The following is a 72089-nucleotide window of genomic DNA, read 5'->3' as shown; positions in this document are numbered from 1 at the left end:
GAGAGCAAAGGCGCAACATTTATGTTGCATAGCGATTAAATCTCTAACCGAAGAGTATAGTGCTACCATTGATGCACTAATCATACCATCCATTACGTCATGTCAACCTAGTCGTCGCATCGATCAGTCAACCATTTCGATTCCAGATACCATTTCCATCGCTGATCCGACATTCAACATACCAGGACAGATTGACATACTCATTGGAGCAGGATTATTTTTTGAGATACTTAGTAAGGGCCAAATACGTCTCAACGGTCCAGTAATACAAAATACCAAATTTGGTTGGGTGGTTGCAGGTGCCATTCCTGCGCACGTAACATCAGCAGCTGATCCATCACCTCCATACAAAGCATTCACATCAGTCACATCAGAGTCCATTTTAGATAAGCTCCTGGAAAGGTTTTGGGCAATCGAAGACATTCCAGCATCGTCATCGTCGACTCTATCATCGGATGAGCTCGAATGTGAATCCTATTTCAGCTCTACTACTCACAGGTGTCCCGTTACCAATAAGTTCATTGTTCGCCTTCCATTTCGTGAAGAACCTCATCACCTGGGTGCTTCAGAAGAAACCGCAGGCAAAAGAATGTTTTCGTTAGAATCCAAACTGAATCAAAACTCAAATCTTCGCAGAGATTACAATGAATTCATGGAAGAATATATCAATATGAAGCATATGATTCCAGTTAATTTAGAATATTCACCAAGAAATCGCCTAAACTATATTCCCCACCACGGGGTCACAAAACTTGATAGCTCGACTACTAAGCTGCGGGTAGTCTTTGACGCCTCCTGCAAAACCTCAAATGGATATTGCCTAAACGATATGTTGAGAGTTGGTCCCCAGCTACAAGATACGATATTCACAATTTTGACCCGATTCAGAAGACACAAATATGTCATTATGGCTGACATTGCCAAAATGTATAGGCAAATCTGGGTCGACGAACGAGATACCCAATGGCAATGCATTTTCTGGCGCCCAACCTCTGAACAACCACTTACCACATATCAGCTACAAACAGTTACTTATGGTACTAGTTGCGCACCGTACCTTGCTGTAAAATGTCTACAACAGCTGGCAATTGATGAAGCGAAAACTTACCCAATCGGATCAAAGGTAACACTAAGCGACTTCTATGTAGACAATTTAATAAGTGGCGCAGCTAGTATCGGCGAGGTCATCGAAATCAAAAATCAAACCATAAACTTACTGAATTGCGCGGGGTTTCCTTTACGAAAATTTGCATCGAACGCATCCGAAATTGTTGCCGATATTTTACCAGAAGACAAAGAAGAGACAATTCGTTTCCACGACACTGAGTTTGTAAAAACGTTAGGGTTAAAATGGTCACCTGTTGAGGATTGCTTTCTATTTCATTTGGTAGCGGATAATAGCGTTAAAACTACAAAGCGTTCAATTCTATCAAAATTGGCAAGTTTTTTTGATCCGATAGGTCTCCTCAATCCTTTGATAGTAACATGCAAAATTTTGATGCAACAACTGTGGAAGCTGAAGTCGCCATGGGATGATGAGGTCCCGCCCGGGATCAAGGTTCATTGGGAGCTATTCAATAAACAATTACCGCTTTTACAAACATTAAAAATACCCAGGTATGCTAATATTGATATCGACACTAAACTTCACGCATTTGCAGATGCAAGCACTAAGGCATATGGAGCATGTGTGTATGCAGCATGGAGTGATGCATATGGTGAGCATTCGTCACTACTCTGTGCTAAATCTCGAGTGGCACCAACGAAAGAGATTACATTACCTAGGCTAGAACTTTGTGCAGCCCTAATGGCCGCAGAACTGATGTCAGCAGTTAACAACATACTCAATCTTCCTAGCGCAAATGTATACTGCTGGTCAGATAGCACAATTGCGCTTGCTTGGATAGCAGGTGAACAGTCGAGATGGAACGTTTTCGTGGCCAACAGGGTAGCAAAAATACAGCAATTAACGAAAACCTTTTCCTGGAATCACGTACCAACATACCAGAATCCCGCTGATATTGTATCACGTGGAGCATGTGCCAGCGAACTTTTACGAAATACACTTTGGTGGCACGGACCAGAATTTATCCAACAGAGCTGTGATTATTGGCCTTCAGCAGTGCATGTATCACAAAACGAATTACCAGAACAGCGGCTTCAAAGAACTGCATTAATTGCTATTCCAACTTCTGACTTCATTAGTAAACATAAGTATGTTAATAGCTACATGAAATTGCTGAGAATTTTTGCTTATGTAAGTCGATTTATTCGTGGATGTCGAAAGCAGTCATCAGTTAATGATTGCATCAACATATCGGCACCTGAAATGGATGAAGCATTAGAATTGATATGCAGACATATTCAATATATTTCATTTTCAGAAAACATCCACGCCATTGAGATTGGAGAACAACATCGCAACTCAAAGCTAATTTCATTGTCGCCATTCTTGCATAAGAACCTACTCAGAGTTGGAGGGCGACTTAAAAATTCATTATTGCCTTTTAACAGTAAACATCCAATTCTACTTCCATCATCACACGCATTTGTAAATACATTAATTCGACATTTTCATCATCATCACTTGCACGCCGGAGTCCAAACGCTTCAAAACATTTTAAGAGACAAGTTCTGGATAACAAACGCACGCCATGTTATAAGAAGGGTAATTCACGATTGCGTATTATGCTACCGCAGTAACCCAATTATTGCTGAGCAGATTATGGGGCATCTTCCAGCCGATCGAGTCCAACAAACTTACCCGTTCGAAGTGACAGGAGTGGATTATTGTGGACCTGTCCTTATAACTCAACGAATTCGCGGCCGTTCACCAATTAAGTCTTATATTGCAGTATTTATTTGTTTTGTAACTAAGGCAGTACATTTAGAAGTTGTACCCAATTTGTCCACACAAGCATTTATAGGTACCTTAAAGAGATTTATCGCTCGACGGGGGAAAAGTCGCAAAATAGTGTCCGACAATGCTACCAATTTTGTGGGTGCCAATCGAGAACTACGCCAGCTTTTGTCCGCTTTCGTTACCAAGGAACATATAGAAGAGGTTCAACGTACATGCCTGGAGAATGGAATCGAGTGGCAGTTCATACCTCCCAGGTCTCCACACTTTGGTGGACTCTGGGAGAGTGCAGTTAAATTAGCAAAGTACTTTCTTCGTCGTGCTATCGGAACCACCACCCTAACGTTGGATGAGCTTCAAACTGTTTGTTGTCAATCCGAGGCAATAATCAACAGCCGTCCACTTACGCCGATGTCGACAGATGCTAATGACATGCGCCCATTAACACCGGCTCATTTTTTAATAGGACGGCCTCTGACAACAATTCCAGACTCGAACTCTTTGGGCCGTAATGATAACTTACTGAAGCGCTACCAAATAGTCCAGCAAATACACCAAAATTTTTGGGAAAGATGGCACTGCGAGTATCTTAAAAATTTACAACAGCGAACAAAATGGAAAACGGAATCTCAAAATTTACAAACGAATGACATGGTCTTAATAAAGGAGGAAAATACACCTCCACTTAAGTGGACAACAGGTCGCATCACTGAAGTCAAGCCTGGCGACGATGGTCGTGTTCGTGTAGTGGTAGTAAAAACCAGAAATGGTCTACAAACACGAGCAATATCAAAGATTTGCAAATTACCAGTATAATTTGTTGATTATTTTGGAGTAGTTGACTCCAACCGGGGGAGGATGTTAAGAGTTTAAGGTTTATTTTCGCATCACCCACAATTTGGGCCCACCCTAACTTTATTTTCGCATCACCCACAATTTGGGCTCACCCTATTCCTTTCACTTCTCTATCGCTCACATTTCATTTCATCGTTCATTTCGCTCTTCGCTGCTTTACACATTGTTGTTATCACTTACTCATCATTTCATCGTTCACTTCGCTCTTCGCTGCTTTACACTTTGTTGTTATCACTAACTCATCATTTCGTTGTGCAGAATTTAGTACATCTGCATTGCCAACAACATACATGCACATCGATACATATGTATGCCGAAAAAATACATAAAGCCCACGTCGCATCGTCTTCGCATGATCTCCCCTTCACCTAGCATCGATAAAGGGATAGCGGTGCCCAAAACCATTATAAAAGGATCAGCCTACGCACCTTTTGATACAGTTTCGTTTTCGTTGGCCAGACAGTTTCGTTTTCGTTTGCCATCACAGCTCCCCCGGTATCGGTAATTAATAAATTAAGAATAAATTACTTCATCGCCCTTTTTGCTTCGGTTCGAAAATAATTTACATTTATAAAATAAAGAATAGTTTTTGAATCTAATACTCTCGTTTCAATTTGCGGATAAAACTTAAGTTAACTGGGTTGGCCAGTTCATCATCCAGAGGCATTCGTTGACAAAAGATTGTAGCCTCTGTGCGATGAGGTTGGTGACCAGCCATGTTTCATTTCCGTACAACCTACCAACCTGCCTAGTAGCAGAAATATATACATGGAAATACATACCTGTGATTCTACTATGTCTTCATGTGCGTCCAGATGATCTTCAATCTCTTTCGGAAATATGTTTTCACCGCCACGTATAATGATATCTTTTTTGCGCCCAACAATACGCCCCACACCATTGGAGTCCAACGAAAATTTGTCACTACAAAATCAAAAAATGTAGCATTGCAAAAAAGAAGGATAGCTGGTAAAGTAAAATCTGCCACAAACTTACCCAGTTTTGAACCAGCCATGTTTATCCAACACTTCTTTGGTTTTTTCCACATCGTCCATATATTCGGTCATGATCAAGTATCCGCGCAGACACAACTCTCCAGCTTCCCCAAATCGCACTATCTTTCCTTGATCATCGATAACTTTTGCCTCAAGATGTTCAAATATTCCTCCAACTGTTTGTGCTGGTTCGTCGTCATTGTCTGCAGCAGTTTGAAAAAAGCAACCACCACACGATTCTGACAATCCATATCCAATAAGAAAATGTTTTAAGTTCAGTAACTTCTTCGTTTGGTAGTACACCTCTGGCGAGCATGCCGCGCCACCAACTACGCCAGATTCCAGTGATGGTAATGGTTTTTGCAATCGCCGTTGCTTCTCCACCATATCCACGTACATGGTGGGTGTGCCTAGTATGATATGGCAGTCTTCTTTTGATATACTTTCCAGCGTGGCAATTGAATCGAACCTTGGATTGGGAAGCACCAGTGTCGATCCATATGTAAAGCTGGCGAACATTACACTTAAACCGAAAATGTGGAATAAGGGCACTGCCAAACACAGGTGTTTAGGAGTTTTCTGTAACTGAATCATCCGCCCAAATATGCGAGCTTGATTTAAGCAGGCAAAGTGGCTAAGCAACGCCACTTTGGGTAGGCCAGTGGTACCTGATGTGAATTGTATGTTGTAGACCTGCTCCGGTGAGATTTGTTCGACTTTTTGATTAAGTTCATTTATATCTGATGGTAGAGCAGAGTTGCGTCGTAGCTCATCCCAGCTTAGGAACTCACTCAACGGAGCCTCACTTTGCATGACAACATAACGTAAATCGGGAAATTGTGGGTCATCAATAGGACCGGCTCCATTTATGCGCGCACTCGACAATATTTCTTTCAAAATTCCATAGAAATTTTGCTTGCCACACTCGGCCATTGTGATGAGTGTTTTGACGCGCGCTTTTCTCAGCGCGTACGCGATTTCTTGTGGCTGGAACGCGGGATTTATGCAAACGACTGTGTATCCAGCTAATGCAGCTGCCATGTAACTAATGTACCACTGGGAATTATTCGTAATCCAAATTCCCAAATGATCGCCGCGTTGCATGCCGAGCTCGTTAAGTTTTACGGCAAGATTTTCTGCTTCCTGTTTGATTTCCGCAAAGGAATAACGCTTGCCTTCGTGGTACGAAATGAGCGCAGGTCGGGCGCTGTACTTCGAAGCAGATATTTGGAGCTGCTCTCCAAAGGTGCGATAAAGTAGAGGCTCCTTGCCCACATGATGGAAATAAGCGCTATCAGAAAAGCTGAAAAGATTTTACTGTTGTAGTAAGCTTCATTCCACTGGCATCACAAAGATATACAGATAATAAAATATGTACACTTGCGCTCAGATAATTAAGTCACTAAATCTCTTTTTACAATATTTCCCATATTTCCCATATTTTTCATGTTTTATTTGTTTTTGTTTTTTTTGCTAATTTTTTATAAAAATGTTTTAGAACATACAGCGAACGTACAAACATCATGTGAAAGCAAAGCATCTAAATCAGTGGGTCATTGCAGAAAAGCCTCCTTTGGATCTGAAAATGAGCCGACTGTACAGCACGCAAAGGGCTCGGCCTACATTGAATGAAAAAGCCTAAGAACGGGCGCTAACAATTAGACGATGGCAACAGCGTTGGGAAGTGTCTCGAAACGAGTGTTCGATACATAAATTAATAACGAGCACCGATCAGTGGCTTACAAGAAAACACGGGGTCGTAGACTACTACCTCACCCAATAGCTGAGCGGACATTACTGTTTCTAAGAATGCCTGCATCGGTTAAAGCTGGCAGACAACCATTTCTGTCCGGACTACCCCAACACAGTGGAGTGTGTGGAACTTGCAATTTTGTACTGCGACGGCTTTAAAGAAGAAAGAGAATCACTATAAAATGTTTTGGAGCATCCAATAGCCCTAAACACCCTCACGGGAGGTATGTGTTCAACCAGCTTGAAATGGGAGACAGTTCAAGCTTTCGCAGCAAAAATCGTAATGGAAGCAGAAGGCAATCAATAGTAGCCGCACCAGGAACAGTGGAGGCTGAGCAAAATTGGCGAGCTGACGACAACCAAAAAATCACTTGAGTCATTCACTCACAATGACGTACTACTTGGCGAAGAAGCACAAGAAAGCAAACCTATAGCATGAAGCTGGCTACAAATATGGTGGACCCAGATGTGGGTGAATAGAATTGGTCCATTTTATGGATGCTGTTCTGTGCCTTCAGAAATAACGCAGAAAGTAGTCCCGGGAAGGGTGTACCCAGAAGAACAGGACGGATTGTTTTAGTGGCCACACCACTCAACGCAGTAGACGCCAGTCGCTGTAAGTGCGAAGGCATTTCGAACCCTACCTCACACACAAAAACAAGAACACAGAAAACAAAGAGGGGATCTTTGAGCTACTGCTACTAATGTAATGTTAAATGTGGTGCCTGTAGGCAATCTAGTCTGAACTGCCGCTGCCGGAATTAGGCTGGGAGACTCAGGCTGCAGACCTTTAATTTTGTTTCTTTTTTAGTAGGAGGAAAGCATTGAAAGCATATGCCTAAGCCATTGTGTCCGTCAGGGTGGAACTTTAACCCGAACTAAAACCTCCAGCCAAATGGGAATCAGAACCGTGGACTCGATGACGGTGCACTAGAAACTGATTGGGACATCTTCACTTCACTTCTCTTTCGATCGCATCCAAATTATTTGGTATACGGTTCACCTGGGTATTGGGTTACAGCGACATTGCAGGAAACTGATGAGCTGGCTAGATAAAGAATCTGAGAGGTATATTAATTTTCCTGAAAGGACGGGGATCTCCTTGGCTACCTTCGGTCTGCTACAGCAAGGATGTATACAAACTTGTAAAATCGCGAAATCTTTCTAGCCACGTGTGTATCGAAGTCTTTCGAGCGATCTTATGAAGTTAACAAAATCTCAGCTCTCGAATTTCGTGCGTACCTTTGCAGGACACTGACCACAAGGTATGCATGCTTTGAGACTCGGCATCACTTCGAGGCATGAGGAGGAATCATCTCAGCACCTTTCTTTTAGCTTCTATGCTTTCGTGCGATTAAGGCGCTTACACCCTGTTTTGGGTGTTTGACCGAGCCCCTCCCCCCAATCGTGGTGCGCATCTTGATGTTGTTCCACAAATGAGGGAACCTACAGTTTTAAGCCGACTCCGACCGACAAATGGTTTTTATGAGGAGCTTTTTCATGGCAGGTATACAACACCTCAATATTTGATTCATTGACATTAGAAACCACTTTTTCTGTCATTTCGCTGCTTCGTGCACGGAGATTCGAACCTACGCACTCTCGAATAGTGGTCACGCACCAGCCTACTCGCCTACGGCGAAAATTATTTACCAGATTGTAATAAAAAAAAATGCATTCCAACATTATTTCTGTTTTATTTTATCATTTTAAGCTTTTAAGCTCTTAAAAAACACCATATACAATATATGAAATTTTCACATCTCATAGTTGTAGTCCATGTAAATACTACATGTTCCTAACTAACCCTTTATTATATTATACTTCGAAATGTATTAAGATTTTAATTTTATATTTCTTTAAATTCTTATCCCACAAACAAAACAAATTAACAAAAATTTACCAAATTTCCAAAAAATGTCAACAAAATTTTTCACTTTTTATTCACTCTCCCTATGAAACACTCTCAGTTTTAGGTATGCAGTGTTATGAACCATTCAAATTTATTATACAGAAAAAGTAAGTTGAAAGTGCACAAAAGCCGCACTGATTTTAGACATTTTTTGTTTCGAATCTTCTTCCACATAAACGCCTACTGTACATGCCCTTGAAACGATTAAGTGCCTTAATTATGTGGCCACAGGTGTACAAAAAACGCATTATTCTACACTGACCATCTTCGATTGTTTAGTTGAACTTTGCAGGCGGTTAATTTAAAGACTTTGTAATGCACATTCACGTATTTGCTATGCACAGCTGCATTAAGCACAGCCGAGCGTATTAGCATATTGAATAGCAATTAAATGTCACCCCGGCCGCGAACGATCGAACTCAAGTACGCAGCTGCTTTTGATAGCAATACGAAGAAGAGGTTTTCAAGTGTACGTGCTGGCACATCTATGCCCGTTTGCATACTGATTTAGCTAAGCGGAGTGCGAGATACTCGCATGCGATCCAATTCAAATGTTTCAAACGGAGATACAGGCTGCTCCATAGGCGCTAATGAACGCTCTCAGGCACTTCACTGGGCGTAGAAATTATTCGGTTAGCATTTGATATATGAGACTAATTCTACGACCAACGAATCCCATAAATCTTATGAAATAAAACCACTCTAAACCTACTCAGCGAAGGCTTAATCGATTTTGTTCTGAAAACTTGAAAAAGGAAAAAATAAAAATCATCTATCTAACTCTTTTTGCTTTGTTTAAGGTAACATTAGTGCAGAAAAAAATTGAAAAAAGGTTAAATTCTGGTCAAGCTGAACCTAACATACCCGCACGAGTGTTAGGAAAATTTAATTCAGGCTGCCTGTTTGTGGAATCGAACCACCTCATACAAAATGCGAGTTATACATAGCTTCTAATATCAGTCGGTCAGTCGGAAATTAAGTCTTATTAAAGGGTCTTTCGACGGACTACAGGCCGAGCTATTCCAACTGGAGGCGAAGAACTAGCGGACCGCAGGCACCAGCTGCACTGCAAAATATGGTCGGATGAAAGCATTCCGAACGACTGGAACCTGAGCGTACTTTGTCAATTCTCAAGAAGACTTTTGCCCATGCGCCGATTTGAAATTTTCATTTTAGAGTCAGAAATGATAAAATTGAAAATTTATTAAGAAAAAAGAAAACGTGGCTATATAAAACATGTTTATGGTTATTTGGTTTTTGTTTTTTTACACAAGAATTTTTAAACAAACTGACAGGGGTGCGCTCTTCTAATTTCTCCAAGTCTACCAAAAGCGATTAGAAAACATGACTCCACCCTAATGTACACATACACGCATATGCACGTCTAAGCTTTTGTTCAATCTAAACTAGGGACGGGCAGCAGAGTGGCACGCTCGCAGCAGAGCGTGCTAGCAAAGTGCTAGATGAGGGGGCGACAAACTTACATCAGAAGGGTAAGCAATAGGCGTGTACGTATATTAATCAGTTCTGAGCAACGCATATGTGTTTGTAAAAAAGACAGTGAAGCTTTGCCAATAGCAAAGTTACCAGATAAGGGGACTTCATTCCATGCTAGGGGATTTTGAAGTGTTGGGATTTGCTAGATCGTTCATAATAAATAATAAAATGCTTTTCGTTTTTTTTATTGGAAACGCTTCTTTGAATATTAACATCATCTTTGCAAATTTCTATTTTATTTACTTTTATAATTTTTGTAATCAAGAAGCATAGGCGATTTTATAATCAAGAAGTTTGAACACTCGCATGTCAAAGTTTCATAGTTTCAAACTATGTGGAGAAAAATTTGTACTGACAAATCGTATATTTTTCTGAATGAAAAAATTGTCTTCGTTTACATATAAGTATGTATGTATATCGTATGTCTTTATGTTAGTGAATTGTTTTAAAGAAATGCAGCAAACAGTAATCTCAACCAGCCATGTTTTATTTAAACAATGCATGTTATAAATTTTATGTTGTTAAAAAGGACAATTTATACATGTTTCCATTAAAAAATAGAGGATTTTTTCAACAAACATTAAGGAAATTATCAAATTATCATAGCAGAGTGGGTATTCTTGGTGAGTACTTAGTTGCTCTCAAATTCAAATCACACGCATATGGCAATGCGCACAGTATGACAAAGTACAAAAAAATGATTAGAGAAATTTGTTTGCATCCGGTCATGGATTTCGCACCATTGGTGGCAACACAAACCACTTTTCGCCATGATACACCCCTGAGTTCAGTACATTCAGTACATTCATGTGCTATGTCGGATATTCCTGTACTGTTGTCAATTGCCAATGAAATCGCTGTGAATGATTTTATACGCTCTTTTAACTGCGATTTTGTAATTTCCGCCATTTCATCTACTCGTCTGCTTATAGTTCAACGAGATAAGGGGACAAAATTCCTACTGCTTTTAATATACAAGACTTCACCAATTCGCCATCCGAAAATGCACGATTCTCACGAATAAGGTTTAACGCAATTTCATAAGTTGCACGCTTTGCATCTACAACGTAATCTTCGTTTTCCTAAGAAATTAAAAAAAAATTGTAATAATTTGAATTTTTCCGACCATCTGTAATTTGGCACATCGAATCGGGCTCTTCGTTTAGACTTAAGGATTTGTATATACTTTTCCTTTCTTCTCCTACATATTCATCATATTCACTCCTGTGCAGCTCATAATGTCTCTTTATGTTAAAAACCTAACCATTGTGATACTCCATGTACATATTTGCATAAAAAAGTTACCCTCCCCTTCTGATTCAAATTTAACAATCTTCTTTTATTTGAGGTCATGCTGAACCAAATGTTTTATATTTAATATTTTATTTAACTTTGTTTATCTAAATTAAAAGTTAAAACAGAGTAATATATTACACATTAGAAATAAATTTATGTTTTTGTCGGCAGTTGAACACTGTGCACTTTGTTTTGACGTTCGCCGTTTCAAATTTTTAAATAGAATTTTCAGCACTTTCACTGCATCCACACCTTACAAATACACTTAATTTTAGTGGTTTTTTATGCGACAATAATATGTAACTTACGATCTTAAAAAACATCGTCGATAAATGAAGAAATTACGAAAAAACTGATTTTATTTATGAAATGTCAAAACTTATGAGTAAGAGTTGCCGCAGTTGTTAAATGTGGGAATCAATTTTGGAAATTGTTGATTTTATTATTCATGATTTATATACATAAGTATATACTACTGGTTGTTTATTTTTATTTGCAGTTGTACATATCAGAGTGTATTGGAAGTATATGGGCGAAATAAGTTGTCAATCACGTCCACTTTTTATGAAAAATAAAAGAAAAAATGGTATCATATAGTAGCTAAAAATTTTGAAAAATTTGACAAACTTCGGTAGCTGAAGACAGTTTGCAATTTTATAAAGTAATTTGCTAAAAAAATTGATTTTCTGGATTTCTTAGCTCAATTTAAAAAAATATATCCGATCTCAAAAACCACTTAAGTAATCATAAGATAAGTGTGAATAATTTACAGATTCGTCAGTATATGCAGTGATCAATATTATTGAAGATTTAACTGTCATTGCTTTCCAATATGTAAGATTTTAATTTAGTCTCAAATGAAATATTTTCAGAGGCCTTAATCTTCTTTACATCTAGCAATTAAAAAACAGTATTACGCGAACTTTTGAAATGTTTTATTACATGTCTATTGTTGTTTATTATCTTAATTCATTATTATAATAGAAAGTGTAATATGTATTTAATTTAGTTGTTGAAGAAAAATCTACCAAAAAACCAATTTTTTTAGAAATTTTTTGATATGAAGTTAAAAGTTGTCATCCCTGGTAAGAATTCATGAATAATTGCTCTCTCATTCAGGATACAAACACACCCTTCACCTAGCACTTTTAGCTCGCAGAAGCACACGCTGCTGCACAGTGCAAATGTGCTGAGTTTGCCCATCACTAATCTAAACAATAGCCCTTCTGAACTTTTTCGCTTTTTCACAAATCATGGCCCTACCTAAGTAGTTCACTTAAAAATTCCGTTACAAATATTCCAATTAGCTGGAAAATATACTAAAGATCTTCTCTAACCAACCGCCAAAGTAACGAAGTCGGTCTGAGTACCGGGTTTGTTATAGAAGCTCAGGGATAACAAAATTTTCGTCCAAGTAAATTATCCCTCAATTCAGTGACAAGAAACAACCTGAAGCAAACTAAATTTAGTACAGATACTTAGATAGCAGCCTCTAACTGTACTTGCATTGAAAACATCGCAAAGTAAATGCGCTAGTGCCTATACAAAATCCTCGCGTTTATATTGTATTTGCTTTCCCTTTCGGCTTAAGGGGTCCCGGTGGGTTAAAGCTCGAAAATGTAGGGTATTTTCAGCAATTTTTTTTACAATAAAAAAATGAAAAACGGTGGTCTATAGCTCGAAAATGTAGTGTACTTTCATTTCTTTTTTTTACAATAAAGAAATGAAAAACGATACTTAAATTTTTTAGGCTTTTTATTTAACTTTTCTTACATACGAAAATGAAAAAAAATTTTGTTTTTTAATTTTAATAATTTTAAAAGTGGCCCTCCCGAAAAATTACACCTGGACGGTCTAGCTATGTCCCGTACTAGAATAAAAAAAGAAAAAAAAATGTTTAAAATATGGCGCGGTTTTGAATTTGACATCTAAGTTTTTTTCTTAATAAAAAAATACGAAATAATTAAAATAATAATATGATTCTAGTACGGGGGATGTCCATTGATGTTGTGAACGATTTGGTATAATAATTTTCTTTTTTTTTATAACACCAGGCCGAAAACAGTTGCTTCGAGATAACTGAGTTTAAAGTTTGAGGTAGGTACAGGAGCGCGCGGACCGCTCTCTACTTAGTTAACGGGCTCTAGAAGCTATAATATTGGGAATTTCCGCATGAAAATTTCACAATATATTCTTAAGATACTATGCTTTTGAAATATCGAAACAACAAAAAATCGATTTTTTCAAATTTCTAGACCTCCGGGTCCCCTTAACAATTTCGTTGTAAACGGAGTCGCTGAGCGGCTGGATGCGCCGGAGCTGCAGCGTTTATATATAAATATTTGAATTGACATTCGTCCAACCGTCGACTGGACAATGAAGCGATCGAGTGTCACCTAGAGCACAAAGGCATCTAGGCTGTACGCAGTACGCGGTGTTTGATGTAAATTCACTCATCTCATTTGTAAAAAATAACCATACATACATATGTGTGTACTTTTGTGAAACTTAGAAAAAATGTGTAACCGTTCTTTGACACGGAGCAATTAACTACAAGTTAAGTTAAAAAATAATTAAATTTATTGTGTCTAAGGATCGCTGACCAAACGAGAGCAATAAATGAAAGTGATATTTTTGATTTTTCCAAATCCCCTTTTTGGACAAAAGCACGTGCCGTCATCTGTTTCTACACACAACTACAACTACAAAACACGGCATATATTTTCGACACTTCAGCTAATACTTTTCAAAGGTATAGAAAAATGGCATTGTGTATTTGTATGTAGCGAATACGCGAACCCAAAAAACCCCAAGGACAAGTGCTTCGCGCGCCAAGTGCTATTTAACTAATTCGCTCAATAGCTGTGCTAGTGGCTGATCAAAAAAATAGCGCCTCAATTGTCCATAGGTACAGCCCCTTTCGGCTTAATAGCGTAACAATTGCGTTGTTTATCTGGTGACTACCGAAAAAACCTTTTATTGAGGCAAAGGTGCAACTAAAAAAGGTCTTATCAGTATAACAACTGATCTATTGTCTTTTTCTTAGGAAGTTCTATTTTGAATGCGCAAGTGATTTGTTCCTTTGTTGTGCTATTGCCATAATCTTACGCGGATTCATGGGACGCTGGCAAGAACTTCGCATTTCCTGCACAACGCGAGTTTGATTATATAAACCCGAGGGCATCAAGCAACGAGTCAGTTTACATTGAAGATTTGAAGTGTGAAAGGCGAAATGTCAAAAATTATTTTAGAAAGTATTTCAACAAATTCAAAACTAAAAAGAAATGGATATGACGTTTGGAAACAGTGTTTGTGGGAATGACTGTTCGGGAAGAAGTAGGAAGAGAAGCCGATCTTGCTGCGAAATGGAAAATGTCATCAGAACATCGTCGGTAAGCCTTGGTTTCCTTTCTTTCAAAAATTAAAATGATCAATTAATTTATTTATTTCATATTAATAACATTTACAACATCTCATTTCACAAGGGGCGCAATCGCATGTTCGGGAGTAAGAGCTGAGGAAAACAAACCTACAGAAATCCTTACAACAGCGCTGAAGCTACTGAATGAAGCAGACAATGATTATGTCGAGCTAAAGAATTATTTATATAACAACGAAGGCTACCGTTTAGAAATCCAAGAACATATTCAAGAGTTCATTCGCCGCTAAGGTGGATAAAGGAAAAGCCGAATCTGAAGATTTTGTTCCTGAGCAGTTCACTGAATTCGAAGCTCAATTAGAGGCAAAAGATGAGGAAATCACGCAGGAGAACCAAGTACTCAATGCTGCCGAGAACCGCAAAAGGGCTTTGAGAGAAGATGTCAGAGTGTTGGAAAGCCTTGAAAATTCCCATGCAGCTCATTTAAACGATGCCGTACAAAGTCAGGAACGGTATATGGTTCGTATCAATATGCTTACGGAGGAAATCGAATGAAAATAGATACGCTGTGTGAACAGTTGAGTTTAGCGCAGAATGAAATTGCGATTTTACGAACGTCTGTGAGCCATTTTATGAAGAGGTTGATGCGTGATGCTGAAGAGCGTACCGAGCTAACATACAAAATATCAAAGCTCGAATGAAACGAAGAGCTGCTTAAGCTGCAAGGCTTCAGCTGATGTCGGAGAAGAAAACGTAAGTACAACAAAACACACATATTTTTTATATTATATTTTAAATTGTTTAAATTGCTAATTGCTTTCCTCCCTCCCAGGAACCTCCTTCGCCAATAGATGATTTGGAAAAGGCTTATAACTACCAGACCCAGAACGTCAACGTCTTAGCTACAACAACCAGGCATTACAATGGCACCTGAAGCAGTGCTCAGAGCATTGTATTTCGTAGAAACCAAATTACGCGAGATCTCTGGTTGGAAGTCGTACAACGAAAGTGTTCCGTCTAGTATTCACTCACTGAAACGTTCTCAGTTGATGAATGGTTCATCGTTGACCAACATACAAATGAACGGTTTCTCTTCGCCCACATCACCTGCGATCGAAGATGTCATTAAAACAGAAGATGACGTTTCAACATAGACGAAGATAGATCGGAGGCAGCGACATCAGAAATGGTAGATTGCGCTGGTTCTTCTCGGGCAAGTGAGCGCAGTCAGTTGTCTGGTGACGCTAGCGCCGTGCATACATCACTTACATATATGTGTGCTAATATCGAGATTGCGTTCACAAATAGATGAAGTGCCTGCAGTGGCTCCAATCCTCAGCACAGCCCGCCGAGTGCTCATTGAAGACATCATCTGGGATATATCAAGATTAGATTGGAGTGAGCAAATCGATATGCCACCTATACCCCCCACACATGAACCTGCAGGGGAAGCTTTGGCATCGAGAACAAACCCATGCGCCGCCGTTTTTGGTCTTCCACGGTTCGTAACACCTTCCACCATAGAGCAGCTCTCCTGTTTTGATTTAGGCTCATGGCGATAGATCCAAGTCTCATCCTTAGTGATGAATCGACGCACAATATCCACTTCATCCTTACGAAAACGCTCTAAATGTTGCTGAGAAAGTCCCATTCGAAGGTGTTTTTGTTCCATTGTTAGCGAATGTGGAATGCGGCACCCATTGTGCACACAGTTTTCTGAAACCCATTATTTCAGTCAAAATATTGCTTACACTGCCCAGTGAGGTGCCTAGGACTTCTATCAAATCTCTTTGAGTCACTTGACGATTTTTCAATACGATGTTCTCTAGTTTTTTTTAAGATTTCGGCTGTTGTGGCTGTTTTTGAAAGTCCTTGACGTGGATCGTCTTCAAGGCGTGTACGGTCACGTTTAAATTCAGAAATCCACCTTTGAACTGTAATAATTGGTGGCGGAAAGTCCTTATTCACCTTCCAAAAATAAAAGTTCAATTTCTGCACGACACCTGATTTTTTCCATTGTAGAAAATACGTGGCATTTCGATACTAAATGGCCTGTAAACAAAGAATGAATTGACAGATTGAAATGAAACTTCACTTACATTCATATGAAGAGTGACCAACATAAAAAAAGAGCGCCCTCTCTTTTCGAACCGAAAAACTTATTGCACAACCTAGTATTTAGCGAAATATTTCATAGTTTGTACCTTTGCAAATTAGTGTTAAATAAAAGGTAGACGTAGTTAGGCACCTATTTCGCCCACCCTTCCTCTCCTGTGCATGGTAATAAAATTTCCCTATTTTGTAAAAATAACTACATTTTTACATGAGTTTTCTCATGGAAGTTGGCCGGACTCAAGGAAATGAGAGCAACCGCCATGTGTCTGCCAAATATTGTAGAGTTTGAGTTGAATAGGTTTAGAGATACAAAATTGTGGGCCACGCCCAAAATTGTGAGCTTTGTGAAGAACATTTTGCCCTTCTCTCTGGATATTGGTGCCAAATTTTCTTCATTTATTGCTTAAACCTCAAAATTTTGCATTGAACATAAGACACTTTAGATATAACTGCAGTTATTTACACGGCGCATGCCGGACTGATATGTATATAATAGAAGTCGTATGATATTTCGAGTTCTAAAATCAAATGAACAATTAAGTGCAAATAACCTGGCCACACATCAAATAATTGCCATCATAATTTGCTTATGCCATTCTTCCAGATATTTGCTCTTGATTGTTAATCGCCCTCTTTTGTACCTATATATGTATGTACATATATAAAATAACGGCTTATCACTGTATCTTTTCGCTTTCCGTCTTCTATAAATATAAGTAACGTAAGTATTGGGCTTTCCCAAAAGCTGGCGAACAATAATTGACAAAGAGAGTAAAGTTGTCTATTGCGGGAAGTTCTCATAAGAGAAGAGAATGCTTTAACAACTTTTCTCCGTGGAATTTTTCATTTTCTTTTATGTGTGGGTAGATACAAAATTTGTATGCACTCAATCCCGATCGAAAAGGTAGTAGCTCATTTTTGGAGCGCAGATATTTATGTGTAACTTGAATACCAATTAGTGGGTTAATTTTCTGTGGGTCTGCAACCCAAATCTTGATTTAAATGGGATGTAGAACATGATTTTTAGGAATATATTCCTTCGCCACCTAGCGGGATTATTTTTTGCAAAAATACTAATTTCTTATTTTAAGGGGGAACGCCACTGTGGGAGGTCAAAAAATATTCGATTTTTGGGAATTTTTTTTTTTCGTGAGTAGGAACGATTATTCGAGGATCGGGCAGAAGGATTATATACAATATGTATTAAACTATGTTGATGTAAATTTGTATTAAAAAATATTGAAAATTGACACATTTATGTAAATAAACGTAGGTAGGGTGGTTGTCGTAAGACACAATAAATAAACGTAACGCGTTAAAAAAAAAATGACGTATTCTGGTGGCAGCGATACACCAATGAATAATCATCTGAAATCAAAATACCAAAACTTTTATTAATCTACACAATAGTGGATATCGTTGTACGTAGCGGTTTTTTTTTTTTGACAAAATGGTGGTGATTTCTAATTTTGATGTGTGTTTTTCCCCATTTTTTTGATTTTCAACAGGCCTAAAAAAATAGTTATTTTCAAAATTTTGCTACGTACAACGATAGCCAATGCGATGAAAAAAAGAAAACTAAAATCGGTTCATTAGTCTTCGAGTAATCGTTGCCACCGTATCAAAAAAAGTAATTTCTAGAAAAACGCGCTTGAAATAAAGCAACGTATCGTAAGCGCTACGGGGCCGACGGACGCTTTAAATTTTTACCACATTTTCTTGAGTAGTTATACTAACCATTTATGCAAAAAAAAATCTATTTTTTTAATTTTCACAGTGGCGTTCCCCCTTACAAACTCTGAAACAAATCGGACCATAAATACGATTTTCACAAATATCTCGACACCAGCACCAGGTAGCGAGGCCAAATGTCATCGTTTTCCAAAGTTATTTGCGACACTGCATTTACACTTACTTCTCTAAGGCATTTGACAAAGTATCGCATGAGATTTAAGTAAAAAAGTTAGCTTGCTCGCGCTTTCACTCCACATTTCTGCAACGTCTTGAACCATATTTGACGGGCAGACGGAGTGTGGTAAAAATCAATGAAGTTTTATTAAACGACTTTGTTGCTACGTCAGGTGCCCGCCAAGGAGCATCTTAGGGCCACTTCTTTTTGGCATCATCAATTACATAAGCAAATGTTTTTCCTTTCCCAAGTTCTTGCTCTTCACGGATGATTTAAAAAATGTTCCATCTGTTAAGCAGTCAGTGGTTGGCAAAAGCTTCAACTCGACTTAAACCATCTTCATCGTTGGTGCAAGTGGTCGCGTCTGTGTTTGATTATGAAAAAAATATTTCGCTCAACATTTTGCGCCATCAGTTTCTGCATAAAGCTACCTCCTTCCACCGCCGCTCGTTTAAGCATTTCAAGCTCAACTTTCACGCCTTCGAGGCATCTCTTTCTGAGGTGTCCCCTTCTTCGGCCTCCAACAGGGTATAATTCAACTGTCTTTCGAGTTGTTCTCTCCTTGGGCATTCTCGCACGCTTCCGAACCATCTTAACCTCTGAGATTTTATAAATCTTATCACATTTTCGGTTTTCGCTAATACTTCTGGCTCATGATTAAATCTTAATCTGCTTGCCGTCTTGCAGGTTCATATATTTTTCGCAATTTTTTCTTCGGTCAAATACCATTAGCTGATTAATGTCAGTAGTTTTTAGCGTCCATAGTTCGCAACCATAGGTTAGCATATCCTACAACATTTCTAGCACGGCACTACAAAGTGCACCTAACAGAGTTCGAGGCTCTTGGAGCTTTATTTAGTGGCCACATTAATTTTATTCTCTCAAATTCGACTTGGTTCTAGGTTTCATTCATCGCAATACATCCGAGTTTTCTGATCCCTATGCCTGTGAACTGCTGTTATCACTTGGGGACCTTACAAACAACTTTTGATAAATATACTGGAGTGCGTTCAAAACATATTTCTTAAACAGGCCACACGTTCCCTACGATTTGTGGCCCCTGTTCTATCGAATAACTCTCGGCTAACACTAATTAATATAGAATCTCTAGAAAAGAGAAGGGCAGTCCTTTCACTTTCGTTTATTTTCAGTGCAGTTAATGGTATTGGCGTCTGTCCAGTTCTACTTGAGCGGATAACTTTAATGTTCCACAAAGAAATCTTTGCCACTTTACCTCTTTTATCGGGAAAACTTTAAGACTAAATTTGCGAGTACTGCACCCATTGCTCGCGCACTTCGAGGTTATAATTCGTTATCTAATACCAGTCTGCTTGATTTCGCCTCATCCATATCTAATTTTGTTAAAATTAAAAATTTAGTTACTTAATATTGAATTTATTTTGATTGCTAATATATTAGTTGCCGAGTTTGGCTTGATTTTCTTTACACTTTTGTCTAGTCTGTAAAGTAAAGGGTGGTTAAGTTTAAAGGGCCGGTGTTGATTTTGAATAAAATACAATTTATTATGATAATATTGGTATGGCTCAATTACGTGTGAAACGAAATATCGGTCAAATGGCCGCCGCGGCCTCGGCGGCACACCTCCATCTGATGGTCCATATTTTCGATTACGCTGAGGCATAATTGAGGTTCTAGCACGTTAATGTGCCGAATTATCTTATCCTTTAGCTCTTAAAGTGTTGCTGGCTTATCGACGTACACCTTTTCTTTCAAATAACCCTAAAAGAAAGAAGTCCAACGGCGTGAGATTTTTCGGCCATCAAATTTTTCGCGCAAAAGGGCCATTGTTTCGTTAGCTGTGTGACAAGTGGCAGCGTCCTGTTGAAACCACATATCGTCGACATCCATATCTTCCAATTCGGGCCATAAAAGGTTCGTTATCATCTCACGATAGCGAACACTGTTCACAGTAACTGCACAACATCAAACAACATTTTGGAAAAAATACGGCCCAATGATGCCGCCGGCCCATAAACCGCACCAAACAGTCACTCTTTGTGGGTGCATTGGTTTTTCGCCCAATGTCACTATTCTGCTTATTGACGAACCCACTGAGGTGAAAATGTGCCTCATCACTGAAGAAGATTTTCTTCGAGATGCATTTTGATTTGAACGCCCGTTTTCATAATAAGCCTGAATAACTTTAACGTGTTGCTCGATTGTGTGTCTTTCCATGGTTCAAATTGAGTTAGTCTGAAACTGAAAAATGTCAAATGAAATGTAGAAAAACACTTGACGTTTAGGTGTGGTTCACATTCAACATCGTCCCTTGAAATTTAACCACCCTTTACTCTAACTTTGTACTGTAGATTATTCAAATTAATAAATTTACATACAACCAAAAATACATCAAAATTATCGCAAATCAAATTATATTTTAAACAAAGGTGCATATATTCAGATTGAGATTTTTATAAAAATTTGCTATCTTATCTAAACTTAACCAGCAGATTTGTAGAATGAATGATTAGTTAAATGAAGTTTCAGTTTCGATTGGCACCTTCTACCACATCGGCCTTAATTTAAGAAGACATAAGGTGCCATTAATATTTGATATCACTATTACTCCACTTGTGTGAGTCTAAAGAGCGCAAGTGAATTTGAATTATAAAATTTCTCAATATTTCTCTCGCTCAAAATAATCGGACGCATATATAGGGTTATTCAATAGGTGCGCTTCAACTTTTTTCCGATAGGGAGGGCGAACGACGCAATATTTTTTATTTTTCGCTTGTCATTTGTAAACTTCATTAGTATACATTTCATCATAGAGCGCTACACACTTGAGCAACGATTGCAAATCGTGCACATTTTTTATGAAAATAATCGTTCTGTTGCTGCTACTTTAAGAGCATTACGGCCATTTTACGGTCCATTTAACAAGCCGTCCCGTTTTGGGGTTATGTGAAGTCATTGGTCTACAGTAACAAGCCGGCGACGATTTGTGAGCTCAGAGCCAATATTGAACGCGAAATTGCTGGAATTTCGGCCGATTTATGCAAAAGAGTGGTCGAAAATTGGGTTCAACGATTGGACTTCGTAAAACGTGCACGCGGTGGTCATGCAAAAGAAATAGAATTTCATACTTAAATGTATATGTTCAAACTCGATAATAAAAAAAAAATTAATTAAAACAGTCAAACTGTTTGTGTTTTATTCAAAAAAGTTCAAAAGTTGAAGCGCTCTTACTGAAAACCCCTATACATACCTTTTGTTGTAGATGCGTTTTTAGTAATTGTGCGCGTGTTGCTTTGTATAAATACCCAGCAGGGAAAAACCTAACTAGTATGCAAACATTCTATATAGTTTAGATACCGGCATTCAAAAGATAAGAAAGTTTAAGACTCCTCTATAGACTCACCAATGCATCGGGATAATTAGAGGATATTGGTTCGATAAGATTCTACGACTGAGTCGAACTCTACAAACGGCTTAAATAGGATTATTGAAAAGCTGGTACCGGAAAGCCGTGCTAAAATGGTGGAAATCACCTTCGATCACAAAAAATATTAAGCTTACTTCAAAAAGGTATATGTTTCAGAGTTCTATCATCAAGAATCCTAAAAGTGTGTAGGGTTTTTTAATAAGAGGTGTTATTTTCATATTCAAAGAAAAATGCTACTTTTTAATATAAATGATCGCATGTTTATTTCATTATAAAGAGGAAGGAATGCCATTAATAGTGGAAAATAACATCATGCAAATGAGGTCTTGAATCGCCCCTGGGATGTTGGTGTAGATCTTCTCTTTCACGTGGACCCAAAGAAAAGTCACAAGGTGTTAAATCACAAGATCTCGGTGGCCAATTGTGATTACCTCTTCGAGAGATAACACGGTCCGGAAGCTTTTTCAGTAAAAGATCAGTGGTTTCCTTGCTTGTGTGGCACGTAGCGCCGTCTTATTGAAAATAAACGTTGTCCAGATCAATACAGTATAACATAGACTAGATGCACAGAAAAAGAGCCCAAGGAACTAAACATTTTTATGAGGTTTTTTTTGGTTAATGAAATTTCACAAAATATTGAGATATACGTACATATGTATTGGAATGAATATATAATATTTTATTTCAGAATCCGTAGTAAGCTTTATCAGAAAATAAGTTTAATAACAAGAAAAAAAATTTCACTTGAATAAAAAATCGGGTTTTCCAAAACAGGCCGTCGCAGAAAAATCATACATATGAAATGAATCCGGAATTTAACTGGCATGAATTTTAATTATGCTCCTAAAGTGAACACCTTAAATTTTATTTCTTTATTAGTTTTTAGAACAAATGAGGGGAGCTACAATTTTAGGCCGTCTTGGAACCAAATCGTTTCTTATGAGGAACCTTTCCTAAAAACTAATCAAATTTTAGGTATTGACTTTAGTAGCATAAATAAAAGTAATGTTAACTAAATTTCGATTCATATTTTATATAGAGGAATTTTTCGGCGATGACCCTTTTGTAGAAAACCCGATTTTTATTCAGTTGTGCATCACGATACCCAATATTCCCGTCAGTTCCTACAAAGAGATCAAGAGAAATCAAAATCAGAACAGAATTCACCCCTAAAACGAATAGGTAGGGTGAAATCTTCTTACTGACACCAAACATATGGATAGACTACTTTGATGAGCCTCTCAATGGAAGCAACGAATCTGAGGATGTATTTGAATTCTCAATTCCAGCACGCTACCCAGATTTAGACGAATTATATTTTGATGAATTCGAAAGAGCTATAAGCCGCCTTAAAAACCACCAGGCTCCAGATGAATTACCTCCAGATGTTTTTAAATATATGTACCAAACATCGCTGACCGAACTATTCAGCGTATTTAAAAAAGCTTGGAAGTATGAGCCTTTGGCAGAACAACGGGAAAATAATCTGCTCATACCACAAGAATATAGTCAAATTCAAATGTGAAAACTATAAACCGATGGCACTCCTTAATATTTGCTATAAAATATTCTTTAACATATTGTGTGCCCATTATTATGCTGATTTTAAATTTGGAAGGCCCACTATAAACTAAATTTGTACCTTAAGATAAATCCTTGGAAACCTCCAGAGAAGCAACGTAACCACATTTGAATTGTTTATTGACTTCAAAACTGCATATGATAGTATTATACGGACCCATCTTAGTCGTAATTCGACTAACAAAAACAACACTAGCAAATGTTGGAAGCGGCGTCAAAATTGTAAATTCACTGTCATTCGAATTCATAACAGGGGATAGGCTCAGACAATGGCTCAAATAATGCCTCAAAGCCTTGAAAAAGTTATAAGAGAAGCTGGCGTAACCATAGACGCAACTACATATATTCTTCAAATCGGAAGAAATTCTGGCATATATAGATGACTTGGACATTACAGCGACATCCCTTAATGACCATAAATAAATCTTTATAAAAACTGAGTGGCAAGAAGAATGGGATTATTCCTTAATGCAGACAAGACGAAGGTCTTGCCACTTTGCGTTACAAATACACTTAAATCGTCAAATTTTTGAAAGATCAGCGAAAATGGCAATTTATCGTACCAGTACTTATATACGCTAGTGAAACTTGGACATTAACAAGGCCGATGAGCAAAAAATCACGTTTTTGAGCGCAAACTCCTACGAAAAATATTTGGTGCTGTTTGCGAAAACGGAAGCCTTTCCTGGTAATATTCAGCAGGGTACGCTTGGTTGATTGCTGAATAACTATGTGAAGCGGTGTCAGCTCAAGCCTCATTTCCATCGCAGCTGTAGGGCAGGCCCGCGTCGCCCCCGTGATGCACACGCATGCTAAGCACTGAAGCTTAGTCAGCGCTACTCGGACTGCCGTGAGAGCGGCACTCGATGCCCAAGCAGCCGCTCTATATCGGTCTTATTATCCTGATTTACATCCATCTACCGGGCTGTTGAGCTAACAATAATGATGGCGAGTGTTTTGCTATTATTTTGTTTAACTATAAGTAGTGCAGGTATTTTGCCCGACAATTGACGTTGCGTAAGACATCGCCGTGCTAAAAGTACGAACTGTTTGTGCTAAAAAGTGAACTGGTTTTATTTTACTGCCCAACTAGTAATTTTCCCTACAGGGTACGTACTTATATAACTATATAGGTATGGATACGTAATAACTCTCATAATTGGGTAACTTTAGCTTACTTAATTCGCTTACTTACCTTCAACTTATTCTCTCAGTTGGGTTAGGTTAGGTCTATCAACTAACTACTTTTACTTTCTGCTGTAATTTTCTTTTCTTTGCATTGTTGCATTCTTGTGGAGCTGGTTCTAGGTAGATATCATTCGATACCAATTTGGTATCGATACTTTTACTTGTTTCTGGTATCGGAGCAAAGCATCGAGTACTGAATAAATAACTGTAAAACGTAGCGCGAATATTCAGATTAAAATTAAAACTATAAAAAAATTATAAAAATCTAAATTTTATTTTATTGAAGGGAATTTCTTTGTTTACGTTTTGTCAAATTTTGCAAAGAGAAATGCATTGAAATTATCAGTATCATAGCATTTTAATCAAAAAAGTTGTCCCACTAACTGAAGTAAAGGGGTTTCCAATAAGAGGTGTTATTACCGTAAAAGATCAATTATTTCGTTGCTTGTGTGGAACGTAGCACCATCTTGTTGAAAATATACATCGCCCAGATCAATACCATCCAATTCCGGCCATACAAAATCGTTAATCACCTCTCGATAGCGCAATCTATTCACCGTAACTGTTGCTCCAGCTTCATTTTCGAAACAGTAACATCCAATGACTCCGCCGGACCATAAACCGCGCCGAACAGTCACACGTTGAGGGTAGAAAGGATTTTCAACAATAACTCTTGGATTTTCTGAGCCCCAGATCCAACAATTTTGCTTGTTGACGAAGCCACCGAAGTGGAAATGGACCTCATCACTGATGATTTTTCGATGGAATTCCGGATCATTTTCATGCATTTCAACGACCCAATCAGGAAAGACATGACGTTGTTGATGATCGGCCGGCTTGAGTTCTTGTGTTAATTGGACTTTACAAGCCTTAAGACCCAAATCTTTATGCAAAATACGGTGTAATGACGTTTGTGGAATGCCTAATTCCAAAGAACGACGAGAAATGGAAAAACCTGGATTTTCTTCAACACTTTCGGCTACAACAGCAATACTTTCGGTTGTTCTTGAGCGACGTGCAGGATTTATTCTTCACATCACTAACTTGCCCGAACAGATCGAATTTTTTCACAAATTTCTGTATTGCGGTCCGACAAGGTGCTTCATGATGACCCACAAATGTTCAAGTTTTACGTCTCTGCCAAATTTTCACAATTTCTATAGTGAATTTCAATAATTTCAATGCCTTGTTTAAGCGTGTATCGTTCCATTTTTATTAATGGCGTAGTTTCAACGTGTCAAATATCAAAAAATGACAACTTCAAAAGTGACATCTACCGAAATATCGCACTATGCAAAATAACACCTGTTATTGAAAAACCCTTTACAACAAATGGATTTATCAAATGTAATCAAAATATTTCGGTTTTTTTTCTGTTCCATTATATTTCTTGCATGCGCGAAAGCCTTTCGGAAGCACAGAATACTTCACCCCTTTATTTCGTACATATTTTGCGCGCTGCACGTCTGGTGGAGTACATTTTTCCAAGTTTCTCCCAGCGTAAAATATTGGAGGCATTGCACAAGCTCAGCTGTCCAAAATTATTTATTTGCAGAATTTTAAAAAAAAGTAACCATGAAAAAAAATGGCAATTAGACATATGCAGGCCTTGAATTTATGATGAATTATAATTATAGCGTTAACATACGACAAATACTGCCGAGAAATATCGACAGAAAAAAGGATCGAGCAACAAAAGTACCTGCTTTGGCAGAAAACTATCGAATATTCACTTGCAGGTACAGGCATCGAGTAGTCACTAGATAGATATTCAAGGTCACTTTTTTAACAACGATTGAGTCAACAGCGCCGTTTTCTACATCCATGCGCAAGAAAGTGGTTTTTAGATAGTAAAGTTTTTTCACTGTAGGTGTCGGTGCTTATATGCATATATTTGTACTTATTTATACTCTTTTATAGTTGTATTGTAAATATTGCTAATAGAGAACAAACAAAACTAATTGTCATTCAGATTTGTTTTATTCGTGGGCTTGATATGTTTTTTTCTTATGTTGTGAATGTACGTGCGAAGAAAAACAAAAATAAGTCTCATTCATATATTTTTATTCACTGATATACATACTTACTTAAGCCTTAGTGTGCATGTGCATATAGAGCCTCTTGCAGGGGCGTGAAGATAAAATTTGATCACTTTCACCATTTGAGCAGATACGAAATTTTTTTGACGTAAGAAATACAATTTAAAAGTTTTGCTAATTAGTAGTAGTGCCTTGGAGTTTTTTATTTAATTGGTTATGTAATTCTCACCGAAGCTGGGAGTTTGCACAGAAGCCCGCTCAGTACTCATGCTTGGCCTTAGGATAGTCCACTTGGATGTTAAAGCATTTTTGGCGCCCAGTTGTCTTGCATTTCCCTTCCATGAGTTTGTCGCCTTACGAGCCTTAGTTTCTGTCAGCGCCAATCCAAATTTATCAGGCACTTTGATGTCTTTGCCCTTTGTCAGTTTTGCTACTTTCCGTTTAGAAGTTGGTACCTGGTCATACTGCAGATGTTACTCCACTAGGTTAGCTTAGGTTGACTTGGCTCGCTGAAAGCCATCACATGGACCTATTAGTTCTTAGTGGTACCAGATGGAGCTAGACCTTTACGTTTCTCTGTAGTATATGTACATCTTGTATTAAGTCTGCGACTTTTGCGAATCTAAGTAAACTCTGAAGCTCTAATCCTCGGATACATTCCAACTTCTCATATTGTGAAGCTCCTAAGCATTTCATTCGTGTTCTAGCTAATGCAGGGCCCGAACATGGAGGTGTTCTAAAGTTTCCCTCTCTTCGAGTTCATTGCGAAATCTGCAATTATCGTTGTTTGTTATTCCTTTCTTGTGAAATTTAAAATCAGCTATGACTTTAGACCTACAAGGCATATCGCATTTGCATTTAAAGACGAGTTGCTGCTATAGCCAATTCTGAGTCCTGTGACATTTCTGCCAGCTAGCAGTAATATAGGGATATCTAATAAGAGGTATTATTTTGATTTTCAAAGAAAAATGCCATTTTTTATTATAATATAAATGATCGGATGTTTATTTCATTATAAAGAGGAAGATATGCCGTTAATAGTGGAAATTAACATCAGGCAAATGACCACCACGACCACGCTTACAGGACATTATCCTTTTCATGAAATTTTCCATAACCGAATAGCAAAGTGACTGCCCTATGTCCTCGATAGCGAATTCCATCTTTGAGGTCTTGAATCGAACGCCAATTGTTATCACCTCTTCGAGAGATAACACGGTCCGGAAACTTTTCCCGTAAAAGATCAATGGTTTCGTTGCTTGTGTGGCACGTAGCGCTGTCTTGTTGAAGATAAACGTTGTTCAGATCAATACCATCCAATTCCGACCATAAAAAATCGTTAATAATCTCTAATCTAATCTTAATAACATCTGTTATTGAAAACCCCTTTACAAATTTCAAAAATAAGCCATTGTATTCAGCGATTTTTTCGTGCGTTCGGTCACCTTAACCCATAAGTACCTACCTACACATGCACATATGTGCATACATATTTTTATAAACTTAAAAAGTGTGCTGATATTTAAACAAAATCACACTAACACACCTTTGAGCATGGCAAATTCAGTGCTCTCTGCTTTGTATTTTGGTACAATACAATTTAGTTGTGCTTTAGCCATTCAAAAGTAAAAAGCGTTACGAGCAAATTAGAAAGATCAACAACTGGCATAGCCGATTGCAATCAGCAGAGAGTAAAAATTTCAACCTAACAAAAATATTCGTATTCATTCATAACAAAAACAAGAACAGCTGCCAGTGATTATTTTATATGCAGATATTTATCATATCATCGCATAACAACACAGAGTGGCTTGCTCACTGGAGATCGCACTCAGTTGCTCAGTGACCCTGGTGTATACTCAAGTAGCATTTGACTTTGAAAGGTATGTAAATTGTACGAAAAATGATGAGCAAGAAACTGCAAACGGCTACTCAGCTCTTCTACAAAAATATGCTCAGAGCGGGTAGCAAACAACACTCTCATTGTGTGATGCGTTGGTGAGTATGAAATCATTAGAATAATAAATTATTTTATGGAGAGGCTAAGAAAAGAAAAGCTTAAGAAAAGTAGTACAATTTTCGTAAGATTTGTAGAATATTTACTTAATAACTAAGTGTGAATAGATTTTATAAGTCAACTTAAATTTTATTTTTGGGAATGCAATTTATTTATTTATTAGAATTAATATATAATACGAGAACGAGTACTATGTAGCTGCCAGTGCCTACAATAAGAATGAAATTATAAGTACTTTCATTATAATATTGAGTAAGAGAATTTGTTTTAAGCTGTGAAAGGCTCTCATTTATATTATTATCTATAATTATTATGATAGTTTTGTGTTGATTTGTATTATTTTTTCTTGTAATATTTCTCTAAAAGGTTTAAAAGGCTGCCTAAATTTTCTTTCGTACTGTTGCATTTAAGAGTGGAGAATTAGTAAAATACTAACCACACTAGAAGGAAATATTAAATAATATTCACTAGAACTAAATCGTAATCAAAGTGCATAATGTAAATAAGATTATAGCTACTTTATCCATTTCATATGCACCTTTTCTAATTATATCAACTTTTCAGCTTATCTGCGCAAATCCCAGCGAATGTCAAAGCGCACAACTTTAACCCGGCGCACCTGCATCACATCGGCAAAAGTCCGTTAGTCTATCGAAATGTTGGACAAGAACTAGAAAGGACCGCGGCTGTGTATGGCAGTACGGAATCTATTGTTTCATGCCACGAACAAAAGCGCTACACATACCAAAGCCTCCTTGAGGAAGTCGATCGTGCGGCTGCTGGTTTACTGAAACTTGGTTTGGAACAAGGAGATCATGTGGGCATTTGGGCGCCCAACAACATGCACTGGTATCTGACTATGTTAGGTGCTGCACGCGCTGGTTTGGTATCGGTAGGTGACGATCGGTTCACAATTGAAAATTATTTTGAATTAATTTTAACTTTTGCTTAGGTCGGCATAAATCCGGCTTTTCAAGAGCCCGAAGTTGAGTATTGCCTGAAGAAGGTTAAAGTGAAAGCGCTCATAATGCCGGAAACATATAAGACGCAAAATTATTATGAAATTATAAAACGCATTTGTCCAGAGATTTCAGACAGTTCTGATGGGTGCATAAAAAGCACCAACTTGCCTCACTTAAAACACGTCATTATCGACTCACGGAGCAGACTGAAAGGCGCACTCAGTTTTGATGATTTGCTTGGACTGAGCAACCCAGCCGAGCGTGAGGATATCTCTAAGTTGCAGCGCCATATAGTGCCAGACAGTGGCTGTAATGTGCAATTTACCTCCGGCACCACCGGACAACCGAAAGCCGCTGTGCTGTCACATTACAATTTCGTAAACAATGGCATACACATCGGCAATCGTAATCAGCTGGACAGCAATTCACGCATTTGCGTGCAAGTGCCCCTATTTCATGTGTATGGTGTAGTCATCACGGTTATGGCCGCCATGACACATGGCAGCACATTGGTTTTGCCAGCAGCTGGATTTAGTCCCGCCGACTCGTTACGCGCCATTGTGGATGAGAAATGTACTGTCATCCATGGCACGCCCACAATGTACGTTGACCTCATCAAGAAGCAGCGAGAGCTGCAACTGCCTTTGAAAACGGCAAAAACGGCTATTACTGGTGGGGCGCCGTGTTCGCCACAACTCTTTCTGGATATCAAGAATGTCCTTGGATTGGATCACGTGCGCACCGTTTATGGTTTAACCGAAACAACGGCGGTCATCTTTCAGTCGCGTCCCGCCGATAGTATGGAGCAAATTTTGAATACTGTCGGCCATTTGCAAGATCATGTTGAGGTGAAAGTGGTCGACGCCCAAGGGCATACCGTGCAGTTTGGCGAACCAGGTGAACTGTATGTGCGTGGTTATGCCACAATGTTGGAATACTATGATGACGAGCAGAAAACAAAGGAAACCATCGGAAATAATAGATGGCTGAAAACTGGGTGAGTTTTCAAATAAGCTAATATATTTTGAGCTTAACTCTTTGCATTTGCAATTATTTGTTCGCCTTTGTTTGTGAGCAGCTGTTAAGATTATTTATATGTATTTAAGTTCACAGTTAAAATAAATCCATTTATGTAATAACTCAATTTTTTTCCACTTAGCGATCAATTTATTTTAGAAGCAGACGGCTACGGACGTATTGTTGGACGCCTGAAGGAGATGATCATTCGGGGAGGCGAGAATATATTCCCCAAAGAAATTGAAGATTTCCTCAACTCTCACCCGAAAATCATAGAAACTCACGTATGTGCATACATACATACATACACACATTCCAGTAACAAGTTCCTACATTTCCTACACTCTCTCTATTTCTCTATTTCTCACTCTCTTGCAGGTGATCGGTGTGCCGGATGAGCGTATGGGTGAGGAGTGTTGCGCTTTTGTGCGTTTAGCAGATGGCGTTGAGAGCATCACACGTGAAGAAGTGAAAGAATTTGCCAAAGGAAAGTTGGCACACTTTAAAATACCGCGCTTTGTTATACCCATAAATGAGTTTCCTAGAACTACTTCAGGCAAAATACAAAAATTCAAACTCGCCGAAGAATACAACAAAATGTATAAATAGTAACGTGCAAATACTTGAGTTTATAGCATAACTTCATACAAGTATAAACATACACATGTACGCATACTTACATATGGACATTTATATCTGATATTCAATAAATAAAATACTCAATTGTATTTCGATAAACACTTAAAGCTCCGCTCATTATTCTACCAAGTTAATCAGTAAATCTTCTATCGATACGCCATCAACACATTGTTATGCCTTGATAAGTCGTTGTTTTTGTTGTTTCAGCAGCATAAGCATTATTTATACATTGGGGAACCTTCTAACAGTGCGGTTGTCAACGAACGTAACCGCAGTGCGCAGAAAGCAGATGTGACGAAACTGATTGCTTGCTCTGAACGGTTCATTGCTGGTTACTTCTTAGGGTCAAAAATCTATAAAAGCGTGAAAAGCGCCCTCCCTTTGCTTTGCTTTAAAGTTAATTTTATTAAAGGGTGGTTAAGTTCCAAGGGCCGGTGTTGATTTTGAATAAAGTACATTTTTTTTTAGAAAAGTATTGTCATTTCTCTTTATTATGATAATATTGGTATGGTTCAATTACGTGTGAAACAAAATATCGGCCAAATGGCCGCCGCGGCCTCGGCGGCACACCTCCATCCGATGGTCCAAATTTTCGATGACGCTGAGGCATAATTGAGGTTGTATGCCGTTAATGTGCCGAATTATCTGATCCTTTAGCTCTTGAATTGTTGCTGACTTATCGACGTACACCTTTTCTTTCAAATAACCCCAAAGTGTCGTTGACGTTTAGGTGTGGTTCACATTCTACATCGGCCCTTGAAATTTAACCGCCCTTTACCAACCACATTAATCTCATTTTAAGTTTATTTAAAAGGTTAAGCGGCCGCCATAGCCGAGTGGGTGTTGCGTGACTGCCATTTGGAATTTCCATGCATGAAACACCAAAAATATAAAATAAAGTTGTTTCTAATAGCAGTCGCCTCTGTGGAAAAGTTTATCATAAAAGATATCTAGTATCTACAAATTACATTTTACTTTTCAAATTCCTAATTCAAATTTCCTGTTTTCAGACTGTGTTTTTGTTTTTTTAATAATAGTTTTATTTTTATCTGTTTTAGTATTTAAAAATAAACTAAATTTAAATTTATTGAGGAAACGCCGAGTCTTGCCGTTTCAGATGTCTCGTTATCTAGCCATTCCATCGAATGCATTGCTGACGCATTACTCTTCAATAATTACTTTGTAGTTCAGATTTTTATAAAGCATTATTTTAGTCTTGTAGAGTATAATTTGAAATTCTTTTATTTTTTTTTATAGATCAATTTTATCTTTCTTGAATTCTTACTAAAGCATTCCCCGTATGTAAGTATGGGAAATGTTTATGCTGCTACAACAACAATTTCTACTCATATATTCATTACAAGGATGATATAATACCAGATTCCGCCTTTCGAATTCGCTGCACACATGTCCATGAAGAAACAAACAAAAGGAAGGGGAATTAGTTGTGTGTGAAGGAGAATAATAGGCGAACGGAAGAGAAATAACCCAGCACATGAAATTCGACGCACACACACTTTCTTGTCACGGCGTGTTCCGCTTAAAAACGCAAAAAAACGCATTTGGAGGCATTATATTAATTTGAGCTTTCACAATTTAACACGCGGCACTTCGTCTTCACGGCGCCCGCCGTAGCCGACTGGTTTAGTGCGTGACTACCATTCGGAATTCACAGAGAGAATGTTGGTTCGAATCTCGGTGAAACACCAAATTAAGAAAAATATTTTTCTAATAGCGGTCGCCCTCGGCAGGCAATGGCAAACCTCCGATTGTATTTCTGCCATGAAAAAGCTCCTCATAAAAATATCTGCCGTTCGCTTGAAACTGTAGGTCCCTCCAATTGTGGAACAACATCAAGACGCCCACCACAAATAGGAGGAGGAGCTCGGCCAAACTCCCAAAAAGGGTGTACGCGCCAATTATATATATATATATATATACTTCGTCTTCATTCGTTTGTTTAGTTTAAATCTCAAAAATCACAAAATTACCAAGCCATTCACTGAATTTTTACACATATCTAGTTTTTCCTCTTATAGTTTGTTTTGCATAGGAAAGGGACCTGACGTCAGATTTGTTAAAATCGCGAAACATGAAGTAACTGTTTTGAGAAGACGCCACCTCCAGTACTTGATTCGCCTTGCATGCCTTCTTTATATGTAAGTTAAATCAATAAAAGCGAGGTATAATTGTGTAAATTTTACAAACCTTTTTAATATATACATTTATATATTTTCGAAAAATGTAAACTCGCACGCTTATCTATCATATCAAGACGAATTTATACAAGGCACTAGACCAACAAAAACAGTTTGTACATTAGAATGACACGACGAAAAAAGTGGAGTAAGAGTAAAGCGGAACAGCCTCTTGTCATTTTATTTTGTGGTTACATTCTAATTTTTAAGGCGGAGAGGAAACACTTCAGCTGCCCTACTGATGATACCTGGTGTACTAGGTTTGTTTTGTCTGCTGCTGATTTTGCATTAAAAATAGGTAAATAAATAAATGCCTTAATGAGCCATAACAGATGAACACAAGTAAGAATGTTGCCGTGATGGCAAAATCATTCAATTTAATACATTTCGTTGAAGTATTTATCTTTAAAAATTTAATTAAAACTCTGCAAAAAGTATCAGATTGCTTTAATTTTACTTTGATGATTAGGGAATTGCATGCTGGCTGTGGATTGTAAAAAATTAGCTGGTAGATCGATTTTTGAATGTCTGTGGGCAAACCAGAACATTACATTCGTGAATCTGTCTTTCTTCCTAAATTTATTCTCAGTCAAAAATTTCACTTCTTCTATCAAGTTCTCGCAAATTGCGAATGTTTTTGATTTTCTATTTCAATTCAAAAATCAGCTGAGGCGCATCAAATGCTTTTAAGTACTTACGGGGAGACTGCATTTTGGGAAAGAATGCTTCGTGAGTGACATGAACGCTTCAAGTGCGGTGGTTTTGTTGTCGAAAACTGGCATAGGATGAAGAAAATAAAGTTTTCGTCTAAGATTCAGATTTAGAGACAAGACTTGATAAATTTTCAAAACTAAATGAAACCATCCCTCGACCGGACAGTACCTATATAGACCGACATCAAACGACGTTCATCGGGAGACAACTACTATTTGTACTACTGTTGTCACATACGTTTAATTTTTCATTTACATGATACTCTCATAAGATATGTAGATCGCTTCAGCTAAAAAAACTACTGTGTTGTTTTAGTTACATATTTACACAATAAATCGGTTTGTGCTTGGTTGTATCGACACAATGTTCCCATTGATATTTTTCATACACACTTTTTCACACATCCGCGTTATCAGTTACAATTTCTCATTGTTTAATAAACTAAAACCAAAAACCACAAAATGCAAATAGTTTATTTAGCTATAATTAACATTATTTAACATTGCTTTTAAGTTATTTTAACAAAAATTAAAATTTTTCAAAGTTTATTTTGTAAGCGATTTCGAAATGGACTGTTTGGCAACACTGTGTGATGAGAGAGCAATCAGCTGGTATGATTCTAAGGAATTTTCCAAAATCCTACGATACTACGGAACGGAAGGTCAGCTGATCCGATGAAACTAATGAGAGCTCCATGTAAATGAAAAATCACCACTTTCATTTACATGGAGCTCTCATTAGTTTCGTCGTATCAGCTGACACGGGCCTGCGTTTACGTTGGTAGGTGTGAGCACCATAACAAATTCCACGCGCTTACGTTGGTGAATAATCACACAGTTAAGTGTTTACGTCGATCGCTAACTGCACCTTAAAGACGACGCTCAGTTGTGAGCATGCGAGTACTAACAAGTCCCACTCATATTGATAAGCCCAGCAGTTGAAGAGTACGATTATCATCGTCTCCAGAAGAGAACGTTCTCCATTATTTCGTTCGATAAACGCGCGTATGATTCAGTTGCTCTCGCATCGTCAACACGATTTGTTAATAGCCGATAATTTGCTACACAAAAGCTTAACGCTTAACGTGGACAGCGAGCTGGAACCTTTGGCAGATTGCTGTGATTAAATGCTAAAGACTTTATTAAAATTAAATTATCATTTATCAGTCCACTTATCTGTGCTATTTTTACTAGTATAAATAGTTTCGTGCTTTGCGCTGCGATTGCCTTGCGTGTAGCGCGTTTTTATAGATATTTTTTTATTAACGTTTTTATCTGCTCAAAGTCAGGATAGTGAACGAAATGCTAAAGGAGAAATTGCAAACTATTTCGCGACATTTTTTCAAACGCGTCCTTGAAGCGAAGGGCTATCCTTCAGCAGTTCTTTTACATTAGTAAGTATTAAAGTTAAAACTATAATGTTTTTAGCTGTGCAGACGGAATTTTTTTTTTCGCCTTTTGCAAGTATTGTGTGATGATATTTTAGTTGGTGATGATTTAAAGAAATTGTTTTGGAATTCATATCGCTTACGTAATGCCGAGCGGCATATGGATATGCCATGGAAAAATACTCGGCAGCTAAAACTATGTGCTGAAATGGATATGTGAATATTTACATTTGTTTTTACCAAATGTCGTCCTACTATTTCGCATTCAAATACCTATTAAACATGGTTTCAGCAGAAATATGAAACGTATGAAAATGTTATCAGAACAAAATAATGATTGTGAGCTATGTGAGAAGTGTAAAATAATATTATATGACCATTGTTTTGATTCGCTTGTTTAAAATTCAGAACGTTTGGCTACTCAGCTACGCCAGATGATGACAAGCACTAAAATGTTGCCCTGGTGTTAAATACAGTGCGTTGGTATGCAGGTGGCTATTCAAAATGTGATTACTGCGTTATGAAGAAAATGGCTTGCCAGCACTATAAGTAGAAGGCGAAAGCATCAGTAGAGAGTACGCAGTAGCAACAAGTTTCAATCCAGCAGAACTTGCTGAAGTCCAACAAAAAATGAGAAACAAAAACCATGTCTTCACAAATTTAAGTATTTGTGGTTTTTTTCTTAAAAGTAAAATAAAAAAATTCAAAGCTGAATAGGTTTTGTGAAAAATCTCTTTCAATATCATTAGAACCACACAACCCATGAGAAGTTGAAAAATATCATCAAGAATACATTTAAATCGCTATTTAAATAATGAAATTTTCTGCAAATACTCAGCGGCCTGTTCCGCGAGCTCACAATGGAACACTGTCACACTTGGACATTTAACCATCTTGGACTCCTATACGGATATACTTAGTGATTGTGTCTATCATCCTCCCATTCTCTACTTCGAAAGGAATTTCCTAATGAAAATCCCTTCTAGACTGAAATGGCTTGAAGAAGATCCAACACCCAACACACCCGCTGAGATCTACACGGACGGATCTAAAATGAACACCGGTGTAGAATCAGGGTTATATTGCGACGAGCTTTCTATCAGTGAATCCTTTAAACTACCGGATCACTGTAGTGTTTTTCAAGCGGAAATAAAAGCTATTCATGAAGCCTTAAAATGGTTAGAGATAAACAGAATACCAGCAACAGATAACTGCAATCTATCATACAGCCAAGCTGCTCCACGGGGTATGGATGCATTCCAAACTGCATCAAGGAGTGGCTTACACTGTCGCCAATCTCTAAATGAAATGGCCATTGTTTCGTATTATCTTATGCTGGGTTCCAGACCACAGAGATATACCAGGGAACTGTAGGACCAAACATAAGTAATTTTATGGGGGCAGCGCTGGCAACTTGTAAGCTTCTTATTAAAGACGCACCAATCTGCTCTGTAATTCAAAGATGAATTAGTGCCAATACCTGTGAAATTGGTAGGCAAACATGGCCAAGGCAAATCTACGTCTGTCCAAGAACTATAAACTATAACTATAAAATTGAATAGACTTCAAATTAGGGCCTTAGTAGGAGCCTTCACAAGACATTGTCTCATAGGAAATCACGCAAGAAGATGTAGCCCAGCCCCTGCGGCTCACAACGGACCCATTTCGTGGTCTAAGTGGTATCGCTGACTCTATGTACGATGCGGCTGCCAAATCTAACCTAACCTAAATAATGAATTTCCCCCTTTTGGAAAATGGTTCCCATTGGTTTAGCCTATAGCGCAAAAATTGGATACACAGTCGCTCACATTTTATTTGCTACAGATACGATTTTTTGCAAAGCGTCCTATATTTCATAATATTTTGCGAAAATGGAAAAACAGAGTATGCAGATATTTATTAATTTTCTTTTATTTCATTTTCCAACTTAAAATACAAAAAGTGTCCACTAATTTCACTGAGAACTTACAGTTAAATGTATCGCTATTCCCGGCGCAAGTTTCAAGAAACCAATTGTACTTTCAGTATGCGAGAGTAGAGTGAATTTGACATAAAGCAACATTAAATTTTACGTACGCTTGCTTTTTTAGCCACGGGACCGCGTTGTCGCTAGAAATTCGTGAGTTAGTTTTGGAGCATTTAAAAAAATGAATGTCGTAAATTAACTGAAATTGTACATTAAGGTCGTCAACAGCTCAGCACATTATTGAACGCCTTATGCATGAAAATCGTGTGGTAAATAAGAACGACAGGCTCCAAGTCTGCGCATTTTGCAAACTTCATTCCACTTAATGTTTTCCGCAAATTATTATCGACTGGTCCGTTGTCAATATATCTGACTATCGAACTATCATCGATATTGTCCCGACGGCCTATCGTTAACATTATAATAGATAATAGAATTCAACTAATGTTACACCTTCATTTATTTTAGTGTTCATTATTCGTATGCGAGTGTCCGCCAAATTTCTCACATTCGGAAAGTCCGTCAAAGAAGCTACCACAAATTCATTGCATTTCCGGAATGCTAGTTGAGCATCAGCCCATCGCTTAGCAACCCCCCACAGCGTACTGAGAGCAGCGGAAAGTACAATTTTATCTTCCCACAGATACATAGCTCTCAACTGTTCAACTCTCTCGATGAATTGCATTGATGAATATGTATTGACAATAGGGTTGTACTCTGGCAAGATGGCTGCTATTTCTCTCGGCTTATGCGTGTGTATGTTTGTCGTTGTAGACAAAGATCCCTTTCCGGCTCTCAAAAATGCTCAATCAGACAAAGGCGCTGATCGGTTTGAATATCCTAACGGCAATGCCTAGGTACTTTTGAACCTTTTTTGTGATTAGCGTATTTGAGCAAGTTTGCAAGTTTGGTTAGAAGTATTAGCTATGTTTTCTCTGTATCTAATTGAGTCCACGTGAATCTAGCCACGTTTGTGTCCGTATCATAACTTGGTTAAGTTTCCTACGATCTTCTTCAAAGTGCTGTGATGACAGCTGCGATGTTGTCTGCGTATGCGTTTAGAAAGGCACTATCGGGCATTTCTAATATTGAATATCTCGCCATAATTAATGTTCCACAAGTCGGGATCGAGAATTGGTCTTTGTGCCGCTCCGTATATGACGTACATACAACAAGAACCCTCTGGGATTTGATAGACGAGAAAGTTTCATTGTGGAATTCACATAACTTTTCGCGTTACGGTACATTCTAATACACACAGCGAACCAGTTCCAAGTCAGTGCAAATGCTGCTCTAGCAAAGCGCTGCGTACCTGCATATGTTAAGTTTCTACATACATACATACCTTCATTTTCATATCCATCGAAGCGTCGCTGCGTACTTCCATAAGCAGATGCGCAGTATTTTTACTGGATATTATTCACTGGTTTTACTATTTAATTTCTATCGCCCGCGAATTTAGATCCTTATGTGCCGTAAGCGCAATTAAAAGTTAAAATATTTTACTGTAATAAATATTCGATTCTGTCGCTTGCCCATCTAATCAACTCTATTATTTTATGGCCTTTATGATCTATCATAATGGTAACAGTTTATTCAGTTATTCAGTTTCATATAGAAGCACACACATTTACTCATTAGCAGATTCTTGACAGCGCGAATTTGTGTACGTTTTTGTTTAATTACGTGAATTGCAGAAAACAAACTATTAATTAAGTCAAAAAAACGAAAAAAAAATAAGAGGCTTATCTGTGCTGAGTGAATCTCGCAATCAACTATTGTTTTTTACAAAGTAGAAAAGAAAATTAACACAAGTGAAAGTGCAAGTGCACCTCATTGCACAACTTTGCCGACGCGAGTTGTAAATTAATGTAGCTTAGAAAATGAAAATTTTGCATGCGGGAATAGTTTAAATGTGCAAATATTTTAAAATGCACTCCTATGCGCACATATATTTAATGAAATTACCACTAATTGTATATATATGTATTTTAAATCTAAAAATATAATAAAAAACAGGTTTCATATTGAAATTAATCTTTTACACACGAAAAGCAAAAAGGGTTAATAATCAGAAATAAAGCAATTGAGTTAATCTGCGAACAACAGCTATGCAATTAAATAAAAAAATTTAGTTTTTTGTTTGCAAATAACAAGCGATTTATTTTTACACTCTTGCGCAAAAGTTTAGGTCAATGTGAAAATTTCAAAAACTCATTTTTTTTCTCTCCTAAAATTGGTATACACAAAGGATTAAGGAAAAAATGATGATTTTCAATATTTTCTGTTTGCTAGTCAATTGCTTTATTTTATAAAAATAAAAACATAGTATGAATACATCACGTTTCGACTTGACTTTAGCAAAATTTCAAAACAAAAGCGCGTGTAGAGTAGTACACATAACAGAAGTGAAACTTTCAAGGCATACAAAGAAAGAGGGTGAGACCCGAGAGAGAATGAGAGAGAGAGAGAGAGAAAGAATATATATCTTAATAAATTCACAACATTTGCAGAGAATACAAATAGACAAAATGTACAAAAAACGGAGAAGAGTCGACCGGTATAGGTAAACGCCGGACACAAACCGTGGTAACAACGCGCACTACTCCGAGCGCACTCCGCACACACGCTGCGATTCCAGGACCGCAGCAACGGCATAAATTACCGCAAGGAAATACCAATAAATCAGACACCGGAATGGATAGCACTTTATAGTACGCACAAGCACTAGCCAGACATAAGCGCCAAAAAGTAAGCACCAAAAATAACGCCAACAAAATTGGGACTAAAACAGTAGGCACCAAGGAAATATAGCGTCAAAAAGTAGGCATCAAAGATATATTTCCTACAAGTTTGCCCCAACAAACAAGCGCCAAAAAGTAGGCAGTGTTATTTCTCACTAGAAATTAGCAACCATATTGAAAAACTCATGAAAAATAGCCTAAAGTGTATCTAAGATATATATAAGGCATAGCTCTCTCTCTCCTTTTCCTCTACGGTATATCTTTTTTCTCTCTCGCGGAACGAAAATGCCAAAAACGTTGTATGGCCTTGAAATTGTACTCTCCTTTCTCGCTCGTCCATCGACGCCTAAGAAGTTTCACTTCAAAAACAAAAAATTAATAATTGTAAAAGTAATCGCTGTTTGTGCGGAGCCCCTTTCGTCAGAAGTCCCTTGCCTAAGATTCATCTAAATTCATCTAATCTTACGCATGATCGAAGCTTTTTTTTCAAAATTAATAACATGGCGGGCTCAGGAAATATTTTTCAGATTTTCGAGAAAAAATCGACAAACCGAAATTAAAAAAAAAAAAAAATCCTTCGATCAGGCACGTGCTTTTTATGTTTTTCAAAAGCAGTATAAATTTTATTGAAATCTACCAAGTGGTTTTTAAGTTACAGTGATCACCAGTTCAAGAAACATAGTTTTGAGAAAAACGCATTCAAAGTTTTGCTCTCGATTTATGTAGAGCTATACGAATCATTTAATTACTTTCACTGTGTCATCTATTCCTGGGCCATATAATAGTTCTTCAGCCGTCATAGCAGCTTCCAAAATTTCGATATGCTGCTGCCTCGGTAGCATTCTACCTCCTCGAGTGTTATCGTTAGCGCGTCGGTTGCTTGCAGCTGCTGCTAGCTACTTGCTCTCGACGGCTCCAGAGCGCCCAAGCGCCCTTTGTTAGTTGTTGAATAACTCGAAAAGTATTTATCGGATTCACTTCAAATTCTCATACAATATTTTCCAGATATTATACTTTAAGAAAATGCAAAAAAAATCAATTTTTTGAAAATTTTGACTACCCCTAACCCATTTAGGTGCAAAAAATATTTCAAGGTATTTGGTACATTGTGGAAGATCGATATTGCGCGAACTAACAGATGCCGACATTACATGTGACGCAAGGCGCAAAAGCACAGTTCAGAACCGTGTTCGAGGGAAGAGTCTAGACGAGGCCCTATTTTCCCGAGCGGAGTGCAAGGATATAAAAAAACGTACATGGTTTGCTTTATCATCTATTACAGCTACGTGGCACGTAGCCAACCAATTTTTCTGTGTATTCGGGACTAATTTGGTTGCATTCGTTCAAGTATTCCCTTTTTAAGATCAGATTTCTTATGGATGTCATATTCTCTTTTATTTGTCTTCAAAACCAGCCACAAATTATACATTTATTTAGAATTTAAGCGCAGGACCCTTCAGACCGATGCGCACCTCAACGAAAACTTAAAACAACTTGCCCTCGAAACTAGATTTTTGATGACGGCCCATTGTCTGGTCATTTTAACTACATGGAAGTACGCGCACATTTTTTGCGTTTGCATACAAGGTGGAACAACATCAAGACGCACACCACAAATAGGAGGAGGAGCTCGGACAAACACCCAAAACGGGTTACGCGCCAATTATATAATAGGACTATCAATAAGTTCGTGCGGTTTTTTTTCGAAATTTGAAACTTTATTGACGTAAAATGGTTACAAATTTAATATTCAAAATATTGTCCATCGCTTACTACTACTTTTTCCCATCTTTCTGGCAATTCACGGATTCCCTTTGTGAAAAATTCGGTCGGTTTTGCCGCAATCCACGAATCGATCCATTTTTTGACTTCATCGTAATTACGGAAGTGCTGGTCAGCCAGGCCATGTTGCATCGATCGGAAGAGATAGTAATCGGATGGCGCAAGGTCTGGACTATACGGCGGGTGGGGTAGGACATCCCATTTGAGCGTTTCTAAGTATGTTTTGACCACTTGTGCAACATGTGGCCGAGCATTGTCATGTTGCAAAATAACTTTGTCGTGTCTATCGGCGTATTGCGGCCGTTTTTCTCGCAGTGCTCGGCTCAAACGCATCAATTGTCGTCGGTAGACATCCCCCGTAATCGTTTCATTCGGTTTCAGTAGCTCATAATACACAACACCCAGCTGGTCCCACCAGATACACAGCATAACCTTCAGGCCATGAATATTCTGCGCCGACGTCGATGTTGAAGCATGGCCAGGGTATCCATACGTTGCCCGACGTTTTGGATTGTCGTAATGGACCCACTTTTCATCGCCAGTCACAATTCGATGCAAAAAACCCTTTCTTTTGTGCCGTTGAAGCAGTTGTTCGCATGCCATAAAACGGCGTTCAACGTCTCTTGGCTTCAATTCATACGGCACCCAATGGCCTACCTTTCGGATCATTCCCATGGCTTTTAAACGTTTGGAAATGGTTGATTGATCAACTCCCAAAGTTTTTGCAACCTCTTCTTGCGTTTGAGCCGGATCTTGATCGAGCAATTCCTCCAATTCGGTATCCATGAACTTTGGCGGCGCACCCTCGCGTTCTTCGTCTTCCAAGCCAAAATCACCACTTTTAAAGCGTGCAAACCACTTCTGGCACGTTCGCTCAGATAGAGCATGCTCACCATAAACTTCCACCAAGATACGATGACTTTCGGCTGCTTTTTTCTTCATATTAAAATAATGAAGAAGAATTCCCCGCAAAAACACATTATTTGGCACGAAATTCGACATTTTCAAGTGTGGTAAAAATATTGTTGTTTACGCTTCAAATAAAAAACTTATACTGACGTTTGTGCCTTACGACAGTAGCTCTCCAATGAATGTTTGGAAATGTGGATCGATGGAATAATAATCAAGTTACGCCATCTGTTGTAAAACCGCACGAACTTATTGATAGTCCTATTATATATATATATGGTGGCGCAAAATTAATCAATTTTGGTTTTTTACTAAAACCAAAAAAAAATTATTTTCAGTGATGGAAGTATTCATTTTGGCGTTTAAACCTCCGCGCGGATTGCTGTACTCTTTTCCACAATTGATTTCGATAAAATATTAAAATGTGCTAAGTTTAAGCGCTTAAAATTTACCTCAAACATGTTAGCCAAAACGAAAAAAAATTCTTTTCATTTTTATGGGAATTTTATTTTTTCAACGTGCATTAGATCATATCTTTTGATAAAAATAGTCGTATGTACATACAGGGTCCGGCTCTCGAAATATAACCAACTTTAAACCACTCGCGCAGCTCATACAGGGCCATCAGCTGTCTGTTAGTTAGCTAAATGACAGTCCAGAGCATTATTTGCAAGCGGGCGGGAGCATTTTGCCGAGAGTAAATGCGATAAAAGAAAATCAGTAGTGGGTCTCAAACGTAATAGTGTGATTGCATTAAATTTGGCTGGAAAATCACAACCAGCGATTGTTTGTGAGCTCGAGCACCTTAAAGTAAATAAAGTTTTTACTTATCGCACCTTTACTGGTTACAATGATACTGGTAGCATGGCGAAACGTCATGGAGGTGGTCATCAAAAGACAGCAACGTCACGTGAAATGGTTTTGAACCAGTGAAGAAGCGAATTGGGCGAAACCCCCGACGAAGTGCCAATCAAATGGCGAAAGAACTGAAAATATCTAAGCATCCGGTGCATACAGAAAAATTATCCACAAGTCAAGGCTCCAAAAGGTGCATGATCGCACACCAAAGCAGCAGCAGGTCAGACTTCAAAGAGCGAAGGAGTTGCTTCGCTTGGCCGAAAGCGGTCAAATTCCGAACATTATGTTTTCTGACGAGAAAAATTTCTCAAATTGAGCAATTCGTAAACTCCCAAAACGATAAGGTTTATTTGACCGACCGTTCGTACGAAAATTTTGTCAACGATTGGCCACCAGGAGGCAGCACCCGCTACAAGAAATGGTTTGGGCCGCTGTAACCACAGATGGGCGCTCTCCAATCGTTATCATTGAGCCTGGCGTCAAGGTAAATGCGAAATATTATCGAGAAAGACAAACATTTCGGCAGACCGTGGACGTTTCAACAGGACTCGGCACCGTCTCACAAAACTCGAGTGCACCAAGAATGGCTAAAAAAGAACTTCCGAACTTCATAACGTCCACACAATGGCTGTCAAATTCACCAAACGCGAATCCGATGGTTTATTCTCTTTGGACCATTTTGGAGAGCATGGTCCAATCTAAAAGATTTACCAGTCTCGAGGCACTGATTGTCCGCGAGTGGTCCAAAATACCTACAAGTCACGTTCGGGCAGCGTGCGATTCGTTTCAGGACCGTCTCAGGCCCATAGTCAAGACAAAAGGTGGTCATATCGAACAAAAGTAAAATAATTCTTAATTTTGTATTATTTTCACATATTTTTTACTTTAAATTGAATAAAGGCAATTTTCCAAACTAAATTTATGACCTTTTTAATTGGTTACACTTCTAGTACTGGACCCTGTACGTCCTACATTCATAGAGATTCGTGCATTTAAAAGCGTTATCTGGCAGATAACAGACAATATTTTTGTTGTATCATTTATCAACACTTGAAAAACGGGAGCAAATTATAAGAACTTGCAAAGTCTGGTCCAATTGAACAACATAAAATTTTAGATTTTATGTTTAATGTTTACTATTTTTTTTAAGTTTACTATTTTTTATGCGCTTGTTGCTGGAGCATTGCTATTTTCTATTGTGTGCCCTCTTTGAACTGCACTTCGCTGTTATAGCAGATAGACGCGCGTGCTTCCAGTTAAGTGCTTTCAAGTAAGTGGCGCACGTTTTGAAAAAATCTCGTAAAAAGGCTTTTGGAAAATTCGTGAATGAAGCGTTTTTGAAAGTGTTATTATCGTGACTTAATTTACTTTTAACCCAAGCAAAAAAAATCTGTGTTATAGGCGCAAGTTCAAATAAATAAGGCGTGAAAGAATAGACATCGAATTTAAAAATTTATTTTTGTTATCTATTTTTTTTTTTTATTAAACTGATGATGATTATTAGACTGATAGAGACATGTCTTACAGACTAATGCAATTAGTTACATTTTACAAAAAGGATAAGTGTAAATAATATATATGTAATATTTTTTTTATAATTGCAATTTATTACGCGCAATCAGTTATTGCTGAAATAGTTGTGTAATAAAATTGGTGCCATAAGCTGCACAATAAACAAAGCAGTAAATTTTTATACTTTACAAACAACCATTTTGTCTGTTCTCTAATAGATAATATTATTTACTGTTAATCGCAGGCATTTTTATGGGTAATCTCACTAAACTACACTTGCGCGCCATCTAGAGTAAAAGGGCGCAGCTATTCGTAGGCGCTTGCGTTTGACCACCCAACCTTCAAGTTGCTTTCGTGATGGAAGGATGGACAGAATAAAAATCACCTTACTTTCTACGAAGTCAGCAATAAAGCACGCATACTAGTTCGAACATCCAGACCACTGCTGATAACGTTTTGTTAATCTTCTGTGCATAGATGAGTGTTTAATCCTTCGAAAGACAACGAGAGAAAAAAAATTTTTAATTCAAAATTATTCAACAACAGACGTCGACAAAATTGGCGCTGCGACTGTGTTGATGATTATTTTTATTATTTAAAAAAGTAAATAAATTACACATTTAAATTTAATTTCTAACACAAACAGCTGAAGGCCTTTGGCTAGTTCCTGTTTGTCTTATACTTCTAGTTAAATAAATAAGTAGCTATTACAAAGAAAATATTAGTTTATATTTCATAGAAAACATGGCTTCTTTTTGCAAATTTGGAAACAAATTTTTTGCTTGTTTCATTGCCAGTGCTCAGTAGATCTTGTAAATTGAAGATCCCTATCGAATTTGTCGTGGCCCGGTGTAATTATTCCAATTTTGTGTGCTGAAGTTGGCTACTATCAAGTTGGCAGCTCGTTTGGTGCCTTTACTGTTGTAGAATGGTGCAGTGATGAGTGGAACTTTGGTGGCAAACTTGCCAAAATGACTTGGTATCCACTAATTTAAGCGTTTTGTTGTTGCTAAGGATATCTCTAATTTTATTCACTATATGTTATGTGTTGTTTTGATAATAAAAAAATACTTTAAGTTAAGCTTGTTTGTATTTATAAATATTTAATTTGTATTTTTATGTTCCATTTCAGCTTTTCTGCTCAAGCCCCCGCTGTTGTCAAATCACACAACTATCACCCGGCGCACCTGCACCACATCGGCAAAAGTCCGTTAGTTTATCGGAATGTTGGACAGCAACTGGAAAGAGCAGCGGCCAAATATGGCAGTGCGGAATCTATTGTTTCATGCCACGAAAAAAAGCGCTACACATACCAAAGCCTCCTGGAGGAAGTCGATCGTGCGGCTGCTGGTTTGCTGAAACTTGGTTTGAAGCCCGGAGATCATGTGGGTATTTGGGCGCCCAACAACATGCACTGGTACCTGACGATGATGGGTGCTGCACGCGCTGGCTTGGTGTCGGTAGGTGACGATCGCATCACAATTGAAAACCATTTTGAATTAATTTCAACTTTTAGGTCGGCATAAATCCGGCTTTTCAAGGACCCGAAATTGAGTATTGCCTGAAGAAGGTTAAAGTGAAAGCGCTCATAATGCCGGAAACATATAAGACGCAAAATTATTATGAAATTATAAAACGCATTTGTCCAGAGATTTCAGACAGTTCTGATGGGTGCATAAAAAGCATCAACTTGCCTCACTTAAAACACGTCATTATCGACTCACGGAATAAGCTGAAAGGCGCACTCAGTTTTGATGATTTGCTTGGACTGAGCAACCCAGCCGAGCGTGAGGATATCTCTAAGTTGCAGCGCCATATAGTGCCAGACAGTGGCTGTAATGTGCAATTTACCTCCGGCACCACCGGACAACCGAAAGCCGCTGTGCTGTCACATTACAATTTCGTGAACAATGGCATACACATCGGCAATCGTAATCAGCTGGACAGCAATTCACGCATTTGCGTGCAAGTGCCGCTATTCCATGCCTATGGTGTGGTCATTACGATTATGGCCGCCATGTCACAAGGAAGCGCACTAGTTCTGCCAGCAGCTGGATTTAGTCCCGCCGACTCGCTACACGCCATTGTGGATGAGAAATGTACTGTTATACATGGCACGCCCACAATGTACGTTGATCTCATCAAGAAGCAGCGAGAGCTGCAACTGCCCTTGAAAACGGCAAAAATGGCTATTACTGGTGGGGCCGCGTGTTCACCACAACTTTTCCTAGATATCCAAAATGTGCTTGGATTGGATCACGTGCGTACGGTGTTCGGCATGACTGAAACCACTGCATGTATATTTCAGTCGCGTCCCGGTGATAGTATGGAGCAAATTTTGAATACCGTTGGCCATCTGCAGGATCATGTGGAAGCCAAAGTGATCGATGCTCAGGGTAAAACCGTGTCTTTCGGCGAGTGTGGCGAACTGTGCGTGCGTGGTTATGCAACAATGTTGGAATACTATGACGACGAGGCGAAAACAAAAGAGACCATTGGACGTGACAAGTGGCTTAGGACTGGGTATGTAATTCATGTTTGAGGCAAGCGAAGTTTCATTACTAATAAAATTTTTCGAATGTGAATGTTTGTCGAACACAGCGATCAATTCATTCTGCAGGAAGATGGCTATGGACGTGTTGTGGGGCGCCTAAAGGAGATGATCATACGGGGTGGCGAGAATATATTCCCCAAAGAAATTGAAGATTTCCTCAACACACATCCGCAAATTTGCGAAACTCATGTAAGTGTAAATATTTTAACTAATTTTTCTTTACATTCGCAAGTTAATTTAAATTTATTTCACATCCAGGTGATTGGCGTACCTTGTGAGCGTATGGGTGAGGAAGTGTGCGCTTTCGTACGTTTGCATGATAGTGCCACGAAGTTGACGCGCGACGAGATCAAGGAATTCGCCAAAGGAAAGTTGGCGCACTTTAAGATACCCCGTTATGTGATACCCATTAAAGAATTTCCCAAGACCACGTCGGGTAAAATACAGAAATTCAAACTCCTCGAAGCATATAACAAAGAGCACAAGGCAAAATGAGGGACACGAAATTCTAATTTTTATAAAAAAAAATAATGCATTTATTAGCTATACGCAGAATTTTATACTAACTTTGTAAGATCGTTTTAGAAATCCTTTTGTATTGCACTGTAATAACTTTTAATTCAACGGCAATAATTACAAGAAAAAAATACATCACTACCGAAATGGCATCACAACAACCAGCTTTAACTTTGGTCTGTCGGAACCACAGTTGCATGGATACTTTAAGTTATACGGGGTTAAGGATCCTTCTTCTTTCAGAGAAAATTCATATACCACCTTGATCAAAAAGTGTTCGGAACAACCGGCAGGTGACGCTCGCTTACGTCCTGACATCTTTGATTAACATTCCTACCAAAATCGCTATTTATCGCCATTATTTCACATTTGAATAAATGTACCGCTGCAGGTATTTTTGATTTTTTACAGTTTTAAAATCTCAATTTGCAACAACGAGTACTTGTGTCAAAGAAGGCTTCAATGACACGAAAACCTTAGAAATGTTTTTTATGGGCGCGTCCATTTCGTGAATGAGTTCCAGGGTGTCTTTGACTTTCTGAGCAGTGTCTACCGAGGGTTTTATATGAAATACAGGTATCCCTCGTATAACGCGATAGTTACGTTCCAGAAGAATTGCGCGTTATGTAATTCCGCGTTATCTAAAACATAGTTTTCATATAAATTTGGGAGTTATGTTCCAATAGGTTCTTTTTTAAATAAAATACGTACAAAATAACAGATGCACATATATTTCAACTCAATACTAAAGTTCAGACTTTATAATACAATTAAAAACACAAAACAAAAAATTTGAAAACAAACTAAAACAAATTAAAGGTTTATTAAAAACTTTATTGTTATTCTTCAAACTTCATATGGTAATTAATCTGTTTCACTGTCTTCAAAGATATTTGCACGTGGGCGTTTTGGGGGAGCAATAGCTTCATCAGAAGATATTTCTTCAACATAGTTTTCGCTATTGGATAAGGAACTCGTTCTGGGACCTTGTGGTTCTATAATTGCAAAATCTGTTATCAGTTTTTGGTGGGTGGTTTTTTTAAGCTCCTTTTCAATTTCGTAATAAGGTGCTAGATTAATATCTATTCTATCTATCTAAGGCAAAAAAGGGTAATTCCCGGTTTACATTAAAAATACATTACATATTATAAATATGTGGTACGCAAATTAGTGTTACCAGATTTTATAATTATGTATTTTCCCCTTCGCATTATATAAGCCTAAATTTCCCGTTGTACTGAAACCTAATTTTTCCAAATCGCGTTATATCGAAACCGCGTTGTATAAGACCGCGTTATACAAGGGATACCTGTATAGCATGTAATTTGGAGTTCGAAAATAGTGTTTAACTGTAAAATGGTTTTCGGATGGTAGAAGAATATCTATGTCGTGAGATTTGGGTACCGTTTTTATTTCCAGTATAAGTTTTGCATTGGCATTCCAAAGGCAATCGCTTCTCGGCCTTATGCCTAAGGTGGTGTCTGTTCCAAATGTGAATAGGAAGCTTTTAAACGGAGGCCCATCCAATCATGCAATTCACATAAGCCGATACGAAAAAGCCCAGTTCATCATTTTCCGTTGTACTCCATTACGATAACGTTGCCGATTAATTAGCTCATTAACATTAAGAGATAGGAAAACTCTCGTCAATTTTGTTACTTTTTGTACTATGTTCCCACAAGATTGGTAGCTTTTTTTCTGCAGTCGAAGAAAATTCCATCATGCAAAAATTTCCGTCATTGTAAAGTTTTTCATGTTGGTTTTAAACGGACAGTCTGTGGTGCTAATGCGATAAATATTATAGAGCAATATTTTAGTTCAGCTTTTTCCCAATTTTTTCCAATAGCGACAGGCAATGTCAAACCTCCGAATGTATTTCTGCCATGGAAAAGCTCCTCATAAAAAAACCATTTGCCGTTCGGAGTTGGCTTAAAACTATAGGTCCCCCCATTTGTGGAACGAAATCAAGACTCACGCCAAAATTAGGAGAACAAAAAATGTAAATGCCAACTATATATATATATAGGTATATATATAGTACAAAGTGGCGCAAAACTGTTCACTATATCGCAAGATTTATAATTTTTGCAAATGGCTCGTACGACAATCATATTTGACATTTGTCTACCAGGCAGCTGCAGTACATAAAAAGATAAGCAGTGGTGCTAAAGGTCAAAATCTATCAGAAATATATTTTTTTATTTAGTAAAAGATTTATTAAAAAACGAAATGGGATGATTAATTTTGCGCCACCTTGTACTTATGTCTCAAGTGTTTGCTGTTTAAATTAGACATAAACAAATTAGTAATTGATAAAATGTCCAGATTGAACAAGTATTATTGCCAATTTTAACGGTTGTAGCTTTATCCAGTTAGTCGCTGTGGGCTGACAAAATTGCAGCACACCTATTGCAATACAAAACTTTTAATTCTTTTAATTTTGATTGCAATTTAGCAAAAAAAATTAACAGACAACTGTACATACATATGAACACGTATTTGGCGGTTACACTACGCTTTAGTCTAGACTTCGGTCTATTTCGTTTTATAATCGTTCACCACCCCTTCGCTTTGCTTCTTTATCCAGTTTGGAATCGCGCGGTTAGGCGGTTGTTAAGGTCAAAACATACAAAAAAACATAGACTCCTGAAATATTTTGTGACACATTCGAAAGAGCAAGCGATGGACAAAGTAGGAGTTGGTGGGGCTATCACCATCCCGCCACTTAATTTCGAAAGCAGCTGTTTGAAACCATCAATAAACGCCTTATCAAATTCAGCAGATGGTCTTGCAAAAGCTCTGTAAACTACACGCGTGTGAATAAAATATGCCAGGTCATCATTTAAAATCGTCTGACTGCTCGCCAAAAACCTCAAATTCATTGTCAAAAGTAAACAAACACAAAAAAACAGCTAAAGCTAAAACTATTTATGGGCTCATCGACCGCGTCGCTATTCATTTGCGTGTGAATAAGCATCAGTATATATAGTATGTATCATATGTACATACATATGTATATACATATAATATATTATAAATAATTCAACACATCATGTGGAGCTGATAATTATGCTTAGACACACTTCTGATTCCAAATGTCGCGAGATAAAAGCTGCAAATAAAAAAATATACTTAAAATTGATCTGCGTGCCTCCTCCTCTCTCCATACAAGCAAGGTTTAGACTTTATGTAGATAATGACGTTCAAGCGTTCAACGTCGATCTCCCTTTTTGATGGTATAGAACTAGGAAGAAATTGAACATATTAGGTCTAGTTCCATATGCCCACCGTTTATGACAGTTTCGGTCTAGTTCAACCCTGGAACAACCTTAAATTTTATTGCAAAGAAAGACATCTTTAAGAATTTTTAATAAATTGCTATGAGGTTAAATGTATAGCCTAATTTTTTATTTTTTATTTTTTTCTATGTGTAAAACAACATGAAATTGACATATCTGGTAGCTGGCTAGTTTCTACTCAGTGCGTATTGACATGAATAGAGCGGGAGTATTTTTATTATTATTATTTGCTTTTATTTTTGGCCTTTTCTGCTGACATTTCCAATTATATACAATAATAGTCGAAAGTGTAGTGACAGCAACAACGGTTTGCTGTACTGACTGATAGTTCGGACAAACACTGAAGGAAACTGCTACAGAGGTCGGCACTCGAAGTGTAACCAATTAAAAAGGACATACATTTAGTCCGAAAAATTAATTTTCTTCAATTAAAAGTAAAAAATGTGTGAAAATAATTCAAAATTAAGAATCATTTTACTTTTGCTCGAAATGACCACTTTTTGTCTTGACTATGGCCCTGGGATGGTCCTGAAACGAATCCCTAGCTGCCCGAATGTGACTTGCAGGTATTTTGGACCACTCGCGGTCAACGGCTTTTTTCAAGGCCTCGAGACTGGGGAATCTTTTCAAAGAGAATAATCCATTGGATTGGCGTCTGGTGAATTTGAGAGCCATTATCTGGACGTTATGAAGTTCGGAACGTTGTTTTTTAGCCATTATTGGTTCCCTCGAGCCTTGTGAGACGGTGCCGAGCCCTATTGAAACGTCCATGGTCTAAAACTGAAATGTTTGTCTGCTTACGGCTTCAAAACAACCTCCAGAATAGTTTCCCGATAATATTTCTCATTTACTCGATGAAAAGGATTGGAGAGCGCCCATCTGCCGTTACAGCGGCTCAAACCATTACCTGTGGCGGGTGCTGCCTCCTGGTGGCCAATCGAAGACTCAAATTCTCGTATGAACGGTCGGTCAAATAAACCCTATCGTTTTGAGAGTTTACGAATTGCTCAATTTGAAAAAGTTTCTCGTCAGAAAACACAATGTTCAGAAACTGACCGCTTTCGGCCAAGCGAAGTCACTCCTTCGCTCTCTCAAGTCTGACTTGTGCTGCTTTGGTGTGAGATCACGCGCCTTTTGGATCTTGTAAAGCTTGACTCATTTTCAGTATGCGGCGAATGCTATGGTCAGATATTTTCAGTTCTTTCGCCATTTGAATAGCACTTCGTCGCGGATTTCGCTTAAGTCGCTTCATCACTTTCTGAAGCATTTCACGTGACTTTGCAGTCGTTTGATGACCACCTCCATGACGTTTCGCGATGATACCAGTATCATTTCTAACGAGTAATGGTGCAATAAACAAAAACTTTCTTTACTTTGAGGTGATCGATCTCACAAACAATCGCTGGTTGTGATTTTCCAGCCAAATTTAATGCAATCACACTATTACGTTTGAGATCCATTACTGATTTTCTTTTTTCGCGTTTACTCTCGGCAAAATGCTTATTTCGTTAGATATGCTCCACAAAGTGTTAATCTTACAACAGAGAACATGGAATGTACTTGAAAATGAACCAAAGTTGCTTTAGAGGGCGTGAAAGAGCGTTCCTTAAAAAATTGGAAAAGTTGTAGACTGAATTGAAGTCTATTTTTTATTACGATTCTTTCATTCAAAGTACATATTTAGTTCGCTTACGACTCAAAACAGCCATTTCGAGGGTCTACAGCCTTGTCGAAAGAGTATTTTAGGTCACAGTCCAGAATGTCGTTCAAGCCTATTGGATCGATTTTAAGTTCTCAAATAAAAATAATTCTTCAGCCATCGTAAAGGTTGCATGATTGCATTGAAGTGCGAAATAGCGTAAATACACATTTTTATGTAGTCCAAATATTGAAAAATTTCAATAAAGATTTTGGCTGAACTTGGCAATGAAATAAAATGAAATGAATAAGGATTTCGTCATCTATTAAACCTCACACATGAGAAAATCGATACATGCCCGTAACTATTACTTAGTGGTAGTAAATCTCGGTTTTTAAATTTTCACAATCGCGTGATTTTTTTTAAAGGTTGTTGAAAATTTCAGCTAGAATCCTGCGTAAAAAAATGTTATTAATTTTATAAAATTATATGGCTAAGTAACAACTAAAGAAGAATATCAGATAAATATTGAAATATTTTGGTTTCTAATAATTCTTCAAAACAAAAAATTAAAAAAAAAGAAACTAAAAAAAATATTGTATATATATATGTGGCGGCTCCCACATTAAACAATTTATATAATATATCGATCTATATAATAATAATAATAATAATAATTTATATAATAATTTTATTTACCCAACTGTTCACATAAAGGTTAATATTAAGTTCATTTGTATGTATTCAACTAAGGGTTAAGTTATCCTTCATTCTACTTTACATTATTATTCTCACATTACTATGCTATACTATGCTATCTCTCTTACTGCTACTATTTTAACAATGTACTTTACATATTGCCGAGATCCTGACGATCTCCTCAAACCTATCATATATAAGTATGTTCTGCGATGTAATAGAATTAATTGGATTTTTGTAGTCACGTCGACCAGACGTACATAAATAAATACCGCGATACCTACATATATATCACAATGTATTAAAAAATATTTTTCTTCTATCTTTGAAATTACAAAAAAAAATTTTTAATTAATTACAAAGAATTAAAAAAAATGTGAAAAGAACAAGATTCCAGAAAAAAAAAAACATTTTTTTAATTTTGGTCGTATACATTAGGTGTCAAATGAAAATATGTTAAAAAAGTTGAAGCATGAGATTTTGAAATTTTCGTCTCTCAATATTCTTCAGATTTTCAAGAGATTTCAAGAGAGGTTCCAATAAAAAAAAAAAAATTGTTTGAAATAATTTTTTGTTTTATTTTGTGATTTATGATATCAACTAAAAAAGGAATATAGAAACAGTATCGACATTTTTTTTCCTAAGAGATTGCAAGAGAGATTCCAAAACCACAAAAAAAAAAACAAAAAAAAAGCAAAAAAAAAAATGTTTATAATTTTTTGTTGTTTTAGTGTTTTAACTAAGAAAATAATATCGAAACATTATTGAAAATTTGTTTTTTTTTTTTCTAATAATCCTTGGGAATTTTTTTTTTTGTCGTAGTCATTAGGTGCCAAATGAAAATATGTAAAAAGAAATTGAAACGGGATAGTTTCGGACTTTCATGAAAATTATTCAGAAAAAAAACAATATTTTTAAATTTTTTGTTGGTTATGCTTTTTCCCTTTTTTTTGGAAATTTGATTGTAACCGTAAGTCTAAGTCTTTTATAGCACTTCAAAATTTAAAATCAAGTTCTTAAATCTACCGATAAATTTAAATCTAATTCGTTAGTTTAAATGTAAAAATAACAATTGGAAAATTTTTTTAAATGTTTTTGGAAATTTTCGTAGGAACATTTGTGAAATTATAATGAAAAAATATGGTAAAGAAAATTCAAAAATATGAGAAAAAATGTAAAAATAAGTTTTTGAATTTTTCGTCTTTCAATTTTCTTGAAGATTTTCATGGACTTTATTTCAAAAACAATTGTCAAAAGTAGTTGGAGATTTTTTTTTTAATATTTTTTTCAAATTCTTTCATTGGCTATCCAGTAAGAATTAAAAAAAAAACTGGAAAATAATTTTTGAAATTTTCGTCTTTCAGTATTCTTGAAAATGTTCATGGGGCTTATTCCAAAAAAAGTAATTGTAATGAAGGCCATTTAAATCGTTTTTACAGTCATAAGTTAACTAATATTATTAACCGCAACTAACCACTTTTTATTTCATAGTATCAATTTGACTAATGGTTGACTGGATATTGATAGTCGAAAAATAAAAAAAAACATTTTTCACATTTTTTCGATAGAATTGTTAAAAAAATGTTTTGTTTTTTGTGAACCCTCTTGATATTCTCCATTTTCTTGATTGAAGCGAGCAGTTTTAAGCGATTTTAATCGAGTTTAACAAAGCATACCAGTCGTTTCTTTCCCGTGTTAACCAGTGCCAGTTGGATACAACCAGTGAAGTCAAGCTCTTCCCCACCTGACCTTTGCTTTCTGTGCAACCACTAGCTGGTACCGCATCGAATTATTATTATTATTATTATTAGAAGGCCATTACGCACTGCGACCAGAGTTGATCTATTGGGGAAGGCCTATTTTTGTTACCTTCGAGTTTTAGGCAATTTAGATTTTAGCACAATTTTGGGTTTGTTGTTCCAAATATTGCATAAAGATACTACGGTACAACCAAAGTGGTGAAGTCTTTGTCTGCCTAATGCAGGACATTCACAAAGCACCTGTTCTGAGCTTTCTATCTCCATTTCGCAAAAGCGGCAGACATTGGTCTCAGATAGACTAAGATTGTTTAAATGATACCTCAGGCTGCAGTGACCTGTAAGATATCCTGTTAAAAGACGCAGATCTACTCTGCTTAGTGAGAGTAGCTTGTCAGATATTCCTTTGCTGGGACTTGGAAATTGTTTGGCTTGACGCTGAGCGGCACACTTAGGCCAGTGTGCAGCAAATTTCCTTTCCTCCTATTTCCTAAGAAATTCATTTATGTGGCTTTTTGTGAGTCCACAGAAAGACTCAGGAGTTGCATATTTGCTCCTCGTTTTGCAACGTGATCAGCCATTTCGTTTCCCTCATGCCCTACATGTCCTGGAATCCAGCCTAGTATTACTATGTTGAGATTCCCTAATGTGTTGAGAAGGTTTAGACAATCATTTGACAATTTAAAGGTGATAGTTGTGAATAGAGGCTTTTAGAGGCGCTTAGTTATCTGAAGGTATATAAATGTGAGTACCTCTCATTTTCCTGAGAACTCTCTCACACATATTTCATGGAATATTGGTGGGTAGAGTCCCGTTGGAATCGATTTTTTGAATTAGGGCCCATTGATTCTTGCCCCTGCTCTACCATTTTCCAATTTGGGCCCATCAGTTCTCCAACCTGTACGTTCGTTAATAATAGCTTGGAAGTTTCTGTAGAGTATTGGTTTGGGCGACAGCATGTCATCCCAGTGAAGAACGGGTTTATGTAGGAAGTCTTCTAGGATCTTTAAATGTCCTTCCCGCATCGAATGCTTTCATGGCCATAGCGTTTTCATACGTTCGGAAGACATGACCTAGCCAGCGGAGCCGCTGGATCTTTATTCAATACATGACTACTTATTTATTATCGTGAAGCTCATACTGCTCATTGTCCCATCGCCTGCGATACTCGCCGTCACCAACGTGCAAAGATCTAAAACTCCTCCGTAGAATCTTTCTCTCAAATACTCCATGCGACCATTTGCATAAGGACAATTCAGCATCATCACCTCCTTTGGCACTACAGCTCTTTATGAGCTTTGGTCTGCTACACGTGGCACCCCAATACAACTCTATCGCTTGCGACTTTTTTCCAATGCTTATGCCTTTATTTTTCCATGTTCCTTATGCCCTACTCTAGTTCGTCGGCCCTTCTTGTTCGCAGTATTTCCCTTGCTTTAGTGTTGAACGCACTGGCTTCTTCTTTAAGTTTCTTCTGCGCCCTCATACCGTCCATTATTCTTATATGACCCAGCCATCTTAACCGGTGAGCTTTGATGAAACGTATAACAAATTCGCTATTTATAAGCTGGTCAGCTCATCTTTCCACCTTGAACGTCACTCGCCGTGATCTATGATTGCTCCAAAATTTTTCTGAGTGTTTTTCGTTCGAAGGTTTGCAGTTTTGCTTTATCTGGGCATGAAGGAACATTTATAACTAAGCTAATATTTTTATTTTATTTTTTCAATATAGAGCAAAAAAGGGAAGTATTGAAAACTTTTTACTTCACCTATAGTCCGTGAGCCAGGTGCTAATTTTTGTCAGTCATTTCCTCTCAGTCGATAATTCGTAAAATGCCTCAGATAGTTGCATTATGAAGGGTTGTGAACGTCAGCTGCGGCTCCGAGGGTGGGTTGAGCAGTTATAGCCACCCTCGCACGTAAAAAAAAAAATTATTTTTAGTCATTTCCTCCCGATTAAAACATTGATCAAATTAAAGTTAGACTAATATTTTGAAGAAATAAAATCGTCAGCTGATTATAAAGTGGTGGATTATACGTCAGCTGGTCACACAAATATGGAAAAAAAAATATTTTTTCAGTGATTTCCTCCCAAACGAAAATTTATCAGATGATAGTTTATGTATTGTTTTTAATAAATAAATAAGTCAGCTGGCTATATGTCGGTGGAATGTGCGTCAGCTGATTCCCTGAAGGTGTAACGTAGGAGCTAGTCGGAAACATTTATAGCCTAAGTAAATGTATCAGCTGACGAGTTTTCCCCCAACATACTGCCAGCTGATTTGTTTTATTACTTACAGGATCATTTCAACAATCCGCACAAACATTTCTTTTCGGGAGGAAATGACGTACTTGAAGTTATTCAACATTACATTTAATGTGCAAACTGAAATGTATAATTTTATGGCAATGTTTCGATTAAATAAAATTTTTTATGGGAACTTTCCGATTCTTAAGAATAGAAATAAATAAATATTTTGTTAAGCAAATCAACTAATTTATAATAATGGAAATTGGAAACATTTCAAAAAGAGTATTGCAAATGATGAATCATGAATGATGAAAATTGGAAACATTTTAAAAAAAGTATTGCAAATGATGAATCATGAATGATTTTGCAATTTGTGCAAACAGAGCAAAAGTCATTATCATTGCCTTTGATAGATACATTTTCCCATCGATTAAAGACACTGAGCATAAACTCCGAGGTATGGAACAAGTAAACTTCCGTATCGATGGTCCAGATCAAGTGCGAAAAAAAGATTTCGGAAGGAAGAAAACATTCAGCATTTTAAAATAACAACTGGCCTTCCACGTGTAAATGGTCAAGTGGAAAGGTTAAATGGCATTATAACAGGTGTATTATCAAAATTAAGTAAAGACGATCCAACGAAGTGGTACAAGTACGTCGACAGAGTACAGCAATTCATTAACTCCACATATAATCGAAGCATTGACATGACACCGTTCGAGTTCCTGACAGGCGTTAGAATGCGGACAATCGACGATTTTAACATCAAAACTCTGATAGAAGAAGAGATGCGACAACAATACTTAGATAAGAGAGATGAGGTGAGACAACATGCAAAAAAGCAAATTTTGAACATGCAAACAGAAAATAAAAAAACATATAACCTTCGACGCAAAGAAGCTAAAAAGTATGCAATTAACGATTTGGTGGCAATAAAACGCACACAGTTGGGTGGTGGACTCAAACTGAAAGCTAAATATCTGGGTCCATACCGTGTAGTGAAGGTGAAGCCAAAAGATACATACGATGTTGTAAAAGCGGGGCAATGTGAAGGTCCGACGCCGACTTCCATACAAATTTGAATATCTTCTGCAATATTACCCATATTGGCTAACATAATTATTAATACGTCAGTATCCGAGCAACGAATCGTTACATTTGCATTAAAATTTAACTGGCAAACGTGGAAAATTATTTTTGTGTCGGCTTCTTCGTGAGCTCGACACGAAAGTGTTTTTTCTACCGTTTTTACCACTTTAGAATCTGTAACTACGTACTTAAAACAATCGTCAGCATTGACATAAATTATTTTACAATATTATTAATATATGGTGCCATATAATTTTCTTCCCAATTTTCAATAAAAAACTGTACAAGTGCTTCTTTAAAGTTGGTATTTTTTAACTCAATTGAAAAATCTTTTTTTCGCACTTGATCTGGACCATCGATACGGAAGTTTACTTGTTCCATACCTCGGAGTTTATGCTCAGTGTCTTTAATCGATGGGAAAATGTATCTATCAAAGGCAATGATAATGACTTTTGCTCTGTTTGCACAAATTGCAAAATCATTCATGATTCATCATTTGCAATACTTTTCTTAAAATGTTTCCAATTTTCATCATTCATGATTCATCATTTGCAATACTCTTTTTGAAATGTTTCCAATTTCCATTATTATAAATTAGTTGATTTGCTTAACAAAATATTTATTTATTTCTATTCTTAAGAATCGGAAAGTTCCCATAAAAAATTTTATTTAATCGAAACATTGCCATAAAATTATACATTTCAGTTTGCACATTAAATGTAATGTTGAATAACTTCAAGTACGTCATTTCCTCCCGAAAAGAAATGTTTGTGCGGATTGTTGAAATGATCCTGTAAGTAATAAAACAAATCAGCTGGCAGTATGTTGGGGGAAAACTCGTCAGCTGATACATTTACTTAGGCTATAAATGTTTCCGACTAGCTCCTACGTTACACCTTCAGGGAATCAGCTGACGCACATTCCACCGACATATAGCCAGCTGACTTATTTATTTATTAAAAACAATACATAAACTATCATCTGATAAATTTTCGTTTGGGAGGAAATCACTGAAAAAATATTTTTTTTTCCATATTTGTGTGACCAGCTGACGTATAATCCACCACTTTATAATCAGCTGACGATTTTATTTCTTCAAAATATTAGTCTAACTTTAATTTGATCAATGTTTTAATCGGGAGGAAATGACTAAAAATAATTTTTTTTTTTACGTGCGAGGGTGGCTATAACTGCTCAACCCACCCTCGGAGCCGCAGCTGACGTTCACAACCCTTCATAATGCAACTATCTGAGGTAGTTTACGAGATATCGACTGAGAGGAACTTGGTCGTGAAAATCTGTCGCTGGCATACGGACTACTAGGATATTGCAAAGAGTCCTCTTATATCATTTTGAAAAATATCTTTAATTTTAGTAATTTTTTTTTATGCACTGACAAATATAGTATTGATCACTACATGCACAATCACGAATTTGCTTACGCCATTAAGTCTTCCATTTCTTCCACCATGGCAGCTTCGCTCACAACTTGCGCTTCCTCCGGAGCATTGCCAGTAATATCACCTGCGGTATTTCCATTACCATTGCCTTGCTCACTTCCACCTCCATTTGCGGGTGGGTTTTTATTACCGGCTTCTGGAGGATTTCCATTACCGACTTCTGGAAGATTTCCATTACCGACTTCTGGAAGATTTCCATTACCGACTTCTGGAGGATTTCCATTACCGGCTTCGGCGTTAGTTTGAGGCACACTTTGAGGATTTGAGGCAGTAGGGGCCTGAGATGGTTCCACTTTGTTGGGAGATAATAAGATAACAACGAGAGGTGGTTGTGCTGTTGGTCGAATACCAGAAATTCCGCCAAACAGTGGATTCATACCCAGTTCTGATAATTTTTGGATGATAAAGTTATGGAAAAATTTTGGCCTTCTTGCTATTAGGTCTGATGAATCTGCGACAGCGAAAGAAAAGGTCGCCCAAGTTATCGCTGAAAGCAAAACAAAAAATAAGATTTTGTACAAATACAAATACTAAATTTTGTTAAATTACCAACTTTAGGGCCTGCCTAACCACTTACCCACAACGCAGAGAAAATACTTAACAGCCATGGTTCAGAAGTTCAGGTAAAGCGAAGTGTTTACTGACTGGATGCCTAACATCACTGTTGGCGCTTATATAGTCTATTGTGCGCATAATTCACTAAATGTCCACTACTGCACTAAATACTCCAGTTTTGCTGCTATTAAATCTTTTATTAAAACTTTACGACTTTGACAGCTTTTTCATTCAAATTTTTTAATTATCAGCAACAAAAGCGAACCTCCTGAAAATTCTGCTTGAAAAAGGTATTGTGTTCTATTGTGTCATCTTATGTATGAGTATGCATGCCCACGTCACTTAACATGCGTACGTTACATACACCCACGTGAATTTCACAAATAAAGGGTATTTAAAAATTGACGCCAATTGTCAGTAGTAAATAATTCCTAGACGGCACGTTTTTTATGTCACCTTTGACATTTGTCACGTAAACAGATTTACAATTTTATACTACAGAACAGCGCGTTAAGGTTATTGAAACTTATTATGAAAATGGTCGATGTTTATTAACAACATATCGCAAAACTCGCAATTTTCTTTGGTGGAAACATTCGTCCGCATGGGTCGACGATTCAAAGGTTGGTGAAACAATTTCAAGAAACTAAGAAAACAAAGGAAAAAATTATTCGCTACTGACTTCTAGGCGTCTCTTTTGTGAGAACCTTCATAAGCAATAAGATTTCAAAATTCTTTCCTGAGCATGTCACAGTGCGAAATTATTTTATTATTATGAAATTCGTGAAATCATCAAAATTACAATTAATTCAATAAGGCTTTCACATTTTTTTCGTTTTTTAAAGAAATAAAATTAGTATCCAGGCTATCCAAATAGCAAATTTGCCGTATCATCCATCAGAGCAGCTAAATTGGATCGGCATACCATCTATGGCTATCGATTGTGAAGAACCAGATAATATCTTCTTTCTCTTACCCCCATTCTTAAAACTAGAAAGCCTCCTCTAGATATCTGCAGTTATCGTCCAATATCCCTGCTATCCTGTTTAGGGAAGTTATTAGAAAAAATTATTGCTGCTAGACTTTCCTGGTATGCCTATACAAAAGGTCTTATTTATCACAGCCAAGTCGGATTCAAAAGAGGTCATGGAACCATTGACTCTTTTCTCCATTTAGATTTCTACATTTCAAACGCATTATCAAATAAAAATCATATAACCCTCCTGTCCCTAGATTTCATGAAAGTCTTTGACCGCATCCATATTGTTTTGAGACAACTTGATAAACGGAAAGTTGGACCGAAAATGTACAATTTTATAAAATCATTCCTATCCCATCGAAAAATCAACGTTTCAATAGCCAATTCCTATTCATCAACCTTTCCCCTTCAAAATGGGACCCCTCAAGGATCACCTTTATCTGTGATCCTCTTCACTATAGCGTTTGATGAGCTGAGTATGATTTTATCGAAATTTAGCACTGTTGAACACCAGCTTTACGCTGACGACGTACTCATATTTTCAAAAAAGTCTAATAATACAGATATTATAAGAACGTACACAGAAATTCTACATCAAATTGATACCTGGTCCAAAACTTCAGGCGCTTCAATTTCTCCTGATAAGTGCAAATTACTACATATATGTAAAAAATTAAATTGCAATGTACCCTCACTTACTTTTTACAACATTAATATAAACTGTACAAATAGCCTTAAGTTCTTAGGTTTAATGTTAGATAATAAGTACACTTTTACAGAACACTGTCATTATATAAGAAGTAAACTAAGTTCTAGATTAGAAGTTATTAAGTACCTGTCCACAAAGCGCTCATTTATCGGCTCGGCATTGTTGATAAACGTCACAAAGGCTCTTATCACGTCAATTTATCAGTACCGCTTGGAGATTTACGGACATAATGCTAAAATTAAATTAAAGCTACTCTCGGCTCCCTACCATACAGCTCTGAGAAGATCTCTACGAGCATTTCCAACAACTCCTCTGAAGAGTATTTTTGCGGAAACTGGACTAACTTCTATCGCAGATAACGCAGAAGACTGTATTGGTAAACTTTACGCTAAACTTAATATATAACAACATCGAACAACGCACTTCGAAAAGATGTACAGCTTGCTACACTTCGAAAGCGTATTCCTAAGGTACCGTCAACCATCCATCTCTGTCTCAAATTTGCTAAAGATAATAACCTACCGCTGCAAAGGGTTCAATTCAGTAAACATCGAAACCCACCCTGGCTACTTAAAGAGGCGTCCTTTATTAACAATTTAGCACTAAAACGTAAAGCGAATACATCTCGTGAAGAATATAAATCCATTTTTTCTGAAATCGCAGCAAATTACAGAGCCATGGGCTGGAAACTGATCTATACCGACGGGTCTAAGACAGAACAGACTTCATATGCTGTCGTAAAGAGCAAAACAAAATAATAACTTATGGGCTCTTATTCCCATTCTACTCTATCTTTACAGCAGAAGCAGTTGCAATTTTTAACGCTTTTTTGTATGCAATTCAAAACAAGGGCAAATTCATAGTGTGCACTGATAGCTTATCGTGCTTTTCGGCCATCCAGAACTACAACAACTCTAACTACATAATTGATTTTATAAGAGAGACACTAACTACCAAACCACAAAAAATCAAAATTATGTGGATTCCTGGCCACGCAGATATTAATGGTAATACACATGCTGACCAAATTGCAAAACAAATGAGAATCACCCCTACCATTACAACCAATATCGTCTTTAAACATGACATCTACAGTCTCATAAAACACCAAAGGCAAAGTGACCTCCTACGCGAGTGGAGTATTATAACCATCCCTACTCCTTAGTTAATCCAAAGCGTGTAAAACCAGGTTTTAGTGAGTCAATCCCAACGAATATGGTCACACCATACATATGCCTTCGACTAGGCCACACAATAATTACACACGCCCATATATATACTTCAAGGCATTCCACCCAATCTATGCCCGTTTTGCAACTCCTCCCTGAGTATAAATCATCATTACTTTCGCAACATTGACCCTCTTGAAATATTAAAAAATCCAACCGAAGCCAACATATCTATATTATATAACTATCTCAAAGATACTGATCTACTTCGTCGGATTTAATTGAGCCATAATCAACCTGCCAGCCGAAAGCCTCCGATGCTAACGCTGCACTACTTTTAGTTTGTATAATAATTTTATTGTTATGTAAACCTTTATAAAATAAAATAAAATAAAAAAAATTTCTTTCCTCCTTCCCAGGAACCTCCTTCGCCAAATAGATGATTTGGAAAAGGCTTATAACTACCAGAATGCAGAACGTCAACGCCTTAGCTACCACAACCAGGCATTGCAATGGCAGCTCAAGCAGTGCTCAGAACAGTTGTATTTCGTAGAAACCAACGAAAGTATTCCGTCTAGTATTCACTCACTGAAACGTTCTCAGTTGAGGCCGCCGAGTGCTCATTGAAGACGCCATCGGGGACACGTCAAGATTAGATTGGAGTGAGCAATTAGATATGCAACCTCTACCCACCATGAACCTGCAGGTGAAGCTTTGGCCAGCTCCCGAGAAAATAATATATTTCTATTTACCCAAACTAATATTTGCATGCATTATTGATTTTACATTTCATTTAAATGACACCTTTGACAGAGTCTGTCACTGAAGGGAGTAGTCAATAATGACATATCAATGCTCAGGGTCTATGTAGGAAAATTGACGAATTTAAGTACCACTTTGAGAATTTCCTCATTGACAAGGGCTTGGAGGAGGAGTGCCGATTTTTCTGAGGGAGTCATTGAAATGTTTTGTGAGGTCCAAATCTAGCGTAGATTTATATGTTGAATATCTGTTTGTTGAAATTATTTGTAATAATTGTAAAGTTCTTGTTGGTAATATGCACCTTCCAAATAAAAATGATGACTGTGCCCCACTAGCGAATACCGTTGATAGACTGCAATTTGTTGGTTGAACACTGCTTAAATGTTAACTGACAAAATGAGCACTTTTGTAAGACCAATGCACTTCACCAATAGTAGTGCATCTCTCATTCACCACTTTTACACGAATAACTTAAAACGAATTTTATTATATGGGCAAAGACAACATCATAAGAAAATATTGATGTAATGGTTGCAATTAGCAAAACAAAATTTTAATTTTATTTGTTTGATAGATATTTTGTATGGATATAGAGGAGGAATAAATGGAATTGCAATGGAATAGGTCAAGTTACATTTACACAAACGTGACAAATGACGAAACATTTATAGAATTCATAAAAGATATCTTCAATTTCGATTGTGCATCAGACGTTAATAAGTCAACAACACTAAGAGGCATCATCATCGATTTGACTTTCTCAAGACACTTTACACTTGAAACACTCCCTTTCATTTCCTATTTTTCCTATCATCGTTTATTCTCAACAGAGAATTGGTTCATTACCATGCACACAGGAAGAAGGCATATGCAAATACAAGAATGTGAATTTATATACAAATGCGCATATACATACATATATATGCTCACTCAAGTAGGACAGAGCCAGATGTCGAACGTTGCCGAACGCGGGGGCCGGTTGTGCTCTTTGTCGTTCGTTCCGCGCTCTCGCTTGCAGTTCAAGCACATTAGCTTACATTTGCTTGCGTACGGAATAGATTCGTATATTTGATATGTCCATATGATTTGTATGCATCTTTACATATATATTTGTTCTTTTTGAAAATTGCGCGAAATTGTATATGTATATGCATGTTTATATACATATATTGTAGTATATTAGTATACAACATATCTTATAAGGTATGTGGTAAATATTATTGTACCATACATTTTTTCCTTCATATATAATAAAAAAATTAATAATACAATAATAACATTAAAACAACAGGTATTATTAACAAACTTGGTTTTATTTTAAATTCCTCAAGTGAATCAAATTAATAATAATCAATACGAAGGCATATGCAAATACAAATACGTGAATTTATATATGTACATATGCGCATATATGTACATATATACATACGCTCACTTAAGTAGGAGAGAGCAAGATGTCGAACGTTGCCGTTCGTTTGCTTTGTTCGTTCCGCGCTTTCGCTTGCAGTTCATTCAAGGTAACGGCAATGAGCAAGGTAACGACAAATGAGCAAGGTAATGACAAATGAGCAAGGTAACACTAATGAGCAAAGGTAACGGCACATTTTTTCGTGCGTGCAGCCTGTTAAATCGAATTATTAGACGTTATCACGTCAAAAACTTAGTTAAATATTCATTGTGACTTGAAAGTAAAAAAAATATTTTTCAGGGCTGGAATGTTCTTTACAATCAGAAAACTAAAAAAGAACTGATTGAAAATGCCCACAAAAACAAAGGACATACAAACGGTAGTGTCCTAGACCACGGTTTAGAAACGACATACATACCATAAATGCCATGAACGCGCAAGTGTACTTTAAAATTATTTATAGTTGCTTAATATTATATAATTTTATCATTTATTATTTACATTCCATACTTTTCTAATGCCTTACTTATTTATTTTTCAGGTAGCCACATAAAATGGCTTTTAGATGCTTCAAAAATGTTTTATAGGCCCTTTCTATGGCCGTAAAATACTATTAAATAGTAAGTAGTAAATAATAAATTTTGTTGGTTTTTGGAGGGTGAGTTTTAAAAAAGGCGAAATAAATTACTCATTTAATTGCTGACTAGACTTTCTAGAATTTTACTAAGCTCCTCACGGATCTCCTAATACTTTTGCTTATTATATACGAATGACAAGCTCCCGAACCGTGTTAAAGTACAATGTGTAAGTATTGCCGTACCTTATCAAGTGTCAGCAAGCATCAGGGGATAAAAGTGCATTTACATTTAGTCTTCATGGGGAATTCTGAAACACACAATGTTATAAAGTCGCCAATATTGGATTTTTTCACTACTTACCTTATCTGGAACTCCTTTCTATATAGTCTGTGGTTGAACTCAACACCGTTTGTCTAAAATCTCTTGAAATACTACATGGCTGGGTCACATACATAGACCAATTGGAAAGGCAATCTTGATTCAGCCAATCTAGGGGCCAGTAGTAAGACATTCACATTTTGCTCTTGCATATGTGTCTCTTACCATATGTGTAACTCAAATATAACTAAATTTATTTTAAAACACACAACTCTTCACAATTGGCTAACGACGCAGCAGCACTCGCGCACCATTTCGCAGCTTTTCACGTTCGTACGAGTATTCGACGCATTCGTCGGCATATCTGTCAAATTCGCTCAGAGCCGAATGACGGTCTGCTAGGTAGTACACCTGTAAAAATCTTTTCACCATACCTTACCATATCTATGATACATACAATAATTAAAAAGTAAATACCCGAATAATCGAATTCCTGCATATACATAAATGCATTTGCGTATATACACTTGATGCTCTAGCCATATTTTTCTATACGGCACAACCAATCCAAATTCATTCACAAGTTCGAGCTCGTATTTCTAGGAGCAAAGTACTTTCATTCATAAAACGACTCTTAGACGCAATAAATTATGATAACTTTTGAGAAGACGAATAGCCCGCCTTAAATTTGTAGTTGATTGCTCCTATCCAAACTTCTTTATACCTTTGACACTCCTGCATGTCCATACATACATACATACATACATAGGGGTGTTTGTTCAAATGACCTTCCAAGGCAATGCTGAGCACTTTCGGCAAAAATTGCAACACATTTGCAAGTATTTTATAAGTTTCTATTACGTGCCCATTAGCAGAATGGCCTATACAACATTTTTTAATGTGGAAATCAAATATTTGATTTCATATTCCGCACACATACATACATACCCAAAGAGTTGTCGTATTTGTGGTATGTAATAAATACTAACACACATAAGTTCTTATACATATTTTTCTTCATACATTCAAGTAAGCCTACACACTTATACATACACATATAAAACAAATGAACAATCAGTATTAGTTATATTTTTTTCTTTGTAATTATAATGCACATTCTTGGATATTTAATTCATCAATACAACTCAGCCCAACGCGACACAACCGCCTGCCTGACTGGCTGATTGGCTGATTGGCTGACTGACCAGCTGACTCCAACTTAAGGTAGTAAAGAAAGGTAGCTAAATACTACACAATAATATTCATAAGCTTAATGTTTAGGTACACACTTTTACTATAATTAAATAAATACAATTAACATGAAATAAACTGAAAGTACAGTGAAAATTATAATCGCTAAAGCTAAAATATTCCTTTACATTCACTTTCTTAAGCCTTGGACACACGTTTTTTGCAAGAGTGAAGTGTTTTCACACAGTGAAACACATTAATTATAAGTAAATCCAGTTATTCCTCCTCCTCCGCCTACACGCAAATATTTATTAAGGTGCTACTCCTCAGGTTCCGTATCATTAATGGACTGCTTTGCGGGCGCTAAAGTTCCTAGTTAAGTTTGCATTAGACGGGCCGATTCCATTTCATTGCACACATACATACATTTGTTTTCATACCCCTTACAATATTCTTCGTTTGTGTTTATATTTTTTTCAAATCGTTCAAAACTTTTGCTTTATTAAAAATTTCTGCGCAGCCTGGTGACGCCATTAGTTAGCTTGCCGCTGCCACAAATATCGCATGGAACAATGGAACAATCAAAATAAATTTAAAAGCCGATATTTACATTTTCTCTCTGGTCATACAATTTTCTGGTCTTCAAATTTTCCTATAAATGCAGACGTAATTGGCGCTCATATTCGTCTAATAAATTTTGCTTCGAAAATTTTGTTGCTGGCTAGATGTCGCATTTTTAAATAGAAAGCTTAGCTAATAGTTTCATATGCATGGGTATGTGTTTCACGACACCATTTCATACTCAGAATAAGGCATATATGGGGGTTCCAGTATTTGAGTTGTTAATTGCGCGCGAAACTATTTTCAGCAAAATCAGTCAGAGATAACTAAAAACTCAAATACGTCAGACAACACTCCCGAACTTCTGATGCAGAATCTGCACATGATTAGTAGTGCTCCAGGGTGATGAAGCCCCGAATATTAACCAGAATGTTTCCTTCTTATGCATATTTTTAGCAACCAGTAAGTCCATTTGTATGGAAATGCATTCGCAACATGCGAGCAAAAGCGGAACAGTTGCCATCCAAATTAGTTTCCTTCAGCATAAATATTTCAGTATTAAGATTTCACATCTCTTCGCTGAGCATTCATAACAATGCGAAAGTATTTTTTTTTTATTATTTTTTCTCTCTGTTGTACATGAAACCATCAAAATTACAAGTAATTCATTAACGCTTTCTCATTTTCTCTTCCTTCAAATAAATAAAATTAAATAAAGTTAAGTAGTTCGAGGCTACCCAAATAGCGCCAAATCCCAGCAAACTATATAATTTTGGCCAGTGTGTTCTGTCATGTTTTGTGCGCTCTTCTACCCTCAAAGCAATCACATTTCCAACGCCTTGAGGTGCTGAATTTGCGAAATGTCTGTGCTTTGCCAGTGGAAGAGACACAGTTTATTTAACCTCTTATTGGCTTAAGTTTGTTTTGCTTTTCTTTTTTAAAAAATAAATTACGTTTTTCTGTTGAACGCTTGCTAAATAGTTATTGCAATTAGATTCAGAAGCTATCCTCTTCCTCATCTTCTTCTGCTAATTCTAACGCTTCGTCTTGTCATACCGTTGAGCCGTTAGCAAATATTTCTGTATCATCGGACCAGCTAACTTCCATTGGCGTACCGTTGAGGCTGTTGATTTTGTCGAACAAGATAACATCGTCTTCCAGTGAAATGTGCGAGTTCTTTAGCGACGAGGTTGAACCTGTTGTTGCAGACGAGGTCGATGCTGAGCAAGCATCATCAGATGACGCCGAGCAGCTTTCGTCCTCTGAATTTGTGCCCGACACCATAGCTTCACCCGCGGATTCCTGTATCTCGTGGAATTTCTTTTTAAGATCATGCACGGAGGCGTGTGTGGGTAACGACTGCATATCCAATCGCTCACCCGAATTCAACTTGGATGTGTCGCAGGTGATGAGCTTTCGGGCGGCTGCGCTGGAGTTTGGAGTGTGTGGAAAAAACGAGTCATCGTGTCTGCCTGCCAATACCAGCTCCTCGTCTATTTCTGAACACAGCGTAGATGTTCGTGGATGTATCGCATTTTGATGCGGTGAACTCGAACTAACCGGTTCCTTCCAGTTGATCAACTCCAATTGATGCTGCTTCCATGCACTTGAGCTGGAGCTTTGACGCAATAGCCGTTTGCCGCTTTTGGTGCCCACCGAGCCGGTGCTGAGCGCACCTGCACTAGCGTTCACTGGTTCGGTGCCTTTAACACTCACCGATTTGGAGCGTGTGCGCGAGTGCGGACGTTTGCTGAACTCGGTTCGCACATCGCTGGAATGTCGTATCACTGTGGTAGCAGACATTGACTGCGAGAGTGGATTGGGTCCCCCACTGCTATTACCATTGCCATATGATGCACCGCTGCCGACACTACTCAAAGATGTATTCATGGCGCTGGCGCCTCCGGACAACTGCCGACGTGTCGAAGGACTGCGCTCAACTGAACGAAAAGAACCAGCGCGTTTCACCATTTTCGATGCGGCTGCTTCGGGTGTATCGTCGTCCATCTCTAGCACCCACGACACGGAATCAGGCTTTTCAATTACACCCTTGACCACAGGCGATGTGGGTGGCGAAAAATCGTCCATTTGTATGCTGGCCATTGATGAACCGTTCATCAGCTGAGAACGATTCAGTGAGTGAATACTAGATTGAGTGCTTGCGTTGTGCGATTCCATTGCGGAGAGCTCATGCAATTTGGTTTCCACGATATGCAATTGCTCTGAGCGCTGCTTGAGCTGCCATTGCAAGGCCTCGTTATCGTAGCTGAGACGCTTTCGTTTTACCATTTCGTGGTTATAAGCCTTTTGCATGTCGTCTATTTGGCGAAGGAAGTCCCTGCAAGGAAAGAAATTGAAACATTAATATATGATTTAAAAAAAATGTAATGAAAATAAAAATTTTATTTTCCATATTCAAATATTTCCCTCATACTTACTTCTCCTTCTCCGACTTGATGTCAAGCTCTGATTTTAGCATCTCCATCATCGACTCAAGCTTGGATATTTTGCCTGTTAGTACGGCGCGCTCTTCGGCATCTCGCATCAATTTCTCGTTTTGTTTGATCAGCTTCGAAATCTCTTTCTGCTTCAACTCCAACACACAGTGTAAGCTGTCCACCTCGCTTTCCAAGCGCGCAAACTCCGAAGTGCTAGAGTTACGTGGTGAGCTAATGCCGCTACTACGGTCCAAGCTCTCATTGAAACTGCGCTGAGATGACCGCAAAACCGAAATTTCCTCCTGCGATAAATTCAATTTATCACGCAACTCACGTTCCCTATTTTCGTTGGAGGCTCGCAGCGTTTCCACTTCCTTCGTAATGATTTTTATGTGCTCATGACACTGCTCCTGACGTTCTGTGGCAACTTTTAAATGCGTAGCGTAGGAATTTTCCGTACTCTTCAGCTTTTCACGTAACTCTTGCTCAGAAATCTCCAACGCACTGAAACGTTCCTTCAATTTCGTTTCACGTTCGTCGGCTGCGCAGAGCTCTTGTTTTTTCTGTGAGAGTTCCAGGCGAAACGATTCTATGATACGTTTATGCTCCAAATTTTTTGCCTCCAATTGTGATTCGAGTACATTGAACTTCTCTTGTGCAAAAGCTTG

The 72089-nt window shown here is 37.5% G+C and overlaps 5 protein-coding genes across 5 annotated transcripts in view; 2 read left to right on the top strand and 3 right to left on the bottom strand.

Moving 5' to 3' along the window:
* Positions 1 to 8892, bottom strand: part of LOC128863186 (medium-chain acyl-CoA ligase ACSF2, mitochondrial-like) — a 13320-nt gene extending 4428 nt beyond the window's left edge. Inside the window, exons 1-3 of the mRNA XM_054102196.1 lie at positions 8637 to 8892; positions 4712 to 6013; positions 4498 to 4639 (exon numbers count right to left, since the gene is read on the bottom strand). Coding sequence (XP_053958171.1) covers positions 4498 to 4639; positions 4712 to 6013; positions 8637 to 8749 — 1557 coding nt within the window. The 5' untranslated portion in view covers positions 8750 to 8892. The remainder of the gene's footprint in view (positions 1 to 4497; positions 4640 to 4711; positions 6014 to 8636) is intronic.
* A 19460-nt stretch (positions 8893 to 28352) lies between these two features.
* On the top strand, positions 28353 to 31534 carry LOC128864585 (medium-chain acyl-CoA ligase ACSF2, mitochondrial-like). Its single transcript, XM_054104329.1, has 5 exons — positions 28353 to 28782; positions 29366 to 29693; positions 29754 to 30760; positions 30923 to 31064; positions 31159 to 31534. The coding sequence occupies exons 1-5, from the start codon at positions 28688 to 28690 to the stop codon at positions 31387 to 31389; spliced, it is 1803 nt and encodes a 600-aa protein (XP_053960304.1). The 5' UTR covers positions 28353 to 28687; the 3' UTR covers positions 31390 to 31534.
* Positions 31535 to 35350: 3816 nt separating this feature from the next.
* Positions 35351 to 48574, top strand: LOC128864584 (medium-chain acyl-CoA ligase ACSF2, mitochondrial-like). The gene is made up of 5 exons (XM_054104328.1): positions 35351 to 35724; positions 46622 to 46949; positions 47006 to 48012; positions 48091 to 48232; positions 48302 to 48574. Exons 1-5 carry the CDS (start codon positions 35633 to 35635, stop codon positions 48536 to 48538), a joined length of 1806 nt encoding a protein of 601 aa, XP_053960303.1. The 5' UTR covers positions 35351 to 35632; the 3' UTR covers positions 48539 to 48574.
* A 10820-nt stretch (positions 48575 to 59394) lies between these two features.
* On the bottom strand, positions 59395 to 61442 carry LOC128864583 (circumsporozoite protein-like). Its single transcript, XM_054104327.1, has 2 exons — positions 61331 to 61442; positions 59395 to 61240 (listed from the first exon to the last, which is right to left on the bottom strand). The coding sequence occupies exons 1-2, from the start codon at positions 61359 to 61361 to the stop codon at positions 60732 to 60734; spliced, it is 540 nt and encodes a 179-aa protein (XP_053960302.1). The 5' UTR covers positions 61362 to 61442; the 3' UTR covers positions 59395 to 60731.
* An 8116-nt stretch (positions 61443 to 69558) lies between these two features.
* Positions 69559 to 72089, bottom strand: part of LOC128864582 (secreted protein C-like) — a 7014-nt gene continuing 4483 nt past the window's right edge. The window contains exons 4-5 of the mRNA XM_054104326.1: positions 71422 to 72089; positions 69559 to 71321 (exon numbers count right to left, since the gene is read on the bottom strand). The exon at positions 71422 to 72089 is cut by the window's right edge and continues 23 nt beyond it. Coding sequence (XP_053960301.1) covers positions 70034 to 71321; positions 71422 to 71528 — 1395 coding nt within the window. The 5' untranslated portion in view covers positions 71529 to 72089 and the 3' untranslated portion in view covers positions 69559 to 70033. The remainder of the gene's footprint in view (positions 71322 to 71421) is intronic.

Source organism: Anastrepha ludens, chromosome 5 (assembly GCF_028408465.1).
Source record: "Anastrepha ludens isolate Willacy chromosome 5, idAnaLude1.1, whole genome shotgun sequence".
Lineage (NCBI taxonomy): Eukaryota > Metazoa > Arthropoda > Insecta > Diptera > Tephritidae > Anastrepha > Anastrepha ludens.
This window is presented reverse-complemented; position numbering and strand designations above follow the sequence as displayed.

Coding starts and splice junctions, on each gene's coding strand:
- LOC128864583 (XM_054104327.1), bottom strand. CDS start 61,361: ATGGCTGTTAAGTATTTTCTCTGCGTTGTGG. Junction 61,241..61,330: donor GTATTTTCTCTGCGTTGTGG/GTAAGTGGTTAG, acceptor TTTTGCTTTCAG/CGATAACTTGGGCGACCTTT.
- LOC128864584 (XM_054104328.1), top strand. CDS start 35,633: ATGCTAAAGGAGAAATTGCAAACTATTTCGCGACATTTTTTCAAACGC. Junction 46,950..47,005: donor CACGCGCTGGCTTGGTGTCG/GTAGGTGACGAT, acceptor TTCAACTTTTAG/GTCGGCATAAATCCGGCTTT. Junction 48,233..48,301: donor CGCAAATTTGCGAAACTCAT/GTAAGTGTAAAT, acceptor TTTCACATCCAG/GTGATTGGCGTACCTTGTGA.
- LOC128864585 (XM_054104329.1), top strand. CDS start 28,688: ATGATGAGCAAGAAACTGCAAACGGCTACTCAGCTCTTCTACAAAAAT. Junction 28,783..29,365: donor TCTCATTGTGTGATGCGTTG/GTGAGTATGAAA, acceptor TCAACTTTTCAG/CTTATCTGCGCAAATCCCAG. Junction 29,694..29,753: donor CACGCGCTGGTTTGGTATCG/GTAGGTGACGAT, acceptor ACTTTTGCTTAG/GTCGGCATAAATCCGGCTTT.